Below are 72,089 nucleotides of genomic sequence, written 5' to 3' on the forward strand. Positions count from 1 at the left end.
ACTTTTCATCACCAGGTGATGATGCTTCCATAGCAAGACCAAAGCAATATAATAAAAACAATTCAGAACATAATAGTAAAAATAAAAACTACAACAGTATCAATAACACCACAAAATATCACAAAACAGGCTGAAATCTCAAATCAATCTAGTCTGCAAAAGAGAGAAAGAGAGAGAAATATATACAGTAAAGTCCCATCACTGTATAATAGTCCATACCCTTCAAAGAAGGCTGTAACAGATTCCTTGGTAGCAGTGTCTTCCTCCAGTGTCCAGATAGGCTTGCTTCCATCTCCACATCCTCGGGCTTGCTCAGCTGCTGCTCCCTGGGCTTCTGCTGCCGCTGCTGTTGTTGCTAGTGGTGGTTCATGCTGGGCAGTGGCTGCGGCAGCTCGGGCTCAGGGGTCTGGGCCTTGCCTGAAGGAGGAGGCAGATGCGGTGGTGACTGTTGTTGTTGTTGAGCAGGAGGCCCAGTGAAGTTCAGCTTCACTTCAACTGTTCATAAAGTATTTTCACATATACAGTAGTAGACTCTGGAATAATTTCACACTATTTTAGGTGCAAATGGCTTGTTCTCGGTTAGGGAATGGGCAAAAGGGAGTCCTTGACTATAAGCTACCTAGTTCAACTGCCTGTGGACAGAATCAAGGCAGGTATGATCCAGCTTGTGTGCTCTCTTCCACCAGCTACACTGCCTCCCAAGGAAAAGCAGGTTCATCTTGGGATAGTGAAAAAGGTGGTGGAGAGGACTCCACCGAAGGCAGGAGACTTCTGCTGTGTTTCTCCTTCTTCCTAGACTAAAGCTGATACAGATGCTGCTCCCATAATCTCAAGCAAAAAATGGCACTTCCAGTGTCACAACAGTGCAGTGACTGCTCAGGTAACTCCATAGGGCCAAGCTGTTATCCTGACAGGCCCCATGAAGGGCCTGGCATTAACCAGGGGAGGGATTACACGGATTACAGAAATGTGGGGGCCACCGTAGTTCCTCTCTCTGTACAGTGCACTCTTACTATATTTTATTTTTAAAATTTTATTATTATATATTATTTCTATACCACCTTTTCTCCAAGGAGCTCAAAGTGGCATACATGGTTCTCCTCCCTCTCCACTTTATCCCACAACAACCATCTGAGATAGGGTAGGCAGAGAGATTGCGACTGGCCCAAGGTCACCCTGTGAGCTTCGTGGCTGAGTGGAGATTTGATCCCTGATCTCCCAGGTCCCAGTCCGGCACTCTAACCAGTACACCACAATGGCTCTCGTGTTTCTTCTATATGGGACACAAGTGCCATTGGCTGTTGAGGGAAGGAAAACTGTGTAGCCAATACAGTTTAGCCCATTCACAGTTAACTATTTTTCATGGGGAGAGGGCAGAGAGAATGGAAGAAATTGTACTTAGAGGCATGGTATTCCCCCCTTACTGTTCTATGTGGGATATGCTGGCCTTGCATCTCCAGCTGGACTCGACGTTTCAGTTGGGAGTCTTGAGGCTCAGGCATGCCAGTTATAAGACACATGTTAGCAACTTGCTCTTTCTATATTTGCTTTGAAGTCAGTCATTACAAAGTGATAGCTTCTTGGGCAAAGGGTCTTTCCACCATAGTCCCCATCCCCAAAGTTTCCTCTTGTGCTTTAAGTGCATATGACATAAGGACAGAGAGGGAGATAGGTCACTTCCCGATGGTCACTATTTTGTGGGAAAATAGCAGAAATGTAGGTTTGCACAATTAAAGTGGATTAAAGCACTCTGTCACTTTGGTGCCACAAATCTACTTTACAAAACAACAGACCTTTTGCATTTAGGAAAGGGATGAGGAAGTGCACTAAAAAGTGGGGGATAACAATCGATTGATAGGAAGTAGTATAGCCTTTCTGCAAACAAATCAGGATGAATGCTCAATAAAGAATGGACATCACATAATCTCTGCTTAAGATGTGCAAGCAAATCAGGAGGAATGCCAAGGTCATCTGGAGGAGCCCATAGCCTTCTTCTATGCACATTAGCACCTGATTTATGGGTTCCCTATTAGGTTTTTTTTTAATACTGGGGTTGGTGTGCTATGATTGGGTGCAGAGTTAGTCATAATCCTAAACCCCATTGCAGCAGTATGACTGAAGTGCAAGGAGATGGAGGAGTAGAGACTTCCCATGGAATTAAATAAGTTATGCCTCCTCTTTCTCTCTCTCTCTCTCTCTCTCTCTCTGTCTCCAGTGTAATGTTATGCTGGGGATTAGAAGCAGGATCTGAGAGACCTCAGGATTTCTGAACCCCCACTAGCCACTGATGTTACACCAGCATATCCCTGACAATGTGTCAGTGTAGAGTTACTGGCAGTGGTGTATCTCCAAGATACAATGGCACAAGGGATTTAGACCAAATTCATAGCTGAAGCATAGGTTGGCACTATCATTCAATGAAGTGTCTCCTTGATGCAATTCTCCTGCTTCAAGTTACACCTGGAATAAATATAACTTAGTACAGTGGTTCCTAAACTTTTTCCCCCAGGGACTACACTTACCATTTAATTATTTTTATTATTTATTTATTTAATGCACTTGTATACCACCCCATAGCTGAAGCTCTCTGGGCGGTTTACAGCAATCAAAAACATTAAAACAAATATACAATTTAAAGCACATATTTTAAAAACAATTTAAAACACAAATTTAAAATTTAAAACAATATAGAAACAATTTAAAACACATACTAAAATGCCTGGGAGAAGAGGAAAGTCTTGACCTGGTGCCGAAAAGATAACAGTGTTGGCGCCAGGCACGCCTCATCAGACAGATCATTCCATAATTTGGGGGCCACCACTGAGAAGGCCCTCTCCCTTGTTGCAACCCTCCGAGCTTCCCTTGGAGTAGGCACCCGGAGGAGGGCCTTTGATCTTGAACATAGTGTACGGGTGGGTTCGTATTGGGAGAGGCGTTCCATCAGGTATTGTGGTCCCAAGCCATGTAAGGCTTTATAGATCAAAACCAGCACCTTGAATCGAGCTCGGAAACATACAGGCAGCCAATGCAAGCCGGCCAGAATTGTTTTTTTTATGTTCGGACCGTCTGGTCCCTGTTACCAATCTGGCCACTGCATTTTGCACAAGCTGCAGTTTCCAAACCGTCTTCAAAGGCAGCCCCACGTAGACTGCATTGCAGTAATCTAATTTGGAGGTTACCAGAGCATGGACAACTGAAGCCAGGTTATCCCTGTTCAGATAGGGATGTAGCTGGGCCACCAACTGAAGTTGGTAGAAGGCACTCTGTGCCACCGAGGCTACCTGAGCCTCAAGTGACAGAGATGGTTCTAGAAGAACCCCCAAGCTACGAACCTGCTCCTTCAGGGGGAGTGCAACCCCATCCAGGACAGGTTGGACATCCACCATCCGGTCAGAAGAGCCACCCACACTAACAGCATCTCAGTCTTGTCTGGATTGAGCCTCAGTTTATTAGCCCTCATCCAGTCCATTGTCGCAGCCAGGCACCGGTTCAGCACATTGACAGCCTCACCTGAAGAAGATGAAGAGGAGAAATAGAGCTGTGTGTCATCAGCATACTGATGGCAATGCACTCCAAAGCTCCGGATGACCGCACCCAACGGTTTCATGTAGATGTTGAACAGCATGGGGGACAGAACTGACCCCTGCGGAACCCCATACTGGAGAGTCCAGGGTGCCGAGTAATGTTCCCCAAGCACCGCCTTCTGGAGGCGTCCTGCCAAGTAGGAGTGGAACCACCGCAATGCAGTACCTCCCACTCCCAACTCAGCTAGTCTCCCCAGAAGGATACCATGGTCGATGGTATCGAAAGCTGCTGAGAGTTCAAGGAGAATCAACAGAGTCACACTCCTCCTGTCTCTCTCCCAACAAAGGTCATCATACAGGGCGACCAAGGCTGTTTCCGTGCCAAAACCAGGCCTGAAACCCAACTGAAATGGATCCAGATAATCGGTCTCATCCAAGAGTGTCTGGAGCTGGCCTGCAACCACTAGTTCCAGGACCTTGCCCAGGAATGGAACATTTGCTACCGGCCTATAGTTATTAAGATTTTCTGGAGCCAGGGAGGGCCTCTTCAGGAGTGGTCTCAAGACTGCCTCTTTCAGGCAGCCAGGGACCATCCCCTCTCGCAGAGAGGCATTAATCACTTCCCTGGCCCAGCCAGCTGTTCCATCCCTGCTAGCTTTTATTAGCCAAGAAGGGCAAGGATCCAGCACAGAAGTGGTTGCACAAACCTGTCCAAGCACCTTGTCAATGTCCTCAAGCTGCACCAACTGAAACTCATCCAAGAAATCGGGACAAGGCTCTGCTCTGGATACCTCGCTTGATTCACCTGCTGTAACACTGGAGTCTAAGTCCTGGCGGATGCTAAAGATTTTATCCTGGAAGTGCCTAGCAAATTCATTACAGCGGGCCTCATGGTTCTACCATGTCCCTGGGGCCAGAGTGTAATAGCCCCCGGAGAATTCTGAAGAGCTCCGCTGGGAGGCAGATTGATGATTTGATAGTGGCAGCAAAATATTGTTTTTTTGCTGCCCTCACTGCCCCTAAATACAGCTTACCATAGGCACACCAGTGTGTAATTGTATCCACTAGGAGTTTGCCTCCATCTGCACTCAAGCCGTCTCCTATATTGTTTCATTGGTCTCATTGGTTGTAGCAGTTGTAATGCACTGTGCTAAATGCTGTATAATATTTTAATTATATTTTTATTGCTTCTTTTATATCTTATATATTGTCTTTTGTTGTTACATAGAATTCAAATTGTAGTACAATTAAACATAATATAGAAATAAAAGAACCAATAAAAATACAATTAAAAATCACTATGAATATTAATTGCGATAGATGTAACATCTCCCATTTTCAACCACAAACCCACAGACGCACCAGGAACCACCTGAATGAAGCTCATGGACCATTGGTGGTTCAAGGACCACAGTTTGGGAACCCCTGACTTAGTAGGCTTTTGAACAAATTTAATGATATCAAAGCCAGTTCATATATTTATATTATCATATTTTTTAACCAATAGCATTTTGTTCTTTGGGTTGTATTCAACTAAGGCCTATTCAGACGAAACCCATGGAAATTAATGAACCTACATTATTCATGTCTAGTAACTTTAATGGGTCTACTCTGACTAGGACTAGCATTGAATACCTCCCTAATATTTTCCTCCCATTGCATCAGCTGCTACTCACAGCTTCATCAAAGGAATGCCACTAGTGTCAAACACCTAGTAAATCTACATAAATAACCATAATATACTATATTGTCACCTTTTTAACTTCTAAAGCACATAGTTTCTGTCTCATTTGAAAACTCAAGAGATGTTTCAAATGAGGTATTTTTCTCATTGTGTACATTACCCAAGTACAAAATATACCCCATGACCCATTGAATTTGAAGTACACATGTGTAGATAAGCATCTGTTCCTTGGAAATGCACTCAAGTGGCAATCAGAAAGAGAATGACTTCCCATTGTGTGTATTTTAGAGAAAAAAGTGCTGAGAAATACATGATACTTTTGCTTTGGTACCAGAGTCTAAGAGTATGTAATTTGAAGTGGCCCCATGAGTTTCCAGATTTGCAAAACACAGGTCCAATACTCATAACCACATTGAATAAATAACATCCCCCAAGGTATCTCCCTGTCAGCTGTTGGGAATTCATAGAGTAGATGTCATAGGCATAAAAACAGTAGAGAATTTGGGGGTGGAGAGAAAAGAAAAGACTTGGAAAACTAGCTTCATAACTTCTGAATCAGGACCATTATCTGGCATTAGCGGTAGTAGTGAAGTTCACTTGCACAGGTACAAAGCAGTAAGAATACTATGGCTGTGACTTGAATTTCTTTTCAGAACAAGAGGAGACACCAGCTCCCACCCACATAGATTATGAGAAATTTAGAAGAGCTGAAGTCAACATCTCCACAGCTGGAATTCAGTTTGACATGGATGACATTTATCGCTCTCTTAGCTTGCTTAGCTTCCATTGTTATTTTAAATGATTTGTTTAGAAACATTTCAGTGTAATATGACAAGGAGCATTTCCAGTCAAAGTCAGTAAAAAGACTGGCGATTTTCTTTAAGCTGCGAAATGCGTCACACTGCTTTCAGTTGTCCAGTTGCCAGGATAAGTTATGACCTGTGGAAGTGAATCTTGCTTGGCACAATGCGAAGCTTGGAAGGGTTTCTAGAGAGTTACGTACTCTTGCATGATGAACAAATCCATTATACTGTGTAATACTGTACACTGTATCCAATCAAAAAGCCCTGACCTATTGAAGAGATGTTTTTTCAAGGAGTAAGAATCTTCATACTTTTCATGAAATAATATAGACTGTTGGCTGGATATTATTTCCCCTAGCATGAAGATGATTTCAAAAATAAATGTTTACATATTCTATGTCTATAAAAATTAATATATTTTTGAGACCATAAGCTCAGATTCTCGCCCACAACTATGTCACACATTATATATAAAGACTGCTTTGGCCAATGCCAGGAATTGCCACCTGTGTTCATAGGTACAATCTCTGCACACTTACCTGAGAGTAAGCCCTATAGAATTTGGTGGAAATTACCTTGGAGTAGATGTGCATAGGATCATGCTATTAGGGTGCTACTTTTTAGGCTAAAGGTATGGCTTGTGTGATTTTTAATATCAAGAGACTGAGAAAGATCTAGTATATCATTACTCTGATGTGTGGTTGTAAGAATAAAATCAGTGGAAGGTGGCAGAGGGCAGAATCATAACAGGCTTAAAAGACCAGCTCTTGGATGCATTTCAGATTAAATAGCACATTTTTGAACGCATTTGTTGTGGTTACTTTTTAGCACTTCTACATCTCCTAAAATAAGTGATGTTTTAAGATAAGGGGGACAGAGGCTACTGCTCCACTTCCTGAACTTTTTGTGTGCAATTCACTCTACTGTTGGTTAATGGCAGAGCTTGGAAAAGTTACTTTTTTGAACTACAACTCCCATCAGCCCCAGCCAGCATGGCCACTGGATTGGGCTGGTGGTAGTTCAAAAAAGTAACTTTTCCAAGCTCTGGTTAATGGTCAATATGCTGAGAATTCCACAGTTCAGATCTGAACTCAGCTGTGAACATACTGAGGAACTGAGGAGCCAGACTTGGATTCCCCCCTGCCCCAGTTCTTGTCTGCAACCTCATATGGGAAAAATGTTATGTCCAGCTTGCACATAAGATATGGGGTGGGAAAGTGGCAGGTGGAGGAAGAAGTAAGCACCCCATTCTCTCTATTTCCTCACGTTAATTTGTAGCAAAGGATTACGAATTCTTGTGATAATGTATGTGAAACCTTTCAAGTACTTAAGTAAAATAAAAAATGACTGAGAAGGGAAAGAGAGATCTAAAATCAAAGAAGATAAAAGCCCCACTGACTCCTTCACTTCAGGTTTTTGTTTTTCTAAAAAACATTAAAAAAAAAAGACTGGGAGGGCAGAGGGAGCCCAACAGCAGGTGGAGCCAGAGCCAATGGCTGGTGGAGCCAGTCTTGTTCCCATCATCCTCTCTCGTGAGTTCTAGAAAGGCAAGCCTGAGGCGAAGGCAGAGGAGGAGGCTCAAAGCCAGTACCTTCCCCTAGACTGGTAGTAAGTAAAGAGGTAGGTAGGTGGGGGCTGGCTGAAGGCTGACTGATCTTGATGGGACAATGCCCCACTTGCTCTAATGGACCAGCCTCCACAGTCTATATTTAAGGCAGGCATGGGCAAGGGCTTTTTTGTTCCTATTGAGGCCCACATTCCCTTGGAGGTAATCCATCAAGAGTCACATGCTGGCAGTGAGTAGCGCCAAAGACAGCCATGGGTGGCACCAGAGCCAGGTGGAACCACCCCTTTATTCCTCTTTCTGCCAACCCATTCTCTCTTTTTCTGATTCTCTCTCTCCCTTCTTCCACCCAGCCAGCTGGTCTGCTGAGCGGGGGTAGGGGTAGGAGAGAAATTTGATTGTGTTTGCATTTAAATGAGCAACTCCCTAAGCCACACTTCTTGAGCCAATGTGCTAAGTGAAACACATTTATCCTTCCAAATGTGCACTTCTTTGAATTTTGTGCTGCAATTCTCCAACCAACATAGACAAAAAATGCATATATTAGAGGAAAGGGTGCATATTTGTAGGAAAATAACATACAGATATGCATTATGTTAGAGAAAGGTGCTTGCAAAAATGTATACAGTATATTATTTATTTATTTATTTATTACATTTATATACTGCACCATAGCCGAAGCTCTCTGTGCAGTTTACAGCAATTAAAAACATTAAACACAAATATACAAATTTTAAAACACAAAAAACAATTTAAAAACACAATTTAAATTTTTTAAAAACAATTTAAAAACACATGCTAAAATGCCTGGGAGAAGAGGAAAGTCTCGACCTGGCGCTGAAAAGATAACACTGTTGGTGCCAGGTGCACCTCATCAAGATCATTCTATAATTTGGGGGCCATCACTGAGAAGGCCCTCTCCCTTGTTTCGAAACTCCCAGCTTCCCTTGGAGTAGGCACCTGGAGGAGGGCCTTGGATGTTTAGCGTAGTGTACAGATGGGTTCATGTTGGGAGAGGCTTTCCATCAGGTATTGCGGTCCCAAGCCATGTAAGGCTTTATAGGTTAAAACCAGCACCTTGAATCAAGCTCGGAAACATACAGACAGCCAATGCAAGCGGGCCAGAATCGGTTTTATATGTTCGAACCATCTGGTCCCTGTTACCAATCTGGCCACTGCATTTTGCACAAGCTGCAGCTTCCGAACTGTCTTCAAAGGGAGCCCCACGTAAAGCGCATTGCAGTAATCTAACTTTGAGGTTACCAGAGCATGGACAACTGAAGCCAGGTTATCCCTGTCCAGATAGGGGCATAGCTGGGCCACCAACCGAAGTTGGTAGAAGGCACTCCGTGCCACCGAGGCTACCTGAGCCTCAAGTGACAGAGATGGTTCTAGGAGAACCCCCAAGCTACAAACCTGGTCCTTCAGAGGGAGTGCAACCCCATCCAGGACAGGTTGGACATCCACCATCCGGTCAGAAGAGCCACCCACTAGCAGCATCTCAGTCTTGTCTGGATTGAGCCTCAGTTTATTAGCCCTCATCCAATCCATTAGTCAAAACTGCATACAAAAATGTGTATATTAGGAGAAATTCACACCAAAATGCTGACAAATTTTCATGAGGATTAAAAAAGGCAGATTGGAGATTGCTGTGGAAATGTGAAGAGCTGAATTTAAGACTGGAAAAATGACAAATGAAAACTGACAGATTCATTCATCCTTGGTGGGAGGAAGAGGGGGAGAGAGATCGCTTTTATCAGAGATCTGAACTGATCACTTACAAAGGACTTTTGAAATTAGGCTGAAGGAGCCTGAACATTGCCCCACCCTCAATCTAAATGATATATAACTGGACACTGGGGGAGGGGGGGAGCAGCAGTGGTCAACCTTTTCTGTTTCACAGTTTCAACTCCATGCATTCTAGGGTATACTGTGCAGCCTTCTGCAATTTTTGCTCCTAAAGCTGGGAAGCAGGTAGTAGGACTGTGGTAGAGAGCAAAGCAAGAACATAGGATTGACTCTCTGCCATAGCCAATGTTGGCTTGTCGTTATGCCATAGCCAGGCCCACAGGCCCACCAGCTTCTGTCCAGACTAGAGCTGCCTGTGCCACTTGAGATATCCGGGCTGCAGTTTGGCCACCCATGCTGTGGGAAACAGAGACTGGGCAGATGGGCCATTGGTATCATCCAGCAACATTGTGTATATATTTTTCAAATATATTCCAAAACCATATTATTTGCACCTTTAAATAGACCATTAAGCCTTATGTAGCAAAAGGCACTAAGTGACCCACTTTAGGCCTCTTCTGGCTCTCAAGAAAAATCTAGGATAGAGTTCAAGTCCCATTGCTTTTCAGCTTGTTGCTTTAACCACTGTACCTTTCTTCCACAATGGCAGTTCATGAATTACTGCCTGGCTGGAATGCTGCACAAAGGCCAATGCAGGGAGAGTCTGTAGGTCTGTGGCAGAACACATGTTTTGTATGCAGAAGGTCCCAGAGGCAATCTCCAGCATCTCCAGAGAGGGCTGGGGGGAAAAAACTTGCCTGAAACTCTGCCAGTCAGCATATACCAGGCTTGGAAATCTCTTTGAGGTTAAGGGCCACATGCCCTTGGGGAAAAACAGGGGGGACATACTGCTGGCAATGACTGGACCCCAAACAAAAAAGCAGGATGGACACCCCATTTCAACATCCATTCTCCCTCTCTTGCCTTCTCTCTCACCCGCATTCACACAAGAATATGGATCATCTCTCCCCTTCATTATCACTCTCTCCATTTATCCATCATCCATCCATTCTCTCTCTGTCTGTCTCTGTCTGTTTCCAGGCTTAAGGGGCAGTATGATAGGAGCGGAAGGGCCTCAGTTGTTCACATGTAGTGTAGAGAACACTGAGCTAAATGGACCAACAGTCTGACTTGATTATAAGCCAGCTTCATGTGTTCCTAGGGTTGCCAGGTCAGAAGCATCCCAAACCTTGAGATTTCAGAGGTGGATCCTAGTGATGTCATAGGGTGTGTGTCCTAGTGATGTCATGGGGTGGGTCCTAGTGATGTCATAGGGAAGGGTCCTAGTGATGTAATTGAGCATGATACATTAAGCATTAACAACACTTGCTTGGAGCATACCAGTCAAACAAAAAAAATTCTCTGATTGGAAATTAAGATAGAAATCTTAGCTAAATGAGGGTGTCTCCATGTCCAACTGAAGTTATGGGATCATTCCTTCTTACCTGCTTAGAGATCCTGGGTAAGGAACATTTAATATAGCCTAATTGCATCTGGCAAGAAGGGTCTAAGTGCCCTTAGGCCAGACCAGTCATCAGAAGCCCATTGTAGGAAGGAGGGAGCCTAGTGTGGGGGAGATGTTAGATGTACTCAGGAGTAATGATGGATGCCCCTGAAGGCTGCAATTCTAAACACATTTACTAAGAGACTAAGCTTCATAGAACTCAACAGGACTTACTTCTGTGTAGATACTGGATTGTGCTGTTGGTAAGGCTTGACTAGGAATCCTCTGCAATGATATCCATATCATTCAAGGCATGGTTGGCAACCCCCTGCCTGAACGGCCCTGCCTGACTTCTAACGTGGCTGCTTCAAACTTCTCTATTCTTTCAGAAGATTCTCTATTCTTTCCTGCCTACTCAATTTGACAGCCAACCCAATGCCAGTGAGTAATAATTGATAGAGAGAAAACACACATGGTTTGGTTTACCTTCACAGGCAGTAGATTGGGAACAACAGCAATAGAAGCCACACTTCCCAGTATGTGAATTCTCTTTTACCACTATTGAGCAAGAAACAAACCATCATGCAAATAACAAAGTGCCTCATCAGTGGGGTTAAGGGGGTTGAGCTAACCACATGGAACCACTGTTGTTGCTTCTATGGATGTAAGGGAGTAAGGTCAGAGGTAAATGAAATGCAAATTGAAAAACAAAAACAAAAGACAGTGATGATTTCCTAAATGCAATACCATACCAACCACAACAAGATTCCTGTGAGTAAGACAGAAAACTCAGCATCCCACAACCAGTCAGGGTTCCTAACCAAAATTTAAACAATCCGGCAGCCAGTCGGCCAAGGTCACAGAAATCTGATGCAGCACGACCTGACCCAGGGGCTGCAGTTAGTGAAGAACGCTGCAACACAATTGCTGACACGAGTGACACCCTATCAACACATAATACCTCTTCTCTGAAATCTGCACTTATTGCTGATTTTCTGCTAGACCAAGTTCAAGGTGTGGTTTCTGCATTACGGGTTCCATAAAGTACTTGTTCTGCTCTTGTAAAAAATCAGTCCTTTAGTGTGGCAGTACCTACTCTTTGGAACTCCTGCCTATTATCATTAGTCAGGCACCTTCATTGTACTCTTTTTGGCACCTGCTAAAAACATTTTTGTTTAGGCAAGTCTACCTAGGCATGTGGAAGCTATTATGTTTTTATCTGTTTTTAACTCATTGTTGGTTTTATTATTTTGAATGTTTTTAAATACCTGTTTTTAACTCTTTTTGACAATAATTTTATTGTTTTAATTAATAAATAAATCTATAAATTGCTTTGAGGTTTTTTACAATAAACAGCATATAAATGTTGTAAATAAAATACATAAATAAATTTTGGAGTCACTGTGGCCCTTGGGTCTCTTTCCTCTTTTGTACTGAGCCAGGCCATTTGGTACCATCTACCTCAGTACTAGGGTTGCCAGGTTCAGGGCCTGAGACTGATCCTGTATCTTTTGGAGAAGAGAAAGTCAGCCAAATTCAGGTGTTCTGGCAACCCTGTAATGGGAAAAACCACAAGGTGGAATTCTCCCTTCCCCCTGCACACCTTTTAAAGATAGAGAAGACCTCTTCGTTGGCCTCCAAACAACAGAGGGAGACCATGACCACTCCACGGTGCAATCCTATGCATGTTTACTCAGAAGCAAGTCCCAATGTATTCAATGGGGCACACTCAGACAGAGAAGCATGCACAGGACTGCAATTCAGTTTTAAGGAACTTCACTCACCCAATCCAAAATTCAGAATCATGTCACATTAAGCTGTTTTGCAACTGTTTTATACTTGTGTTATTATTATTGGATTTTAAATGGTTTTATTTCTTGTTATGAGGTGCCTTGGTTTCCAACCCTACCTCACAGGGCTGTTGGAAAGACTCCATATATACACACGCTGGAGATACATACACCCCATATAATAGTTTATTGTCAAAACCAGTTCGCAATTGCAGAATATTTTTTTAAAAAAATTATTAGATTCTTGCCAAATAAAAGCTGTGACACTTAAGTAAGCACTGCCTAACTGCTTAAAATAAAAAGGATCGGAGGGGGAGAGAAAGATTTACAACACAATCCTTTTCTATGTTCACTCAAACGTCCCATTGGTTTTCAGCACAATCCTAACCATGTCTACTCAGAAGTGAGTCCTACTGAATTCAATGGGGTTATCTCCCAGGTATGTGGAGTTTGCACTGCAGCTTTACTCCCAGAAAAGCTTTATATTGGGAAGGTTTTCAGAACAGGTTATGAATAAGACAAATAAACTGCCCTCTTCCAGTAAAATTTAAGCTTGTAATTAGAAAAGTATAACACCGCAGCACGTACACTTTTTAAAACTTCTGTTCAAAAATTATTTGAAAGATAAAATGTATAATATGCCATTTATGCAAGTAATTAAAAAACCCTGCATGTACATTTTTATCCCTACCAAGATCCTGTTGCGATCTTCTGTTGTAATGCAAACCTATGTATGCTTACTCAGAAGCAAGTACCAATCCGTACAGAGAAAGTACTCTTTATGCTGCTGAAAGCTATATATTTACTGAATTCCTGATGTGAGACAAACAGGAAAAGGAAACTGTGAGTTTAGCTGCTGCCTGGGATCAACAAACTTTGTCAATCACAACCGTGACTTTACTTATGGGCTAAAAACCTGAAAGGGCAGGGATTAGAGCAGCCAATAGTAACAGAAGTTGCAGGGGGCGGCGGCTGACAATTTAATTTATACCTTTTGAACACCACCACCTAGAAACTTAATTTTTGGATGCACACCTTAATGTGGTGAGGGGGTTTGAGAGTGTTGAAGAAGCTGAGAGCAATGCTGTCAGGAGTCTAGACCAAGAGGCTAGGCTCCTAGCAGGGGCACCCAGGGAGGAATGGTCAAAGCTGAGACACCAGACTAAGATGCATCCAGAGGAAGGCAATGGTAAACCACCTCTGAATATCTCTTACTACGAAAACCCTATGAACAGAGTATCCAAAATGCAACATGAGATAGTGCTGAAAGATGAGACCCCCCAGGTCAGAAGGCACTCACTGAGCTACTGGGGAAGAACAATGGACAAGTGCAAGTAGCGTTGTGACTAATGACGCAGCTGGGTCAACGCCGAAAGGAGGCCCAGAGGCTGATGCACACAGATGCAAAAGGAGAGTCCGGAGTTGTACGACGCACACAATAGGAACATGGAATGCGAGAAGCATGAACCAGGGAAAGTTAGAAATCGTCAAGCAAGAAATGGAATGTATCAACATTACAATACTTTGCCTGAATGAATTAAAATGGACGGGAATGGGACATTTTCAGTCAGGGAACTACAAAACATTTTATGCAGGAAATGAGAAATCAAGAAGAAATGGGGTTGCTTTAATAGTGAGAAGTGTTGTAGCAAAAGCAATTAGGAGCTACAATGCAAGGTCTGAGCGAGTGATATCAATGAGATTAAACGGGAAACCTATTAACATAACCATCATCCAAGTCTACACTCCAACATCAAACGCAGAAGAAGAAGAATTGGAGAGATTTTACACAGAACTACAGGAGGAAATTGATCACACAACAAAACAAGATATGATGATCATCATGGGGGACTGGAATGCAAAAGTAGGGAACAGAGAAGAACTAGGAATTGTGGGGAAATGGGGCTTAGGAAATGAAGCAGGAGAAAGACTTACTGAATTCTGTGAAGCCAATAATTTGTTTCTTGCGAACACATTTTTTGAGCAACCAAAAAGACGACTGTACATGTGGACATCACCAAATGATCAATATAGGTATCAAATTGATTATATGATTGGCAACAGAAGATGGAGAAGTTCCATAATTTCTGCAAAAACAAGACCAGGTGCAGACTGCGGTACAGGTCATGAACTGATCGTATCAAAAATCAGAGTAAAGCTAAAGAAGACCAACAAGCAATCATAATGCCAAAATACAATTTACATAGCATTCCAGAAGAATATGAAGATCAAATAAGGAACAGATTTGAGGCTTTAAATTTAGCTGACAGAGAACCAGAAGAACTATGGAGTGAAGTCAGAGACATTATCAGGAAAGAATGCAAAAAGACAATATCTCTCATTGAGAAAGACCTCAATGGATGACTGAAGAAACTCTTAAATTTATTATTTATTTTATTATTTATTAAGCTTATATACCGCCCGACTAGCAATAGCTCTCTGGGCGGTGAACAACAAAAAATACAATAAAATTACACAGTAATATAACAGAGCATATAAAAAGTACAAAATCTAAAATCAGATTGCAACACATTTAAAATTAAAATTAAATTAACTTAAATTAAAATGCCTTGGAGAAGAGGAAGGTTTTAACTTGGCACCGGAAAGATAATAGTGTCGGTGCCAAGCGCACCTCCTCGGGGAGACTATTCCACAGTTCGGGGGCCACCACTGAGAAGGCCCTAGATTTTGTCGCCACCCTCCGGGCCTCCCTATGAATCGGAACCCGGAGGAGGGCCTTCATAGTAGATCGTAGTGTACGGGCGGGTTCATATCGGGAGAGGCGATCCAACAGGTATCGTGGTCCCACGCCATATAAGGCTTTATAGGTTAATACCAACACTTTGAATCTGGCCCGGAAGCATATTGGAAGTCAGTGCAGGCGAGCCAGAACAGGTGTTATATGCTCGGACCGCTTGGTCCTTGTTAGCAATCTGGCCGCCGCATTTTGCACTAGCTGAAGCTTCCGAACTGTCTTCAAAGGTAGCCCTACGTAGAGCGCGTTGCAGTAGTCCAAACGCGAGGTTACCAGAGCATGTACCACTGATGTGAGGTCCTCCTTACTCAAATAGGGACGTAGTTGGGCTACCAACCGAAGTTGGTAGAACGCATTCCGTGCCACCGAGGCTACATGAGCCTCAAGTGAGAGGGAAGGGTCTAAAATGACTCTCAAACTTAAAATGGTTAAAGAGAGAAGGAAAGCAAAAGCAAAAGGAGACAGAAACCTAGAAACAGTCAGAACCCTAAATGCAACAATACAGCGACTAGTACGTAGAGACAAAGAAAACTATTACAATAGTTATTGTATAGAAAGAGAAGAGGACAACAAAATGGGAAGAACAAGAGCCCTATTCCAAAAGATTAGAGAAATAAAAGGGAAATTTAAACGAACAGTAGGGATGTTGAATAATCAACAGGGGAACACATTGACTGACCAAGATGAAATAAAAGGAAGATGGAAACAATACACTGAAGAACTCTGTACAAGAGATGACAGGATGACAGATTCATTCACGGAGGAACCATATGAGGAAGAACCCTAATTTTAGAATGTGAGGTAAAAGCTGCTCTTAAAATACTTGGAAGACACAAATCACCAGGAAGAGATGGCATACCAATAGAGTTGCTACAAGCTACTGAGACTGAATCTGTCCAAATTTTGACAAAAATTTGTCAAGAAATATGGAAAACGAAACCATGGCCCACAGACTGCAAGCGTTCAATATATATCCCAATTCCAAAGAAAGGGGATCCCAGGGAATGCAGTAATTATCAAACTATTGCCTTAATATCCCATGCAAGTAAAGTAATGCTCGAGATTCTACAACAAAGGCTCCTACCATATATGGAGCGAGAAATGCCAGACGTCCAAGCTGGATATAGAAAGGGAAGAGGCATGAGAGATCATATTGCAAACATACGTTGGATAATGGAATGGACCAAGGAATTTCAGAAGGAAATCGCCCTGTGCTTTATAGATTACAGCAAAGCCTTTGACTGTGTAGACTATGAAAAACTACGGAATGCTTTAAAAGAAGTGGGGGGCTACAGCATCTGATTGTCCTGATGCACAACCTATACTCTGGACAAGAGGCTACTTTAAGGACAGAATATGGAGAAACCGATTGGTTCCCCATCGGAAAGGGTGTGAGACAGGAGTGTATTTTATCACCCTATTTATTTAATCTGTATGCAGAACATATCATACGGAAAGCAGGATTGGACCAGGATGGAGGTGTGAAAATTGGAGGGAGAAATATCAATAATTTAAGATATGCAGACGATACCATACTATTAGCAGAAACCAGTAATGATTTGAAACAAATGCCGATGAAAGTTAAAGAGGAAAGCACAAAAGCAGGACTACAGCTGAACGTCAAAAATACTAAAGTAATGACAATAGAAGATTTATGTAACTTTACAGTTGACAATGAGGACATTGAACTTGTGAAGGATTATCAATACCTCGGCACAGTCATTAACCAAAATGGAGACAATGGTCAAGAAATCAGAAGAAGGCTAGGACTAGGGAGGGCAGCTGTGAGAGAACTAGAAGAGGTCCTCAAATGGAAAAGTGTATCACTGAACACCAAAGTCAGGATCATTCAGATCATGGTATTCCCGATTTCTATGTATGCGTGTGAAAGTTGGACAGTGAAAAAAGCGGATAAGAGAAAAATCCACTCATTTGAAATGTGGTGTTGGAGGAGAGCGTTGCGGATATCATGGACTGCGAAAAAGACAAATAATTGGGTGTTAGAACAAATTAAACCAGATCTGTCACTAGAAGCTAAAATGATGAAACTGAGGTTATCATACTTTGGACTCATAATGAGAAGACTTGATTCACTAGAAAAGACAATCATGCTGTGAAAAACAGAATGGAGTAGAGAAAGAGGAAGGCCAAACAAGAGATGGATTGATTCCATAAAGAAAGCCACAGACCTGAACTTACAAGATCTGAACAGGGTGGTTCATGAGAGATGCTCTTGGAGGTTACTGACTCATAGGGTTGCCATAAGTCATAATCGGCTTGAAGGCACATAACAACAACAACAAGAGTCTAGAAAGTAAGGTGAGTCACCCGGAGACCCAGAGAGAACCCCCAAAAACCAGAGTCTCCGGGCAAAAACTGAAAACCTGGCAACCCTATGTGTTCCCTATATGATATATATGCAATATGTATATATTGTGATTCTCACAGTGCCGCTTTCTGTTTCTGTTGTGTCCATTACTTTCTCCTGTGAACAGGTCCATTCTACTGACATCACAAAATATTTTTACCTAATGTTTGCAGGGCCTGGTCTTGAAGATTTCCTCAGCCTCCCAGACCTGGCATTGCTTCTGCCTAATATTGAAGGTGTTCCAATCTGTAACCCCACAATATGGGATTCTTGGCCCTGGGTCATTGGCTACCCTTACTGCTGTTGTTGAATTCTTCATGGGCCTGGTGTTATTCCCTCAGCTTCTGCTGTATAAGTGGCTGAACCGATCCCTGCCTAAATAATCCCAACTATATTCTGCTAAAATGTGAACCAGATGTTTCTGTGACCCTCTTTTGCTCTCAAGTCACGCTGCTTCTGTAGCTTTTCATAGGCAGGCATTCAGGTGACTGGACATCTTTCCCAAGTTATCAGTTTATTCCTTCTTGCTTGAGAGTTGCCTGAATGAAAATAAACCATCAGCAGTGTTTCAAAGTGTCAGCTGCACAAATAGTGCCTGATCCACTACTAACACTTCTCTGTTGCTTAAAGCTACAGAATGCCCACCCCACAACCTCACGATGTAAAGGAGACGGCTTAAATCAAAATATATGTATTGCTTCCCATATGTACATAATTATTAGCACTAGGGGACTGAACTGAATGCCAACTGCATGTGTGTGGGGGGAGGAAAACTGGGGGGAAAGGTAGAACATTTTGAAAGGGTAAAAGGTTGACTTTTGCTTCTTTGTATTCAGGGATAGGAGTGTGTGAAACAATATCCTAATATCCTACTATAAAAAACAGATGGCACCCAATCACTGTGTTTTCTGTGCAAAACTCCACCCCTTTCATTTTTGACTGTGGAAAAGACTCTTGGAAAGAGATTTGCCTTTCGTGGCTCACACAGACTAACATGTAAAAGCTGTTAGCAGCTCCTGTAGCCAGCAGCTAGAAAGCTTGCACAAATTTCTCTCTCTCTCTTTCTCTCTCCTTGAGGGTTTGTAATAAGACACACACTTCTTTCCAAAGGTTCACGCTAGAGCACAGAAAAGAGCTGTTTAACTTGGAAGGACAATACACTTGGAAGAACCATACACTAGGCTGTGGGGTTCTGCAGAGAGGTAAGCCATTGAGCTCAAGTCACTTTGCTTTTGCATGCAGTTTTATTAATGCACATCCTATTGTGCTGGACTCAACTTAACAGTACAAGCCTGTGCTTCCATGCCTTCGCATGTGTCTTGCTTATCACTTTGCTGACAACTCTTTATTGGGGTTTGGGATGAGTGAAAATGCATATTCCTAATGACCAGGATGGATGGATCTTTCATTGTCAGGATATGAGGTGCTCTTTGCAGAAGTAAGGTGGCCAGTTATAAATCCTGTTGTAAGCTATAGTGCAATATGTGTGTATGGTTGCTAGGTGACTTGAGTCAAAGTGAAGCTTTATTTGACTCTCTGAAAACATCATAGTTTCAGTTATCTTGCATATATGAACAAACAGCAGAAGAGAGCAAGGTAAAAATGTTATAAATAAATAAATTTGGGGAACAGCTGCAGAGAGGGAGAAATTCATTTGAAAGAGAAAGGTATTCAGAAATATCCCAGTCACATTATTTAACCCTTTTTTCCTCTTCACAGATCTTCTCCGTACCTTCCTGACTTAAAGTAAAGCTTTGCTCCCACCCCAACCCCAGAGCCCAAAATGATAGTAATTTCTGCAATCAGTGTTGCCCTCTTAATTTCCATACTATGTGAAACAAGTGCAATAGAGTTACACAATTCCACTGAGCTGTTCTTGTCAGCCAATAATGACACTGATCCTGGAGCAGTCTTGAATGCTCATCTGGATTCTGCAAGTGTCCCCAAAGCCAGGAGGAAACGATACATTTCACAGAATGACATGATTGCCATTCTGGATTATCACAACCAAGTAAGAGGCAAAGTCTTCCCACCCGCATCTAACATGGAATATATGGTAAGTAGACATTCATTTGATTCACTAGAAATGCTGGTCTAGGGATGAAGATATAAAGCTGATGTTTCTTATTACTAAAGCTGGGATAGCCAAGGTGGTACTAACCAGATGTTGTTGGACTACAACTCCCATCAGCTCCAGACAGCATGGCCACTGGTCAGGACTGATGGGAGTTGTAGTCCAGCAATACTGGCTACCCTTCTATTAAACTATGCCACCCCCCCCAGTTTTTTCCTTTGAAGTTAGCTAGACCAATGGCTTTTGAAACTACTGGATAGCTTTGTATGTACTGAATAACCCAGATCACCTCATCTCCCTTCCTCCACCTATGACATAGAGATTTTGACTGTGATATAAGCCACCATGCCACTGTAACATGCCTAATTTCAGTTGTGCGTATTCTGAATGCCAGTAATCCCTTGCATTAATACTGCACTATTTGTATCAGTGTAAAGTGCCAAACACATTGATGTATATATCATGCATTGATATATAAATAAATAATAGCAATAAATGAAACATACAAAAACCAATGAGGAGTGGTGGTGGTGGGATTTCAATCTTCCTTTCAATGGTGTGTCTGAATATACCTAAAATCATAGTCAGCATGATTTCCCATCGGCCCAAGGCAGCATGGCAAAATAGTGGGAGATGATGGCATTTGAATAAGGATTATGGTTGACCAGCTTCTATTTATGTACAACACATCATCCATAGATTAGGATCCATGCTTTAATGTTCCCATGGATTTTTAAGGTTATGTTTTATATTTTCAACATTCTGGCTATCAGGATTTGTTTGTGTTATCTTTAGCTCCTTCTTTGGAGGGCAGAAGTTAGGAGAAGGAAGCATATTAACACTGCAAACTTGAACTGCTTAAACTGCCATTCCTTATTTCCAGGAAATCCTGGAAAGTGTAGTTCTGTGAGAGATATTACTGATCTGTAAAAAAAAGTAAAGTAAAGAATTCTCATTCTCTTCCACAAACTACAGTTTCCAATATTTTTTGTTGTTGTTGTTTAAGGGATGTGGGGGAGAGGTCATAGCAATTACCTCATGTAAAGACAATGGACATTTGTAGTGGATTTTTTAAAGGTTATTTGTCCTCCACTGTTCCTAATGAAGTAAGCTATTGTTCATGAAAGCTCATATCAGTGCAATATTGACACAGCAGTCTTGAGTTCTCTTGATACAGGGACAGCCAACCTGGTGCCCTCCAGAAGTTTTGCACTACAACTCCCATCAGCCCCAGCAAGCATGGCCAATGGTCAGGGATGATGGAAGTTGTACTCCAACATCTGAAGAACACCATGTTATCTATTCCTGTCCTAATATTTCTCCAAAGAAGGCATATTATTTTATGTCACATTATGTCTTTTACATAACAAAAAGCAGATTGTGTCCTAACATGTCTCAAAAGAAGTTAATCATGTAAAAACCCCTCTCTGTGCTTATAATGGTAGCAATCTTTCAATCATTTTCTATACTATATTTGAAATTCAGTTTCTTTGCATATATTTTTATACCACCCTATTTTGAAGATATAGGCGTCCATGTCCCTTAAAGGGACCAATGGCCGTCCATATGCTGATGGACCACAACTCCAATAACCTTTGACCATTGACCTTGCTGGCTGGAGCTGATGGGAGTTGGAGTCCAACAACATCTGGAGGGCCGCAGGTTTCTTATCCTTACCTCAAAGGACTAATAATAAAAACAGATATAAACAGACCCAGGACAAAAAGGGGTAGAGGGAACTCAACGTTATGCTTGAATTCAGCATAAAACCTTACCCCCACATGGAAAAGAATTCATTTTTGTGGTCCTAGGGGACGAAGGATGCCCTGGAAAGGACCATCCACTTTTTCTATCAAAAAGCAGTTAATGTTACTCAGCCAGTGTGTAGGAGGACAAGCTGCTGTTTTCTTGTGGTTCGATACCACATACCACACCAGTGCCCTCTAACCCTAGCAATCATATGGGATAATGGATCACATGGTACTTCCCCACACAAGCAGCACTGCCCCTCCCATAGACACTTTGCTAGTGCCCCACATGAGCCATCCAACCCACATGTTCACCAGACTTTTTAAGCCTATCACTTAATTGAGTTTTGATATTAAAAGAGCATCAAAAATACAGTGAAACAAACATGGATAGAAATTCTTCGGATAAAAATCCTCCTTCCTGTACTATTATTAAAACAACCACTCCACTTCCAGAAAATATAAATTCCATGAACAGTGTTATGCATTCAGGCCATTTATCTTCCATGATCTCTCCTTCCTACAGCAAGAAACATCAATGGCATATATGTAAAAAAAACCCAAAACCTTGGAAGGGAAACCTATGAAAAGTGTACTCAGAAAAAGCTTGGAAACCAAACATACCATTTCTGCCATCCAGGTTTGGATTACCTTTGCTGCTTAAGTCTTTAGTGCCAGACCTTTGGCAATAAGAGCAGCACACTGGAACCAAGCTTGCTGAGAGCCAGCAGATGTCCACACTGATGGAATACCGCCAGTCATTAAGTTTGTGAATTTGTGGATAAGGGACCAGAAACATCACAGTATTGATGAAAAAATCTGCAGGGGCCTCCAGGATCATAAACTTAATAAGATGTGAGTGAGATGAGCCAAACCTTCACCATCTATCCAACAATCTAAAGTAGAAGCAAAAAAATCTAGCTTAACAAGAGCCATAGAGGAACCAAATGATGTTAAAATAATGTTTTGTTGGATCAGTCTTGTTAATCTAGCAATTTACATCTTTCTATCTCTGTATGGTTCCAGTGAAAATACCAGATTACACAACCAGATTTTGAGTTCTATTTATACATTAAGGAATCTAGAATTGCTGCTTCCTTTTCTTTAAGTAATGATGGAGGCTGTCAGACAAGGAACATAGAGGATGTAGAGGATAATCCTGTTTTCCCCCATCACTGCTACAATTGCAAGTAGCCCTGCCACCTGCTGTCTGCATGTTTAGCATGTGTGAGAAGGAGCTTGACATGTGTACTGAAGTAAATGTACAAAGGCCTTTCTCATTCATGCTGAAGGTATAGGTGCAGGGGTGAACTTGCTCTCAAGGCCCCATGATCCTTCTCAAACATTCCATGAACTTGTTGAGCGAGGTGGTATGAATTAGGGCTGTGCACCAGCTCCTGCCAAATCCCAGATTCCAAACCAAATCAGGCCGATTTGGTCAGATTGGGTCCATCCAAAGCAATCCGGGGCTGCCAAAATGGGGGGCAGCAAGGAAGGGGTAGAAGATATATCCAGGCAGTCTGCATGCATCTCTTTCTCTCCCCCCCATTGCATGTTTAATTATGATTTTAAAATCTAATTAAACTCTGTGCAAGGTCCCTGAATTGATTCAGGGCCTGAATCATCTCAGGTCAGATGGGAGCCAATCTGAAGCATTGGACTGGGCCCAAAATTGGATTGGGTGCGTGTGCACAGCCTTAGTATGAACTCCCTCTCCCTTATATCATTTGTGTCAGATCAAAGCACTGAAGAACTGCAGTGAGTGACTATAAAGACGACTTACTACAGTTGTGGTGGCTGCTTTTTCCTTTCTCCTTCCTGTCAGCTTGCTTAGTTCCCACACTTAATTTTCCTTGTCCTGCCTCCCATGCCGCATATGGATCCCAGAGTGTGGAGAAGCCAGAGTGTTCTCTAACCTTACAGGAATGAGAAGAAACCTACCATAGCTTCTACCCTTGCACTGGGTTCCTACAGCTATCCTTCATAAGAACCTGCTTTATACTGAGTCAGACCATATCTCCATCACACTGAGTATTGCATATAGTGACAGACAGCAGCTCTAAGCCCTACCTGGAGTTCCCAGGGATTGCACCTGGAACCTTCTGTATGCAAAGCATGTGCTCTACCATTGAGCTGCAGCTCTTCCATGCTCTTTGACAACCTGGATCTGCATTTCTTCCTTCTTGAAGGAACTTAGAAAAGATGAATGGGGAGAATAAGAGGCCTGGAAAAGGAATGGAAAAAGGATAAACACCCCCACAACTGGCTATTGCCTATGAGAGGTGTCCTGTCCATTTTAATTGCTGCAGATCTTTAGGCCATTTTAATAGACTGTGAAGTGGTACTGAAAACTTTTCACTTTAGAGCTCTTAAGATGAGAAGGAAGGCACCAGCACACAGGACTGGAGAGAAAAAGAGGCCTCAAAATGTGCACTTGAAATTTTTTATTAAAAGCCCATGCGTTTCAAATTGGGTAACTCTCCTTGAGGGGTGACCAAACCAGTTTTACCAAGTTAAACCAAATTTGTATGCTATCTGCTAAAGTAACCCTGTCTAAAGTAGTAGATAGCATCTAGCATTGCATCTATATTATTACAAGTTTTTGTAATTATCTTAATGAAACTCATTCAGCTGCTGAAAAAGTAGAGACATTCAGCTTACAATCTGTTGGGCCTGAAACTATCTCAATGGGACATTTTTGCCACTTCGTCTTGTTTAGTGTTCATAAATGTGTTTCATAAATGTAGAAGTATAGAAAGTTCTCTCATACCAAGTCGGATCGTTGGTCCATCTAGGTCTCCAAGGTTTCAGGCAGCAGTCTTCCTCCACCCTACCAAGAGATGCTGTGGATTGAACCTGGGACCTTCATGCATCTGCTCTACTACTCAGCTACAGCCCAGTGAAGTAGTTGCTGAGAGTACTTCCCTATGTATCCTCATTGTTCATACTTGATTCACAAACATTATAGCTGACAAAGTTCTCATTTGATCTTAGAGATTGTTATGAGGTATAAGGAAAGAGTTAACCTCCAAGAGAACTCATGTTATTTAGGATTTTATAGTTTATGACCAGCATCTTAAATTGTTCCTGGAATGCTTCAGGAAGCCAATGCACAATCTGGAGCACCTGCCAGTAACGTGATCCTGCCAGTCTAGCCCCCCTGGAGATGAATTAGTATGTTCTACAGCAGCTCTACATATAAAATTTCATTTCATTGCAGCTTTCAGTGAAATGTGTTTTAATGTTACAAACAGGCTGGATAAGCAGAAATCCTGTTACCTACTGAGTAAAGAATTCACATAGTTCTGAAAGGGCCATTGTCTTATTATACAAGAATAATGTTTATCTTAAAGTCAGAGAAGCATCTTGGATGGCCACAGATTGCTAACAAGCATAAGAAAAGGAAGTCCATCAACATGACAACATAGGATGGGGGTGGTGGCAGCTCTTCTGTTCCAGGAATGTCATTTGGACAGTTCTTTCCCAAAGAACTTGCTTATTTCCAGCTCAGATTGTGCAGTCTATATACTCAGCACCTCCCAACATTTACTTGGAGAACTGAGAACATGTTCTTGTTCTAGCACCTTTTTCTGCAGTGTATTCAGAGGGAGGGAGGAAAGGGTATGTCACAAAGTTAATTTTAATAGGTGAAAACCTTTTTAGGGTTAATTCACATATTGTCAATGGAAGAATGGTACTTTTGACTATAAATATGTAAATAAGTTTTTCTTTAAAAACAACAACTTTTCCTTGAAGACTAGGAGATGATACTCCTGTGGCAAATGGTCTTACTCCCATGAGTCACCATATGTGATTTGGAACTTAATGCCAAGAGAGGCAGTTCAAAAAGAATGCTTCATTAAAAGATTCAGGAAATGAATCAAGGCAAACTATGAAAATGAAAGAGGAAAAAAATAGAATAACAATGGTTATTTATTTAATGCATTTTGGAGGAAAAATCTGAATTATTTGTTATACCTCTACAATTTTCATTTCAGAATCACTTGAGACTTCCAGTTTAAGATGCAGATCTAAATGCCATGAGAACCAGCATTTCCATAGGTTCCTACACCCTAGCTGCACTGTAACACTTACTACTTGACTCTCACCCATCATTGCAGAAATTTTCACTGTCCATTATCCACATCATGATGGCCAACACCTGGGACGGGGAAACTCGTGTTAGGCAATTTTCATAGGGTGAATGTTCTACTAAACAGTATGGCCAGGAGAGTAGCAAATGAGTCACATGACTGCTGATCCCTTTCGTAAGTATAATGAATTAGTCTGGTTCTGAAATAGACAGGCATAGTTAAACCTTGGCTAGCTAAGGCTACAGTCCTAACCCGCTTATCTGTGTAAGTCCCACTGAATTCAGTAGAACTTACTTCTAAGTAGACATGGTTAGGACTGCAGTGTAAATGATTAGCATAAAGCCAATTAAAAGCATTATGACGGCTGATGAATAACTGGAAGGTGACTTCTTCTTCTGCAACTGCTGCTCCAATGCTGTGGTGTCCCTGGAAAATCTAACATGGCATCTTGATTGATTTTAGTTGACCATGCTGCACAACATTGGGGGGTGGGAAGCTTATAGAGAAGCTTATAGTAGTTTCTGAATGTCCAGGATCTGTGTGGCATGCTTAAAACCAGTACATTCCAGAGCACAACAGACCATATCTTGAAAGAGGATAAAGTGAATGGTATGTTTTCCTATGGTAAAGATGGTAATTCGTGATCAATGGGACACATCTTTAATACTGTCACTTCATAGGATCAGGAAGGCATGGCTCAAAAAAAAAAAGTGAACAGCCAGGTTTCTAGGGACTAACATTAACATTTAAAATGGCAGTTTTCCATGTTAAGTGCCACATCAATCTTGCCCTCATGTTCAAAAAACAAATCTTTGTTATAGGGGAGAAAAGATGCAGTTCTTCTCATTGTCAAAATGTCAATTGATTTCAGTAAACTGGAGGGGGGGAGAGAGAGATTTTACTTCTATTAACTCCAGTGAAAATGACAGCCCAGCCCTAAGACTGATTATACCAGTAAAACAAGTTACATTGATGTTGCAGTGATGTTCCATTGGCATCAGAAGCAGATGTTGTAGTGTTTCTTAAGAGTGCCAATAATCTTAAATCCAAATAATGCAGTATGAATGTTGGTGGCTTAATAGGCTGGATAAAATCCAATATGCTGGCTTGAAAGGAAATATAAATTCTTAATGTCTTAAGTCTGAGTTTGTGATATATTTTCCTCTCCTCCATATGACTGATAGTACAAAATATAAACAAATCCTTTTTGAAACACTGTTATATCTTTTTATTTATTTATTCAGTTTTATTGTGTTTCAAGGGGCACTCATTCCAGAAATTACAAAAATCGCATACTTAGAATTGCCAATTAAAACACTAAAAATCAGTAAATCCAGCAATAAAACTAATGGCTAAATCAGTAGCAGAATAACTAAAAATCATCAGTCAAAAGCTCAGTATGCAAAGGTCTTAAGAAGACACTGAGCCTGGCAGGCTTCTGTTAGGCAAGAGTTCCATAAGTGTTGCACCATCTCAAATAAGGCAACACTGCATGTAACCATTAGCCTTGCCTCCAGCAGAGGCTGGACAAGATGCTACAGTTTAAATTGCTTCTATTTTGTATCTCCTATCACATGCAATGCTTCTTTGCATTTGACTAAATCCTCCACTATAACAAACGACACTGGATCCCCCAGCATACTTTGAAGTTCTAATACCAAATGTCACATATAGTAGTTGGGAACACATTGTTCTTGCCTACAAATATGCTGTGCTAAAAGGTCATAAAATGGGATTGCATTCCAAGATTGCTGGAAAAGAACAGATTGCAACTGCATTCAGGAACATAGGAAACCGCCTTATATTAGACCAGACTAGATGCTCATCTAAGATGAATATTGTCTACATTGACTAGCAACAGCTCTCTAGGGTCTCAGGAAGAGGTCTTTCACCTCACCTGATACCTGATTCTTTTAAATGGAGATTGAACCTGTGACCTTCTGAATGCAAAAATGGGTTGTATTCAGGACAGTATTAAAGCTAAGATTCTGATTTCTCCTTGCATGATGGAAGGATCTCCCCGTCTCATCTCCCTGTGTGCCCCCTAAATCTGTTCTACTGTTCCCTCCGAACCCTCTGAAGAAGATTTGGTGACAGTGCAGGCTTCACGAGGGGGGCGGACGGGTAGGGGAGGGAATCTTCTTGTGCTCGTGCTAATCCTTGTGCCAGCAGTTAGTTAAATACTATCCCTATGTGCTCTGCTACGGAGCTACAATTCCTTCCCAACTCAAGCTATGATTTTGTATTGTTATCATTACATAAAAAAAACTCGGAATTGTTATGAAGTAAAAATGCACACTGAAGTCACTGTTGTAGGTTCACTCCACTGGATATTCTTATAGTCTGACAATGCTATATATTGTTTAGTATACAAAAATAGGTACCAAAGGGCTTGGAAGTAGATCTGCACCTACCTCAAAGTTGCTGGGAGTGTTGTCTCCTTTGGCAGCAAAGAAGTAGACAAATAAGTAGCAAATAAGGGTACAAGGAGGCTTGCGCAAGTGAAATGAGACGTGTTTGGATACTGTATCACTTTGCTGTCAGTTGCATCACTACAGCAGTATGTGGCGATTCTATTGCCACACCTAGCCCTCAGCATAGTGTAGTGTAGAATACATGGAACAAGATGTAATGTGGTAGCAGCACACATAGTTGTTAAGGAGCAGGGAAGTGGGCAGAGAAAGATGAGGAAATGGAGGTACAATCTATATAGCTTCCTTATACAAGTTCCTCTGATGACCTGTTTTGCCAGCCAGAAATGAAAGCGACTGTATATTTGGCTAGTTGTACATCAATGTTAGGATCAAAGCCATCACTGAAGTAATATCTGAAGAGTTTTAATTCATCTAGGAGCCAGCTACAACTTAGGTAGCATATGCAAATCAGAGGTAGCAGGAGATTTGGGCTGTACAGGACCTGGGAGAACTCCCAGGAATGCAGCTGTTGATCCACTGGGGTCCAAAGCTCTGTTGAACCTTTATATTCACAAGCAGGACCTGCCAGAGCACTGCTACTAAATCAAAGCATTGATAGGGATGAGATCCTGGCCTGTAGTGCCATTGAATAGCCTTGGACTGCGCACTGCCTTCCCCATTTCTGATGCATATCAGACCATTCGCAATACCAGCCATGCAATCAGAAACAGTCTCATTGAAGATTAGCCTCAATAATCACCACACGTTTGACTTAGCCTTCAGACTAAAGGCAAGGTAGATAGTGACCCTTCCCAGCTTTTTTCCATAAACAAAGTTTCAGCTATGGGGCGGTATATAAATGTAATAAATAAATAAATATTTAAACAAACCTGCTGTCAATCATCCTGCACTTAGTTTGGATAGTCCATAACAAAGGAAAGATGTGTGACTGAAGATGAGAAATATACTGTGCAGTCAAAGCTTTTAGACTTTTTCACTGCTGCAGTACCTACCATCAAAGCAACAAGTTACTGTTCAACTTAAGAAGTCTTGCCACATCAGCAGAGCAAAACTGCTACAGCAGGAAGTAGATTTCTTGATGAGTGCACAATCTCTCCTATGCATCTTTGCCTCTTCTTTAGATCCCGACCCTGGGATCTACTGGGCAAAATCCCTGTCTCAGAGCTGCTTCCAGTTCATTTGAAGGAGCGCCTCCAGCATCATCAGCTATGCTGCCCAACAAGATCAGCCTCAAAAGACCTTCTCTCTATCCCATCAGTCAAAACAGCCAGACTGGTGAGGACTAGAGAGAAGGCTTTTTCAATTGTGGTCCCCATCCTGTGTAACTCCCTCCCAAATGATCTCCACCATGTCCCCTCTATAATGAGTTTCCACCGGGCCGTGAAGACCTGGCTCTTCAGGCAGGCTTTTGGGGTGGGCTAGATTTTATCGTCATTGTTTTCAGATTTTTAATGTCTATTATATTTGTGTGCCTATTTTGTACGTTACCAAGAGTGGCTGGATAGCCAGCCAGATGGGCGACTAAGAAATTCAATAAATAAATAAATTTCACTCTTTGTGATTTGAAAACACGTGTAGGGCAGTAGCCAGAAATTGATTGAAAGCATGCATCTTCAAAGCTTTAGAATATCAGAGGCAAATATTATAGACATGTCTTATAAAGATCCTGGGAATTTATCTGTAGGTTCTTGGCTTTTGCTCACATGACACCATTCTGACATTATAAAGTCATGACATCTACGTTTGGCCTTTTGTGGGATGAATCTCTGCTTACATTTTCAATATGCAAGACAGAAAATGCAACATCAGATGCACCCATCTGTGAGCAATATCAGCCAAGAAATTATAACAAGGTCATAGTGATATTCTTATCTTTGTTTCACCTTTGATTTGGTGAGACTTTAAAAATGAATGTTTCCGAAAATGAACCTCGATTGGAATATGCATGGATACATTAAGAGCACATAATGTCGTTAGCATTGCAAAATACTCATCTGTTTAAATGCATAGCTGTATTTTTGAAAATTAGCCAAGTCTCTATGAAATTTTTAATGGTATATTAAAATCTTAGAATGTGTAAAAAAAAGTCAGATTTTTAACTGACTCCCCCTTCATTTCTCTCAAATGATACAATCCACATGGTGGCCTTCTGTGCAAAAACTGGCCACAGACAGCTAAAACTGTTACTGAAAATGTTTTTAAAAATCGAGCCAGGAAATGTGTTAATAATGAAAGATCGCAGAACAGTTTGAACAACAAATAGACATTGGAAAGGATCTCTTCATAGTAGAAAGCACTTCCTGAACTATTAAAAAAAGGAATGACCTATTTTGAATGGCTTTGGCATGCGTGGTTTTTTTCCACTTGTCCTAAAAGTGGTCTGATTGGAGGAATATGTACCATATGCAAATTTAATATTTGTGGAAAGTCTTTAAAAAGATCAGTCATCCTATAATAAACACAGCCAGATCCCTTGTGAATGACAGCCATCAGCATGGGGCATATATTAATGTTTTAGTACAACCAGTGCTGTTTTTGTGACAGTACTCATGGGTATATGGGGTACCTTTACCTCCTTTTTTGCTGCCCTTGTCAACCATTTTGTGTAGTTTTATCAAGATATGAGTACTTGCACCTCTTTTATTTTCTTTTTCTTTTCACAAAAAAACACTAAATACAACCACTATCTCACTAATGTCTCAGTTTTAAATGCAGAAAGATCCTGTTTTATGAGATTCTATATTTCTCATAGCAAGAAGTTCAAGGTCACATCCACACCATACATTTAAATCACGGTTAATGCACAGTTAACACTGTTAAAGCATATGACTTCCCCCCCAAGAATCTTGGAAATCAGTTTAAGGGTCCTGGGAATGTATAGCTCCATAAGGAGTAAACTATAGTTCCCAGGGTTCTTTGGAGAAAGCTGTGTGATTTCTATGTATGGTGTGGATGTGGCCCAAGATTGTGCACAAATATATATGGAATCTGTAATCCTGGACATGGTTAATTCACTTCCATATTTGAAACAAAAAAAGGAATGTTATAATTTTAGAGCTGTTTATATTAACAGCTGAATATTTGGTGACGATAAAAATTGCATCCAAAAATATAGTTCCTAGAAATGCTGAATAACTTGAGACTGATAGTAGAATTTAGATTCCAACCATATTGTATTGTTATATAGTTGTGATTGTGTCCTTGGGATTGCTCAGGAAAAAAGGTCCTTTTTCACACCGTGGACTAGCTCCATCTCTAATTATCACGTCACCCAGCTCCATCTCTTTCTCTTCTTCATGATAGAAAGCTCCAGCCCAACACCCTTCAAGATTGTTTTCAGTGGCCAATTTTTTATGTCCATCACTGGACAGGAAGTTTCCAAAACTGTCCTCCTCTCTGGCTATTTCCACTGCCCTTTTATACTCTATGTATATGGTTGTATCGTCCCTGGGAAGGTGTCCCAGAGGCCACAGGATCTTATGCACCTTTGACTATGCAGACAGAGAGCGAGATCTGGAGGCAGAGAAGGAGGTCTGCCCCTGGAGGCCTCTTTGCTGCAGCCATGGGAACCTCTACATAAGAACATAAAATAAAAAGACCCTGTTGGATCAAGCCCATGGACCATCTAGTCCAGCATCCTGTTCTCACAGTGGCCACCCAGATGCCCATGGACCTGAGCACAAGGGCACTCTCCCCTCCTGGGGTTTCCAGCAACTGGTATTCAGAAGCATACCGTCTCCAATAGTGGAGGCAGAACATAGCCATTGTGGTAAGTAGATTTGATAGCCTTATCCTCAGTGAATTTTTCTAATCCTCTTTCAAAGCCATCCACTGCCTCCTGTGGAAGTGAATTCCATAGTTTAATTATGCGCTGTCTGAAGCTTCTGTGATTTCCCCCCTTTCACCATCAGTGCTCCAATGGCAATAAGAAAGACAAATGGGTGTGCTTGAGGCATGTTGGGGACAGATTAATTTTCCTGACAAGGGAGGGAAATACACCAGCTTGGAGCTGGCATATTTATTTTTCCCACCTTCCATCTTTGTCAGGATGAAATCAACAGGGCTGTCACTTTCGTAGTACTTCTGCAAAAGATTCTTCATCTTCATGCTGTTCTGCCCATCACATACCACTCAAGCCTTGTAACCCCCTCACATGAAATAGTTCCTTTCCTACTTCATGTGTTATCCTTACCACACTCTGCAACTTATTTGGGCTTGATCTACAACAGGAGAATACTGCCCCTGCCCTCTGGGTCTTCCTTGTCAGACACAGATATTTCCAGGTGGATTTTCCCCTTGGATTTTCTACAGTAGCAGTAAGATTATCCTAAATCAGTTTTATATTCCCTCTTGAAAAATACGGGCAGCCATGACTGGCAGCATCTCTCCAGAGCCACAAGCAGATGCCTTCCTGAACCTTGCTATATGTGATACTTCAACTGGTAATGCCAGAGACTGGGCACCCACAATGCCCAAAAGGCAGGCTATGGCTTCTTGGCATGTGAGGTATCCATTAGTGGCCCATTTTCCACTCTGCAGCTTTATCAGACAACCTTGCATCAAGGAAAACATTTTGATGGCAATCAAGTTAAGTGCACTTCAACCTACTGAATTAAAGGTTTAATCATACCTTCACTCATTGTGGCCTTCAAATTAGATCTTGTCTACAATGTTGTAGTTTGATTTTTGCTTTTATTCAATTGATGTAAAGTGCTTATTTATCAATATTTTCCAAATAGATCTTTCTATTTGCAATTAGGATTTGCAAGACAAGCTTGGCAAGAACTAAAATTAAACTGTAAGACTTAAACTGTACCAAAGGTTTATTTTGCAGATTGATTAACATAGGTTTCATTAAATTCAACACCAGCAAGGTAAAATTTCCACCCCTACTAGAAGTACTCATAGAGCAGGACAAATGAGACCCCGTGAATTCTGGCAGGTAGGACACAGGAGGTTTCGATCCAGGTCTATGTGCCATCATGCACAAAAACTCACAAGGTAGCTGTGCACAGACCACTACCTCTCAGTTTTAGTTCCTACTCTTTAAAATGGGAACAGTAGTAGTCAACCACAAGGAGTAAGACAGATAAGGTTATTACTACAAACATTTTGATAATAAAAGTTAAGTATTTTAAACAAGAGGATAGGGCTTTCAGATCAGCTTAATCCCTAGGTTGTCTATATACAAATAAAGTTCAGTTGTTTTTAATGGCTAGCTAAAAAGCTTTTTAAAGCAGAAGCCTTTCACTTTTTCTATATATGTGTTCACATATACATTTCAGGGACTATTGTCCTACAAATAGTGACTAGCAGCCTGCAAATAGTCTTGGAAATAGGAAATATACAATATAATATCTTATTTGGCTTAACACAAGTTTTTACTTGTGAGCCTCTATAGCTATTTACTGAGGTGCTGTGATGTCATGGAATGGTCAAAAACAAGCATTCTAAATGCTGAAATGGATGACTTCATGTTGGAATGTCGATAAACAGTTCATAGTCTTTTAAAGATAAGTTGGGAGGTATGGGCTGTAGCCAACTAAGTATACAAATATCACTAAAAAGTTTTACTTAGAGTAGACCCATTAAAATCAATTGACCTGAATCATTCATGTCCATTAATTTCAATTGGTCTATTTAGTTATTTATATTTATTTATTTATTACATTTATATACCGCCCCATAGCCGAAGCTCTCTGAGCCGTTTACAGCAATTAAAAACATTAAAAACAAATATACAAATTTTAAAACACAAAAGCAATTTAAAAACACAATTTTAAAAAAATTAAAAACAATTAAAAATTTTCATTTGAGTATGACTTAACAGTTGACATAACCCTTTATTTATATTCAGTCAGATCCAGAGATTTTTACTCATGGACCGCTGACCACACTTCCTACCACATTTACCACTGAATGGAGTAATAAAGGGGGCTAGCTCCCTGAGAATAATTTATTAAAGGAGGGGGCATTTCTCACAAATGTAGCAGCTTCCTGCTACATGCACAAACTTGTATAAGACTCAAAGTGAGGTTGTTTGTATGGGCTTTTAGCCCTGCTCCACATTATGAAAATTTACACATGACACCCTCAATGGATAGAAATCATTGACTTGAAACACTGAGCCAAATATTTGGCTGTAGGTCTGTAAGAGATTACACAGTTTCTAATTTAAAGAAGAAGAAGAAATTTGAGGGTACTTATTGGTCATAGAAAAGTGCCTATTTCTAGGATATTGTGGTATTAATTAGTTTTGAGTAGTATATTTAAATATATCTCAAATAGGTGACTTTCAGATAGATTCCAGAGGAATCATTCTTACATTTTAGAGGGACAGCTCAGAATCCAGGTGATCTCATAAATGAAATAAACACATAATGCCAGCCAAATCTGTCTGTATAAATTCTGATGAGCTCATGTGTTTTCATCACTTAGTATGCACTGAAAAGAAGAGGGGAGGTGTTTTCCAGTCATGGGTAAAAAGCAGGCAGATAGAGAAATGGTTTCCTTTATATTAAAACATTGTCCAAATATGGTGATTGCTAAGTAGGTTGCATGCATCCACTGAACTGCTTAAAAGCAAAGTTTCACAATACTGATTGTCAAGAAAATGACTCTTTCTACTTGCATCATGCGGCAGGTTGTGGGTGAATGAGCCATGTCTGTATTAGAGCCAAGTTCAGCTGCATGACATCTTGCCTCCTATTTGTTTTCCCAACTCTGTGGTGCAACTGCCTGTCATCATGCATGTCAGGAATCTCTGGACCTATTTAAACAGATTGACATGACAATATCTCTTTAGTGTAGAAAATACTCTCCTCTAAGGGCCAAACTACATGTTACGCGGTATGACAGGGACTGGATCTCTTAACATTTTTCTTTTCCTAAAAGCAGCCATAGGGGAGGGGCTTTGGATCAGGGGGCCATAACGTGTGTCGTTAACTTTCTTCCTTTTACTAATACCCTGATGCAAAATCCCCCCTCATCCTGAGCTGCCTAAGCAATACAGGTACCTATATTGTGTCTGTATTTCCCCCCTTCTGCAGCTAATAGCAACTTCAAGGGATTGTTTTGCACCAGGAAAGGTGCAAACTCCTCCCACCTCACCCACCCATGTCTGAGTAACGCGCACCAAATTGGCACCTTCATCCACAATCAAATCATGGATGAGAGCGGTCTTATTGTGTACCGATCTGGCATTAAACAACAACACACACAAGCCAGTGGGCACAGCAGATGAGCAACGCAGAACCCATCCATGAGAGGAGTGGCAGCTAGGAACAAGTTGTAGTTCAAAAAAGTAACTTTTCCAAGCTCTGCTCCACTGACTGTACCATCGTAATGGTGATTGTGAGATTGCTTGATTAAAATGCTCCCATGTCAAAATCTTCCTACATGCAAAGATATACGATTTGGGATGATAATACAGGGATACATAATAACAATAACAACAACAACAACAACAACAACAATAATAATTTTTAAAAATATCCCCATCACATGCCTTCTGTGGCACACAGTTGCATGGAGGACCATGCCAAGTACAGTGTTTACTTGAAGTTTAAATCCCTCAAACTGCAGAAAATCTAAAAGGAGTGTATTTTAATGCCTTTAATGATTTCAAGCGAGAAGATATCTCAGTTTTAACTACATAGATCAGAAGGTTGCCTGAATGAAGTGAAAAATAAGAGCATGCCCAGGGCTTTTTGTGTGTGTGTAATTGTATGGAGTACTAGCACCTCTTTTTTGGCTGCCCATGGCAACCATTGGGTGCTGGCACTCATAGTACTTTTATCAAGGTATGAGTACCATCACCTCATTTTTTATCAAAAAAAGCACTGAGCATGCCAGTATAGTCACTTAACACTAGTACTTATAATTATACAGCCACTAGAGTGGCTGTATACTATAGCCAGCATGGATTTTTCACATTCTGCAATGTTAAATGGAAAAAAAACCCATGCAATTCTGATGCTTCCTGTGAGCTCATTTCAAAATAAAACCTTACAAAACTTATAGTCCTGAAATCAGAAACACTTGCTTAACAACCTTCTCAATTTTCATGGCAATACACAAAAGAGTCAGAGAGAATAGAGAGTTCAAAGTCTAAAAAGAGAGGGAAAAAACCTAGATCCCTTTTGGACTTTTTCCTGTCAGTTCTCATAATCTGTTGAAATTAATTAAAAATCAGTCACGTTCACAGTTTAATCCTATTACTGACCTTGCCCCATACTGTGTCCTTCATCTTCTGCAGTTTAAAAGTTTAAAAAATGCCTGGCTGATTTTTAATAAATTTAAGAAATTTTGCATTGAACTGAATGATAGTGTCGGGCATGCTCAGCAAGAACCAACTGTCAGTGTTCTAAAAGCCAGGCTCACAGCTGCTGGGCTTGGCTAATCAGGGGGCCACACCCACACCAGACATTGATTTCACTTGAGACAGTCATGCTTCCCCCAAAGAATCCTGGGAAGTGTAGTTTGTGAACGGTGCTGAGAGGAGACTCCTATTCCACTGACAGAGCTCCAGTGGCCAGACTGGTTTAACAGTCAGCCGCTCTGATTGAAGGTCTGTGAGGGGAACAGGGCATCTCCGAGCAACTCTCAGCACCCTTCACTAACTACGCTTCCCAGTATTCTTTGAGAGAAGTCATGACTGTCCAAAGTGAAATAAAGGCCTGGTGTGGATGTGGCCAGGGACAGCTTTGGTTTAAATTTGGGTAGGAGGCTATATGTGCCTGCTGTAGAATAAAAAGGTAGGGGAAATGCTGAAAAGCAATGATACTCTTCATAATGTTTTCCTTTTGGAAAGGAAAGGGGCTTCCCCTCTGCCCAGTGCCCACCCACCCAATCTCCTCCCCTCCTCCCCTCCCTGCTCCTCCCTCAGGTCAGTGTTGGACTACGATCTGGGCTAGAGTCATTGCTGATGTAGCAACATATTGTAATCAGTCTGATTTTACATCAAACTGCAGTTTCAGATTCTGCAGTTAATGCACCCAAAACAGAAATAGAACATAACTTCCAATTTGAAACACAAAAGACTGTCTTCACCATCATATGACACTGGCCAATAAAAAGGCATTGAAATTAATAAAAATAAACTTGACACAGATTTCTAGGATGAATGAGGGAAAGAACATTTTCTAGATTAGATTCTCTGTACAAACAGTAGTAACACAGGAAGGAAGCAAAGTAAGAAGAACACCAACAAACATACGAAATATAATTCTCCATCTTTGGGTGCATTAACATTTGAATCTGAAACTGCAGTTTGATGTAAAATCAGACTGATTACAATATGTTGGTACTTCAGCAATGACTCTAGCTGTTGGAAAAAAGAGGATTCATGTTTTCAGCCTGCTATGTTTAAACCACTTCATTTAAGGCAAGGTGGGCACAGTCAATTAAAAACATAGAGCACACCTAGAATTTTGCTAGAATATGTTTCACCTCCCACTGTTTCATCTTGTGCAAACTGAGACACTCCTCATGTCCACTGGAGACTATTCTGCAGAATAGTCAGTGCCATTATTCCACAATTATTTCTGGAGGTTTTTTTAGTGTAAATTTTGCAAAGTGTTGCTGTACTTCACATCTTCACAGAAATAGAAACAAAAGAATATGACTTCCTGTAGGAAACTTCACTGAAATTGCAAAGGAAATCAGACATATTTAAAATGACCATCTGAACTATATTGACTGTCTTAATAGTGTTGCTTCCTCTCTGCTAAAACAAGATCAGCACAGGACATATCTTCTTTCTGTTATTTGGGCTGATTGCAGGTGTTGCCACCACTCACCATATGCTCAGAGGCACATGTTACCAAATTCTTCCAAGCTATACAGGAAGTGGATTGGACTATGAAAGACCAACCCAAATTGTGTTTGCATTTTGACAAATTTGTAGGGCAGTCCAATATCTCAGAGAGGAGGTCAGGTCTCCTGCTCCCCTGGTGCATTCACTAGAGCTGCCCAATTTCCCTACTTAAGTTTGATAGAAATATCTGTGGGCTATAGGTACATTCTTAAACCGCAAGGTTTTTTGCCTATTAGTGAGTATTTATACGACTCCAGGCCTTTGGAATCTGATGATGATGGTGGTTGGTTGGTTGGTTGGAATTTGGGTTTAGTATTGTTGTTTTCATATGGATGTATGATTTGTTCATATGTTGTGTTGTAAGTTTGCTCCTGTCTGGAGGAACAGCAGGGTATAACAACTATGAAATAAATGATAAAATGATAAAATAAATAACTCTCGCAAAGATTCAACATAGGAAAACAAGAATACTTAGGATGCAGTCTAAGTAAGTAGTAAATCCCATTGAGAACTATGTGACTTACTTCTGAGTAAGCATTTTCATTGCACTGTTAACACACTGTTTCAGAATGAATGTATGACTGCAAAATACAAATGTTAAAAAACCCACGATTTGCATGATGAGTTCTAGTGTGTCTGGTTTAATGCTTAAAGATAATTTTCAGTTACATTTCCTAAGCTCCCTAGAAATGACTGCATCTTTGGATCTGTTTATTCACATTATGTCAAGTGAGAAAGGCAATCCAGAGATTACATCGTTTACCCACACCCAATAGCTTCCACACACTTTTTAATGGAGGGACCTGATTTATGCACATGGAGTCAAGTGCCTTGGAACTGGTTTTTTTTTTACTGAAATGAAAGACCATACTCTCTTTCTCTGTGTATGTTTATTCTGGGGTTAGATTTTATTTTAGTGTTTATATTGTTTATTTAATGCTTATAATGTTTATTTAAGAGTTCTAAACTGGCTCACATAATAAAAATGATTTAAAAACAACAGCAATAAAATATGTAAAACAGTAGGCATGAGGCAGCATTAACTCTAAGTTAAGATCTAAAACAAAAGCAAAAAGCAAAGAGCATTCTGATCTAAAGTTGAGTATAAATTTATTGGCTGGCCTTTTCGCCAGTTGCTCACTCTCAGCCTAACATATCCCAGGGGGTTGTTGTGAGGTTGTACTGCAACTTGGAGGAAGGATGGGATACAAATGCAGTAACCTATCTATTTAACAGCACAAACCTATGCATGTTTACTGAGAAATAGGTCCCTCTAGTGCAATGGAACTTACTTTCTAGGACAGTCCTGTTCTGGTGTTTACTTCCATGCATTCTCGGAATGCATGGAGAGAGGAATGGGGCAACACATGCTAGCCTTGCCCCTAACATCCCCATCCCTATTCCAACCAGCATCAGACTTTTGCACATGCAGTGAGTCTGAAGGGGGATTGACTGGATGTGCTTAGAATCCTCCATGTGATCAGGAACCCAGGAGAGTTGGGGTTCCTGTTCACATGGAGGATTCTAAGTATGTCCAGCAGAACATGTGATGATTCCCTTTCAGATCTTCCTCCTCAACACACAACGGTCAGGGTGGAGCTGACAGGGACAAGGATGCTGGGAGCAAGTCTAGTGCATGCAGATTCACTCCTTCCTACTTGAGTCCTGAGAACACTGTAGGTAAATGCCTGAAAAGAGCTTAAGCATGCATAGGGTTGAACTTCAGTTAGCCAATTTACTTCCATCGTGTTTGGTTGATCCATCAGGCTGTCATAAGAAACGTGGCAGATGACCAACCAAACTTGGTTATAGGAGGGGAAAGAGTTCTGCCACACCCTGTGCAGCTGCCATCAACTCTCATTTTTAATTCAGTGTTGTTGTTGTTGTTATTGTGTAGTTGTTTATTAAATTTATATCCCATACCTTCCTTCAAAGGAGCCCAGGGTGGCAAATATGTTAATACTAAAACAATATAATTAAAACTTCTAAAAACAGTTAAAAACAGCTTTTTAAAAGTTTGAAACTCCTAAAAGCAATCACCTACTCTCAAATGAACAGTTGATATTTCTGAATTTCCCCCTTCTCAGTGTTCAGTATAAGTAAATAATCTGTATTCTTCCAGGTTTGGGATGAAAATCTAGCCAAGTCTGCGGAAGCATGGGCTGCTACCTGCATTTGGGACCATGGGCCTTCTTACTTATTGAGATTTCTGGGCCAAAATCTGTCTGTACGGACTGGAAGGTGGGCAAATAACTTGTGGAAAGTTTTCATTTAATGCACTTTAAAGACAGTTACCCTGATACAGACATTCCCTGAGAATATAGGCACTTTTAGTGACACTCTTCCCAACAAAATCAGTCCCTTCTACATCGGTAATGAGCCAGCTTCACACATGAATAGGGTCCAGGCACAGTGCATTCCTTTTCAGTGAAGTAAACAGAGAAGCCTATTTGTGCAGGAGTTCCCTGTGTACACTGGAACACATGCTAAACTCTGGATCAGCATAGTGGTCTGACAAAGCACAGTGACAGTTGCTATTTTGGTAAAGAAAATTCTTGCTGTATAGTTCCAAGGACTATCTTCAGTTGTAAATCTATGCGGATGTTCACATTTCATTGGGATTTTTTTGGGGGGGGGGTTAAGCTATCTTGAAACTTGTGGCATGAAATTATTAGCATTAGCATTAGTATTTATTGCCCACCCTTCACCCAGAGGTTCCAGGGAGGATTGCAACAACCTTAAAATACAATGTTAAAACAACCAGTATCTATCTATCTATCTGTCTGTCTGTCTATCTGTCTAATCACCGTAAACACACACACACAAACACACACAAAATAATCAATTACACAGCACTGTTCACCAAGGAAAACAGAAAGCTACCTAAATATCAGAGCATATCTAAATATCAGGAACACTGTAGCATCAAACAAAACATGCATTTCATCCAGTTCTTCCTAGGGCTAGATCACAAAAAAGTGAGTCAGTTTTTCAAGCCACAGAAATGTAGTCACTCTGTAAAGAGGCCAGTGCATACTTGAGCACTTGATTGTATGGAGGAAATAATCACAGCCTAATATATGTTTTATGCACACCAATAATGCTGAACATTCAGAAACATTTTATGCACATCAATCATGTTGAACATTCCAAAAATGTCTTTTTCTCTCTTACTTTAAATACACCTAGATACCGATCTATTCTCCAGCTAGTAAAGCCATGGTATGATGAAGTGAAAGACTATGCCTTTCCGTATCCTCAAGACTGCAATCCAAGGTGTCCCTTGAGATGCTATGGGCCCATGTGCACACACTATACTCAGGTGATTTGAACCCAGTTTTTCATATATCATGCTTCAGTTTAGAGCTCTATTTCCTATGATAGGTGTGTTTCTTTTCAAGTTGGACTTTAACAAAAATGACATTACTCTTTCTTCAGATGGTTTGGGCCACTTCCAATCGAATAGGCTGTGCAATCCACACATGTAACAATATGAATGTCTGGGGGTCGGTTTGGCGACGAGCAATTTATTTGGTATGCAACTATGCCCCAAAGTAAGTAGCTCTCTTTTCATTTCATCAGCTTTCACATATTGTATGTGAAACTGCATTGGCTCATCATCTTTTTGGTGGTGTAGTAGAGCAGGTACAGTTGGTATAGCACAGTGGCAAGGAGAGCCTGGCTGGGAGTCCAGAGTCTGGGAGATCAAATCCCCGCTTGTGTCTCCTGGGTGTAAAGGGCCAGCTAAAGATCACCCCCACAGTGAGTGGCTCAGGGGTTATGTGGCCTGCCACCTGCACAGCCGTGGGCAAGCTGCATAGTCCCAAGGAGCCCAGTTGCCCCCCAGCTGGCAGTTGCGGACAAGGAAGGGGCTGGCTTGTGCAGCTGTGGCAAGCTGAGCAGGCCCTAGCCAGCTGGGGAGGACTAGCTTCAGAGGGAGGCAATGGTAAACCCCCTCTGAATACCTCTTACCATGAACACCCTATTCATAGTGTCGCCATAAGTCAGGATCGACTTGAAGGCAGTCCATTCCATTTTCAGTAGAGCAGGAATCATGGGAAGCACAGATCTGGGCCTTTCCCCCCACAGAATGAGTCATGACATTATCTGCTGGAGTGCCAGGGTAACTAATGGACTTTCCTTGCTCTGGCAAGCAAATGAGGTGATAAGAACACTTTCTAGTTTTACTATTGTCTGTGACAAACTAGCACAGAGTAGGGATGATCTGTGGCCTTCCAATGTTGCTGGATTCCAGCTCCCATCAACCTTTGACAGCATGGCCAATGGCAGGGATGATGGAAGCTGTAATTCAGCAACATGTGGAAGGTCACAGGTTCCTCATCCTTGGCCAATAAAAAGTCAGAGAATGAGGAAAATACTCAAGCAGAATAGGGCTTGCGTCAGACTTCAGGGGGCCTGCAGCATAGTCCAGCCAATGGACCCACCTCCACCAATACCCATGCCGCCACCAGAACTCCTATCCTCCTCTTTGCAGAACCAACTGTGTTGCCATCTCCCTTCCCCCTTTTACTTTTTAAAAATATTCTTCACTGCTGCAATATTTATTTATTTATTTATTTATTCAATTTATATACCGCCCCATAGCCGAAGCTCTCTGGGCGGTTCACAACAAGTAAAACATCTGATATACAATTAAAACCACATATCAAGCAATTTAAACATACATTAATATTTAAAAAAATTAAAACATATGTATACACATACAAATGCATATTAAATATTAAAAAGCTGAAATATTAAAAATATTAAGACGCTAAAAAGCTAAAAACTGAAACTAAAATGCCTGGGAGAAGAGGAAGGTTTTTACCTGGTGCCGAAAAGATAGTAATGTTGGAGCCAGGCGTACCTCATCAGGAAGAATATTCCATAGTTCGGGTGCCACCACTGAGAAGGCCCTTTTTCTTGTTATCACCTTCCGGGCTTCTCTCTGAGTAGGCACCCGGAGGAGGGCCTTCAATGTGGAGCGGAGTGTACGGGTAGGTTCGTATCGGGAGAGACGTTCCATCAGATATTGTGGCCCCGTGCCGTGCAAGGCTTTATAGGTTAAAACCAGCACCTTGAATCGAGCCCGGAAACATATAGGCAACCAGTGCAAGCGGGCCAGAATCGGTGTTATATGTTCAGACCGCCTGGTCCCAGTTATCAGTCTGGCCGCTGCATTCTGCATGAGCTGTAGTTTCTGAACCATCTTCAAGGGCAGCCCCACGTAGAGTGCATTGCAGTAGTCTAATTTAGAGGTTACCAGAGCATGAACAACTGAAGCAAGGTTTTCCCTGTCCAGATAGTGGCGTAGCTGGGCCACCAGCCGAAGTTGGTAGAAAGCACTCCGTGCCACCGAGGCTACCTGGGCCTCCAGTGACAGGGATGGTTCTAAAAGAACTCCCAAGCTACGAACCTGCTCCTTCAGGGAGAGTGCAACCCCATCCAGGACAGGTTGAACATCCACCATCTGGTCAGAAGAACCACCTATTAACAGCGTCTCAGTCTTGTCTGGATTGAGCCTCAATTTATTCGCTCTCATCCAGTCCATTATCGCAGCCAGGCATCGGTTCAGCACCTTGACAGCCTCACCTGAACAAGATGAAAAGGAGAAGTAGAGCTGTGTGTCATCAGCATACTGGTGGCAACGCACTCCATAACTCCTGATGATGGCACCCAGCGGCTTCATATATATGTTAAAGAGCGTGGGGGACAGAACTGACCCCTGCGGAACTCCATATTGGAGAGCCCAGGGTGCCGAGCGATGCTCCCCAAGCACTACCTTCTGGAGACGACCCGCCAGGTAGGAGCAGAACCACTGCCAAGCAGTACCTCCAACTCCCAAATCCGCAAGTCTCCCCAGAAGAATACCATGGTCGATGGTATCAAAAGCCGCTGAGAGGTCAAAGAGAACCAACAGAGTTACACTCCCCCTGTCTTTCTCCCGACAAAGGTCATCATACAGGGCAACCAAGGCCGTCTCCGTGCCAAAACCGGGCCTGAAACCCGATTGAAATGGATACAGATAATCGGTCTCATCCAATAGCAATAGCAGTGACAGCAGTGGCAACTTCTCCGCCATCTCTTTTTATGTGAGGTGGCAAACTGCAGTGGCAGCACAGGTATATTATGCACCACTTAGCCCAGAATGCCTAAGAAGAAGGACCCCCCCCCTTGGCCCTTTCTCAGGGATGTGGAGGCAGGTGACTAGGCAGTCACTTACTGTCAGGACCAGACAGGCATGTGTGGACACAGCTTAGGAACTAAACTCGGTGTCCGCACCCCCAAACGGTATCCAGACCTAAACTCGGCTCCCAAGCAGTGTCTGGACCCTTCCATCTAGGCCTGACAACAAGTCACTGTGCAGCATATTAGGCTGGTAAAGGTTCTTTTGAGACCCTGGGCCCTCAGCCAGTGCTCTACTGAGTGACCACTGGTGCTGGGCCTGAAGCAGATACTTTTTACCTTTCATGGGTTTCCTACTTCATGCTAGCAGTGTAAATGGTAACACTTCTTTACAAGATTGTTTTCATGTCTAATTAAAAACTAAAGGTTGAATTTCAGCTAGCTGGAAATATTTTGTTAAAGCCCAATGTGTTTTACAAGTTAAACCTATTCAGTCAGAAGTAAGCACCACTGAGTTCAGTGGAGCTTAGTCTCAGGTAACGATAGTATTGCACTTATGTCACATGGCTGATCAGGGATGTGAACCCAGGCCTCCCCAGTCAAATTCCAACATGCTAACTACCAACCCATCCTTTGCCAGCTTACTGTTCTGACTGTTAGATGATCCGAAGAAGTTGTGAACTATACAATGTACTTGTCAAATGGGGTGGGTTCACAGTGGCTAGCAACTAATTAACAGATAAGGCCAGACCATAAATCTGCCAGGCAGGAGGAACCAGGGGGCCAGCCAGGGTGTTTACTGTTTGGGAAGCACCAAAGGAGGAGGCAGAGAAGTCCTTAAGGGAGTCCAAATGTCCAGAAACCAAGAGATCCGATCAGGCAGGGCAGGGTTCAAGGCACGGGTTTAACAGGAGAGCTGGAGTAATGTCTGCAGGAAGGCTTGACGTTAACTCTAGCAAGAATTCTCCCTTTGCTTCCAGTCTTTTATGCTCGGCGTGCGAAGCCAGGTGCTTACAATCAGCCTGTGTTCTTGCGAGCTCTCCTGCACTGTAATTGACCTGATTGCCTTCGTTGCTGCAACACCGGTTGGTGTCTTCTCTCTGCTGGGGAAGGGGCAGCCTCTTGGTCACTTCCTGACTCTGACTCAGGGGATTGTCCCTGGTCTGGTGAAGGATCCTGGGCTGTCTCCCTGCTTGTCCCCTCTCTTGTGTCTGTGGTCTCCCATTCCTCTTCCTCCTCGAACGAGTCTTCTGAGGAAGGCATGACAGTACTTCTGTGCTCTTTCTCACTCTCTCTCTGTATAAAAATATTATATGATGGAGAGTTGCTATGGGCTCTCTGTGGAGGTGTGGCCATGAGGCTGTCATGATGAGCTTCACTTCAAAATTTACCACTACACCACACAACCTTTTTTCTAGTTTTCTGTGGACCCTATTCAGGTCTTATTTCTAGTAAAATGTAAACATGCATTTACAAGTACCATTAGTGCTATTTTTCTATTCACTGTCTGCCTACACACATCTGCAAGTATAAATCAGGGCAATTATAACTCTGTCTGGCAAACAACAGTAAGGCCACACTTTTCATATACCAGCCTTAATCTTGTGCATTTTCAGGGTCAGCATTTCATATATCAATGGAGAGAGTGGCAAAGAATTTTCAGGGTGAGGGGCAGAATTCTCAGCAAAGCTTAAAGGCCCACTTGTGGTTATATTCAAGAATAGACATTTGATGTGGTTACTTTTGAAAGCTTATAATAATAACACTTTAGTCTACATCTGAATTTAGTTTATTCTGAATCTGCTAGTGATAAGAGGGGGCAAGGATTATGAAGAGTGTAAAAACCCTGCTCCATTACCACTGGAAAACTGGTTCTTCTCAGGTATCTCCAGGCTTTGTCCATATTCCAACCCACGCTCATAGCTATAGGGGCTAGAAACTTTCAGCTAATGATATATATAACTTCTGGTGAAGCTAAATTCTGTGACAAATTCTGTGCTTTTTCTACACCAAATTGCAGAAGAGACTCAGTCCTTACATAACAAGCAGAAAAACTAAACGTTATTGTCTGATGGAGAGATTGTTCAAATAGTTCTAAGTACTAACCACATGATTGCTTTTTTTTTCCCACAGGGGGAACTGGATCGGAGAAGCACCATATAAAGTAGGGGTACCATGTTCTGCTTGCCCTCCCAGTTACGGAGGATCTTGCACTGACAATCTTTGCTTTCCAGGGGTAACATCAAACTACTTATATTGGTTTAAGTAAAATAGTACAACATCCCAATAACTGTTCCTATGAAATGAAACTGTAACAAAATCTTGTATATTGAACTTTGCACATATTGTATATAAATATATTGTAATATTAATAATAATAATAATATTAATGTACATTGTGAAGTAGTTTGAAAACAATAGCTTTCTAGATGTAGCATAAATCCCATTCTCCTCCCCCCCCCCGCTGAACTGATAGAATCACCCTTCCAGATCACTGATAGGTAGAGAGGGATAACATATATTTAAAAAAAGAAAAATAAGACAGAAATTCTGAGAAATAGGCTGATCCACAAACAATCTAAACTGGGTTACTTGGATTTAAGTTAATTGAATTTCACTCCCTTAAAATTCAATGAAAATAAATTTCCTTACTTTCAAACACTCCATCTTAACATGGTTGGGTGTGAAGGAATGAATATCAGGTAACAATATGCAATACTCAGAATTTCATAAATGTCTTCTAGTGAACATGAGAAACAAAACATACCCAATCCTACACGCGAAAAAAATAATTAAAGTAACACAAATAAGCTCAGTAGAACAAAATCAGGTATGGATTATTCCTTTGTATGTCTGTTAGTCTTTAGAATGAGCAAAGCAATGGCATTCTAGTAATAAATAGAAATAATCCAGAAGCACATGTATTTTTATGCAATAATAATATAAAAGGTTAGTGATCGTCAGACAATTTTGTATGAGAAAAAAATTACTTCAATCATAATGGTGTATATTTTGTTCAGGGTTCTTGTTCTACAATCTAGGAAGTTTCTAGTTAATTTCTTTTCTTAAAAACATGTGTACTAGGCCCAGTATCATTTTGGTCTGATTTTATCTGGGACAACACAAATAAGAGAAAATATTACTATAGCAAGTAACATCCTAGCTATGATGAAAGAGGCAGAACTTTCTAGCTATGCCCTTCTTGTCACATCATACCCCTTCTTACTAATTGCTCTTACCTGAAGCCATAAATGTTTCCTTGGAGACTGCAGGGTGGACCACTTGCCCCCTTGCATTATCCCTCCCTCCTGGCAGAGAAGAGCTGATGCACGTTCCAGGGCCATGTCAAGATGTGCAGTGACATTAGATGGAGCGGTTAGGCTCCTTCATGCACAACAGAAAACTTGTCAAATGTGCCTTGTTTAGACTGGCTGTTCCCTGTGATCAAGTCAGATTCACTTCAGTAACTTTGGCTCTGTTCTATTAAACTGGGCAACAGATAATGAAACCTTGCAGTTATACATCGGAATGAAAAGCCATGCAGAATAAGCATAGGTCAAGAGATTAATTCTATGGCCAGGTTCTTAAAAAAAATAATCACAGGATTTGCCATTAACCACTAAAGAGCATGGGCTACATCCTGTGATAATAATCCAGAGGAAAATATGCTTAATTAGGTCTCATTGAAATAATTGGATATTGCTCTATATGCTAAAACATAAGATAATGAAATATGTCAGCTCTTATACCAATATCATTTCACCAATCACAATAGAAGCTACCTTCATTTGTTACTTGTGTGAAAGGGGCATCACATGATTACTAAAGAGAAGGGGCTATGTTCCTGGACCAACACCTGGTGTCTGCCATGCTCTGCCACTTGATGTCCATGTATCAGTGTGGTTGTCTGCAGCGAAGAAGCCTGCAGGCGAGCAGTTGTTTGCACACAGGCTTCCATGTAATATCTGGTTGCACCAGTGTCCCAGTTTCATGGAAGCCTACACATAAACACCTGCTCATACATAGGTTTATCTGCTACAGATGACCACACTAGCATGTGAATGTCAGGAGATGAGGCCAGCAGCATGCCAGATACTGAAGGTGAGACTAGGATCACAAATCTGCTCTCCCATAATCATGTGATACATGAATGACATATGAAGGGAGCTAAAGAGTCACTGATATTCATGGGTACAGCAACAAACTAAGAATGCAATCTTAAGGGCTGTGTGGGTGGAAACCAAAGCTGTCAAGCAGTGATATCCCATGCCCTGCTGGGCTCAAGCCAGCAAGGTGACAGTGGGGTGGGAGCCGTTTCCAAGCTGCTTTTTTTATTATTTTTTTAAATTTCCTTCCTATTGGAAACAATGGGAAAGGGAAGGGCGAGATTTAGTCATGCTCCTTGGTTGAGTGTTTTGTCAAAAGACTGGATTGTTGTCTTGTCAGAGATCTGTTTCCAATGTCAGAGATCCAAATTATCCTACGGCCCCTGGAGTGCCCTTCCAGAGACCATTAGACTGCACCCCAAGAAAATTAGAGACACATGCTCTCTTAGTAGGTTAATTACTTTTCTGAACACAAAAGAACAAATCCGCTTGTTTTGTGATTAACCTTAATAAGTACGGACATTCAAGACTAGGTGAACTATTTTAATAGGATATTGCACTGTCCAAAAGAAGTTTAGGCTGTAAACGAAGGCAGCTCTACTTCTCATGGAATGAAGAATTCAACAGGTGCTTTCACATAGGTCAGTAAGGCTGAGAACTTTCCTTCAGGCTGGCCCAGTGCTGATTTTAATGAAATAAGCTGTTGTTTTTTTGTATGAATGGTCTCTTCTGGTACTGGGAGGAGTGGTAAAATGCAAATCCTATATATTTTTAATATTTTGGGGAGGGGGAAATAAGCATGACTTTAAAATGTACTAATTTTCAGAAGCAGTGTATTATGCTTTCTAAACAGAATTAGTCATTGTAAATATATGGTTCTGTAATGTAGCAGAAACTATTATATACATATGCTACTGTTAACTGTTCTATATTGTATGAATAAGCTGATTTTGTGGAATAACTGTCTGTTAACAATACAGGTAATGAAACATTTCTGTTATCAAAGAGGTGCCCAAACTTTTTCACAGTATAAAACAATGGTGCTAATAATAAGTGAAATCCTGGCTCTGTTGAAAACAATGGGTTATTTTTCCATGAAGCCAGGATTTACCCACCTGCCCATTATAAATACACTGTTAATTGTAGCAGGAAACAAATATAAAATAAGCTATGTCATAAGAGCAGCTTCTTTTAAAACAGGTAGCATTTAGAGGGTTCAAATGAGCTTTTCTTTCTTTCATACAGCCAGGAGGATTTTCAGTGCATCAGATATCTGATTTATATGATGCCCTTTGCATCATAGAAGGACATTGTAAAACTATCTGTTTACCTGTCCTCTTGTAATATTATCAGCTTTCTGTTGATTTATGACAGTGGTTGTTAAACTAGGTTCCTCAGAAGCCCATAGTTTCTCAATAAGAAGTACAATAGTGGCTGTCAAGCTTTTCTGAAAGACAACTTGACTCATGTCTATTATTATTGATCTCCTGTGATGTAAAGGAGAAGATGGATATATTCTAGGGCGTATTGAGTTAGTGTGGGGAAATGGGAAAAGTCTAGCAAGTCTGGCCAGTGACCCATTGGCAGATGCATTTGTTCCCCAGTGGGCATATATAAGTTCCTTGGCAAACAAATTGATTTGGAAAGCATTTCTTGAATGTAGGAAGTTTGAAAGCCACTAATAGCAAAGCTGAGAAATGTCCATTTACTTCCATGGCCAGTATCAATGGTGCTTGATAGAATAGTTCAATATGAGGCTGTGTGTGTTTGTTAACAACAAGAGGACAATTCTAGAGTGAGCTTAGGCAAACGCAAACAGATATCTAGAGCATCAGCGACACAGTTGCTATCTTGCTTCACTGTTGGCAAATACACAGAATACAAAATTAGAACAGCACAAATGTGGCCATATGACTGTGCTGCACTTTTTTTTACAGCAGAAATATCATTACGTCACTGAAGATGAGAAATTCTGGTGACTAGTTCCTTGGGTCTTTCACTGGAATTGCTATTTCTACATAATTTTTTATTATTATAGGGTCACATGTAGGTTAAGTTTAGGGTGAAAATTGATCAGCCATAGATTTCCCAACTGGTATAGACGTGGCATTGTAAAAACAATTCCTTGGGGCGTAACTGTTTTTTTGCTCCTTTAAATATAAAACAAATATTTACAAAAATAAATAAAACAGAATAAACTTTGAATTGATCTTCAAACTGCATTCTAAATTAGGAGAGATATGAAAAGGAAACTACAAGGTTGTCCAAAATGTTGTTAGCAGACCAACACAGCTTTTAATGTCATAATAATTACTTTGTTATTTTGCCTGACTTTCCTCCCAAACAACTGTTGGTGGCTACATTTTTGGTGCTAATGTTACATGCTTGCAGTGTTGGCCATACATGGTGGTGTTAGAAATGTTTTCATTGAGTAGGACCATAAATCTCTTTACTAAAACACCCCATAATCTATCACATCAACATTGGGTAATCTAGTGGCTGCCAAAGGACTTTTTAGTTAATAATAAGGTAAGAGAAGAGCATGGACCATGCAAATAATGGTTTATGTTAAAAAGTGGGGAACTAATTGTTTGGTCCTACATACAGAGATCCAGTGTGGTGTAGTGGTTAAGGTGTTGGACTACGACTCTGGGAGACCAGGGTTCGAATCCCCACACAGCCATGAAGCTCACTGTGTGACCTTGGGCCAGTCACTGCCTCTCAGCCTCAGAGGAAGGCAATGGTAAACCACCTCTGAATACCGCTTACCATGAAAACCCTATTCATAGGGTCGCCATAAGTCAGAATCAACTTGAAGGCAGTCTGTTTCCTTTTTACTGGGGCATATAGTGTGATACAGAACACAGTAAAAATAATAATTCATTGAAATCTCACCCTATTTTTGTAGGGTTGCAACTGTTAATCTATTGATCAACACCTTTTGGTTGATTTTAAATGTGCCCTAATTATTCAGGAAGTGGGTTTTTTTTAAAAAAACAACAATGTACTATTTGTAATACAAGTATTTAGAAAAATGGCATGGTTGGTCAGCAACATCTTAAAACAACAATTCAATCACATAGGTGATGACACTGTCTTCTGTGATGATGACTTCTACGACATGTGCATGCATAATCTAAAAGCAAATAATGTATACTTTTTGCTTCAGGAATATTGTTTTTACTCATATCCAGATTTATGCAAATTTAATTGGTTAGTCAACCAATTAATCAACTAAGACTGCAATCTTAAAGGGGAGAGGGAACTGAAGGCAATTGAATGGCCTAATCAAAGCCCTGCTGGGCTCATGCCAGCAGGGAAGAAGTGCAGGTGGAGGAATGCTCTGGTGCTCCTTTGTTTTGTAGCGACAGACTATAATCCTCCTATTAGGAGCAATCAGACAAAATGATTTAGACCAGCATGAAAGCTGGTCTAAATCTCTGTCTGGTTTAGGAGCATGTCAGCTGAAACGGCTTTAGATCTTTCAGATCCAAGCCATTTCCTGGTCCTTCCTCAGCATATCTCCAAACCGTCCTGAAACACACACATCGTCTTTGGCTTTACCAGTGTTGGTTTGGCGGGTGCATCAAAGATTTCTGTAGGGGTAGGTACAGGCTGTTACTCCAATGCCAGAGAGGGAGATCTGATATATCCTTTTCCTATGGCCCTCACGATGCCCTCCCAGAAGCCATGGGATGTTAGCCTAAAGCTTATACAATTCATTAACTAAGATTTCTTTAACTTTTAAGAGGTAAGTAAGGCTTGTTTATAGTTGAGATCTTTAAATGCTAGAGGATTGTGTTCCTAACAAACCGCTACAATATGTCTCAACTTTGCTTCTTCCAATTAATTTGATCTGGCATACACACTGCAACTCTAAAACCAACTAAGACGTGGTATTAACTTCCAGTTAAGAACTATATTAATTCATCAGTCAATGATGTATTTGCAGTCAGTCAAGATTCGAAAAATAGTTTCAAGTGAAATTAAGGTGGTTTAAGTGCAAATACAACAGTTTATTCATCTGCATTCATATAGACTGCAGCAAAAGTTAAGCACTTTTTAAAAAAGTTTAAATTTTACTGGCTCATCATGTCCATACTCATCCTGGACATAATGTATGTATTCTGGGCCTTTGAATCCAGGCTATCACTAAATCACAGAATCATAGAACAGTAGAACTGGAAGGGGCCTATAAGGCCATCGACTCCAACCCTCTGCTCAATGCAGGAATCCAAGTTACAGCATACCCGACAGCTGGCTGCCTCTTGAATGCCTCTAGGGTGTGTGTGGGCTACCACCTCCCTATTCTCCAAATCGTCCAAATTATCATAAACTATAATAGTTCAATCAAAACTCAACAAAGAATCATATGCATTTAAGTTAGATAATTTCAATAGCCTTAAGTGCAATCTTAAGTGTAATGGATTGTGACCTTTATTTGTACTTCAGATCTTGAAGTAATTGTGTCTAATTTTGATTTTCTGAACCTAATATTGTCATGCACTCAGGAGGAACTGGTGCAGAGAAGTATGTTGTGCTGCCGCTGCTTACTAGAATAGTGTGGGGGCAGGACAGAGTGGTGGTGAGGTCAGTACTGGGCAGGCATATGGATTGGCGTGACAGATTGATTCTCCCATTGCTTACACAGCCGTGAACTTCTTGTTGTCCTGTCCCACCCCTGCTGTGTCCCAGTACGTAGCAGCAACACCACTGTTGGGTGGTGGAGTGGTATGATTCTGCCTGACCTCCAGCAACTCCTACATGCACGTCTAACATAAACAGTACTGATGATGAACTTAGTCGTTCTCAAAGATGGTATATTCAAATCAATATTATTTTTAATCTTCTGCAAAAGGAAAAATAACAATGGGGCTAAATATTTCCTTCTACCAAGCAGATCACACTAATAATCAATTTTCACAATTCAGATTGATTAAACTCTTCTTGTAAATGCACTTCAAAGCATACTCATACATGCCTGAAGGCCAAATTCCAAAAAAGATAATTTTGCTGTAGTGCAAGATAATTCTGAGATGATGGTTTCTTAAAAGTTCTTGTTGACTACAGTGCTATAACCATCGCAGAGCTTGGAAAAGTTACCTTTTTGAACTACAACGCCCATCAGCCCCAGCCAGCATGGCCACTGGATTGGGCTGATGGGAGCTGTAGTTCAAAAAAGTAACTTTTCCAAGCTCTGCATGTAAGTAAATTGTTTCAAGACTGTGGACATTATGTAGGGCATTTTTTACATTTAACATAAGTAACTGTAGCAATCCTGGTCACAATGACCCAAATGCTCTCCAACATTGATAGTTTAAAAGTAATAACTACCATCCTAATAATAATGAATCCACTCTCTTCCTCTGAGATCAGGATTTGATTAAATGGCAACCAAGCTGTTTCATCAGCATGTTGCCAGCCAGCTAAACAGCCCATATATCCTACTACTGATGGAAAATCATGCAATGATAATCCATAAAGCTTGAGGCTTCTGTAAACACTACATTTTCAAATGTGTACCCATAAAATTGGTACATCAGGAACACAAAAAATAATATTTGTGAGGATGTATATCAAAGATCAGATATGAAAGGCGGGTTAGAAATATGATAAATAAATAAACAAAATTCATTTGTTTCATTTGTTTAATCAGGGAGCCCTGATTGGCTGTGCCTCCGTGAAAAGTGTGCACTTGGGGCATCACTGGTTTGTTGTTGCATAAGCAACCCTGATGGAGCATTCTGTCAGAAGAAAGTAGTAGGATTCAAATTAGAAACACGTTGACTATGGGTTTTGTTGCAAAATGCTTATTATTGCAAAATACACAGTTTGTTCAGGAGCAGTTGGTATGGTAGAGCAACGCCACAGAGCCACCCTCCCGACAGCGGCATCAGTGCTGCTTTCCTGGAAGGTGCAGGGTCAAAGCAGGGAGTGGTGAGGTTGGGGCTATGTGAGTACACCAGCAGAGCTAATCTGCTCCCACCACTGTGGCCATGTAAACCTGACTTCACCATTACCCTGCTCTAGCCCCACACCATCCAGGTAAGTAGCAGCAACACAGCTGCTGGGAGGGTGGTTCTGTGGCACCACTCGATCGTGGCAGCTCCTGGTGAGATTTCCCCCCCTCTGTATTACAACAGATGCCTTATTTGGACAGAATAATAAACAAGAGTTTGTCATGACATCTGAACTGGGAACTGTTTTTAATTAACTATGGTTTGTCTGGACATGTCAGGATTGTAAACGAGCTGTAGTTGGCTTGTTCAGTCAAATGACTGGTGAAAATGGAAACAAACACTTCTAGTCTTCTCACAGCCACGTGAGTACACGAGACTGCAGGAGTGCACAAACCTGAGGCTCATGCAAATAGCACTAAACTATACTTTAGTGTTATGTCCAAACATAGCTAATGTTTTGAGGATTGCAAGAAGTTGACTTTCAAACCTATTAACATATGACATACTAATTGTTGTTTGGAAGCAACGCTTAAAGTGTATTTCTTATGTATTTATACAACAAAATGTCTTGCTTCTCTTTTTATATTTCACTTGCTTTAGTTGGGAGTTTCATACCTTTAAGATATTCTGAGAATAAAGTTCATTGTTTGACACAGGTGTTGCAATGAATAAGCTTATTTTTTTCCATATTATTATGGTTTTATTATGAATAGAGATAAATATTACACTCTCTACTCTTGATCTTGTGGAAACATTAAAGTGTAGATTATTTTGAGTGAATGTATAAGAATATGCATTTAAATAAAAACCAGTATGGGCAGTACTACGTAAGTTTCATTGTTATTGTTTACCCTTCCCACACACAAAAAATGGGATCAATTTCCATTGGAGAAGCAGCAACTGCAAAATATGATCATACATGCAGCAGGAGTGGCCAGCCCAGTGGGGCGGTGATGCCCTGCTCCTTTTGTTACATTTACTGGGATCGTGTGTGGTTAGGTTAGGGTGGCAGTGAAGCCAGGGCTGCCTGGGCATACTGGTGTAGCCCATCTGGCACTCGCCACCTGTGTGTCAGCACAGGCCTGACCTTGCTGCTGCCGTGCCCCTACATCGTCCCAATAAGTGGCAGCAGGGATGCCAACAGGATCCTGCACACACACCATAATCTATTGGCAAGAACTGCTGATGTATATATATTAACTTAGCCTAGCCTAGCCTACCTCACAGGGCTGTTGCAAAGATAAAAAGGGGAAGGTATATAACCATGAGCTCCTGGGAAGAAAAGCAAGATACAAATATATAATGTCGTTCATAGATTATGTAAAGAAAAATAAAACATGCACAAAGCCAGAAAAGCAGCCCCTCTTGCAACATTTCACAGGCCTGATACTTACAGCAAAATACCCCCCCAAAAAGGTTTGCCAACCCTGATAAATAACATGCAAAAAAATTACTCTGTATGTGCAATTTCACAACTTTGATGTGAACTCTCAGCCTAGCCTACCTCACAGGACTCTTGTACAGATAAAAGGGAGGAGGGGATGACAATGTATACAACCTTGAGCTCCTGAGAGGAAAGACAGGATATAAATATGCAACAAATATTCTAAGCATGTGCAGTTTCACACACAAAAAACATTTTGCCAACCTTGATATAAAAAGTATCCTTGTCTTAGAGTACAGTCTACAGGGATTTTAACTTCCTGCAGCTGTAAGTTGTTTGATTATTTATGTTTGTATTGCTGATTCATTTTGCTTTTTAAATTTTTGTTTTATGGTTACTATAAATTAATGAATAACAGCACAGTGATGACAAGCAGACCAGTAGTGGCTGTGGGGAGGGGACTCTTTTTTCCCCCAATACCACCATTTTTTTCTCAGGAGAAAGGAAGCCTCATTTATTTCAAGAGAGTTACTTCCAAGGAAAACATACCAAAGCCAACCAATTGTGTTTATACTGTATAGGCAGCACACTTGGGGAGTGAATGAAATAACATGGACATAGAGGAAAGCAAATGAAATAAGGTGGACATGGAAGAAAGTGCTGAAACAAATACACCCATTACACAGGCAGACCTCCTCCATCCATCATCAGGCTAGCAGCAACAACAAATTTTTGAGTTTCTTGTGGTTTTTTGCTGCTCTGAGAGGTCCCCCTCCTAAGTCCCTGATGGGGGTGGTCAACAGTCCTTACTCTTATTACTTCCTCTGATTACAATAGTGATTAAGTGATTAAGCATCCTTACCAACCAACTTTGCTGCCTGCAGAAGCCTTAGAAAGCTGCCTCCACATTATGCTTTCTAACTTTGCTTGTAGATGTCCAGTTTACTTACTTTTTTTTAAAGAAAGCTAAAAATGTCTAGGGCCCCTCCCAGCTTGGATCTGAATACATGAATACACCCCCTGTATCCCCTGTTGGCAGTGACAGTACTTTCAGAAGGCTGGCAGTACACCACCCCCTACATGTCTTGATTGGAATATGTTTGGTGCGAATCAGTCTTAATTGGTATGAATCAGGATTCTTTTGAAAGCATATTATGTGTCAATAGTTTGTAAACTTGTTAATCCACAAATGGAAATTAAGGGCTGATCAGTCAATCAAAAGACAATTTTGGCAAAGGCAGCATTCTGTTTGGAAAAACCTTAGTAGCTGTAGATTGCAGGATTTGAAAGGCTGATCCACAGTTAAATTTGTCTGTGATTGTAGCTGGATTTTTCCAGCAGCCACAATCACAGTGATGGCTGCCAGGTCCCTATGCGCAAAACCAAATTTACACTCTTTTTTTTCATGTGGTTGTGTGAAAGAATGTCACAACTGCTATGAACTAGGGTGAACCAACCATCTTGTTTCTTAAACTACATGCAAAATAAATATGCCTCAGAATACAATTTTAGTAATATGCCTAGAATCCTAATTAGAATATTATTATATGCATAGGATGTATATGAATCTGCACAGTTTCTTGGTTGTTTGCCAGTCTGTAATTTTGTATTTTTTACAGCAAAATAAAACTAAAAATAGTTTCAAATAACTCTTTGCTGCACCTTCAATTTGTCCCATAATTATAGTAGTTATGTAAGGGTTAATGGACGCCATTAGCAAAGAAGGATTCAGCACGTAGACCAGAAGGAGGCGCAAGCGCAGAGGATTGCTCTGAGAATGGAAAATTACCAGCTATACAGTTATGTTTTGTGCAACACACTCACCAATGTATCTTTTCTGTTGTCTGTAACCCAATAAAAGAGCTGTGCCTCAACTGTCAGGAGACACAGTTTGGAGGACAAATTCCCCTGTGTCTCTGCTAGCAATAAAGTCATCTGATGAACCGAACTTGGGCCTGAGACTCCAATTCTTACCTTAACAGTTATACCCATGACCTAAACCAAGAGTATTATTCAGTGGGTTCAGGAAGCAGTTTTATAATGCTCTCAGGCTGCAATAGGTCATGTTCAAGGACCTAAAGAGGGGAGCTGTTGTTACCTGAAGCAGGCCAAAGGGGCATGGTTTCAAAGAGCCAGAGGCTGGGTTCAAGGGGCAGGGAGACAGAGTCATGGGCCAGAGGTAAATATGTAATACGTATCTTGTGTGTATGTAATTCATACATAGAAGTTAAAATCTGAGAAAGAAGCATGGCCGGAAAGGTCAGAAGCATATTATAGTCAAAACCAAGCAACTTCTAGAACAGCAAAATCAGGCAAGGGTCAAGCTCCAGGCTCTTAGGAGCTGTCCCCACACCAGAGATAAGCCGCTCATACTGAGGATCAAGTTCTGAGGTGAGGGCTTTATAGGACATGCAATACAGGGATTGGTCCTTAGGGTCAGCTGATTTAATAATCAGAAGTGCTGGTACTACAGACTAAATAGTGCCCTTGAAGTGCAGAGTTCAGTCAGCTGGTAGTGGACATGAATTACTAGTGGTGCAGGAGGATTAGGCACTGAGCTTGATCACTGGATATCCCAGTTTTAAGACATGCACACCAGCATCTTATATATGCACCGCACTAGTTCTGCCATGTTTTGAGCATTTAGTTCAAAATGGTATATATGTGTTAGGGCCAAGCTGAAATTACACCTCATTCACAGTGGCAATATGGGGGGGGTTCCAGCTATTTTAGGGGGATTGACAAAATGGGGTGAAATGGGTGACTCTACCAGTTTTTGGCAGCATAGGGTCATTGCCACAACTGCCAGGAAAAGCTCTTCTTGCCTCTATGAAACTATCAGTGGCAATGAAAATGGGGAAGAAAGGTGGTTGTTAGGGTAACTAAATACTTCAGGATATTCCAAATTGTCCAGGAGCCTTACCATCCATGCATTTTATAAATGTTGTTATGTGCTTTGAAGATGCCATTTGAAAAGCATGATACAAATCTACTAAACAAACTAATAATGACATCTACCTGTTGTTAATCATCTGAGCTGCAATTTCTAAATTACCTACTCCAATCCAGAATCATTCTAAAGGGCTCCTCCATTCTGAAGGCACCTCCAGACTGTCAATATTTTGCAGGAGGGATTCAAGTGCGTATTGGGAAATTTAAGTTTGTGCAATTCAAGTGAATTAAAGAAATCTGTTGCCCTAGTGCAACAAGTCCACTTTAAAAAAGAAATGGATTTTTGTGGTGGGGAAATGCATTGAATAGTGTGGGATGAACAGATAACTAACAAGAAGATGAACAAACATCCCATGAACAAATCAGAATGAATGCTCAATAAAGACTGGATGTAATCTGACCTCTGTGCAAGCTTTCTCTAAGAAAATCAGGATTTTTATTTAGTTGCATTTCTAAACCGCCCTATAGCTAGCAGCTCCCAGGGCGGTGTACAACATGATAAAACCACAATATTTAAAATACAGCAAGTGTGTATTGCGCAGACAATATAAACATTATATAAACAAAGTGAAAGAAAACTAAAAAAATAAGATTAAAAGCTTAAATACTTTAAAATGCCTGGGTGAAGAGGTGGGTTTTTACCTGGCGCTGAAAAGATGACAGAGAGGCGCCAGGCGTATCTCATCTGGGAGGGCATTCCATAATTCAGGGGCCACTACCGAAAAGGCCCTAGATCTTGTTACTGTTCTCCGGGCCTCTGTATGGGTTGGGACCCGGAGAAGGGCCTTAGACGTCGAGCGGAGTGAACGGGTAGGAACATAGCGGGAGAGGCGTTCCATCAGATATTGCGGTCCAGTGCCGTTAAGGGCTTTATAGGTAAGGACCAACACTTTGAATCTGGCCTGGAAACATATTGGAAGCCAGTGCAGTTGGGCCAGAATAGGTGTTATGTGGTCGAATTTCTTCGTCCCAGTAAGAACTCTGGCCGCAGCATTCTGCACTAGCTGAAGTTTCCGAATCGTTTTCAAAGGTAACCCTACGTAGAGAGCATTACAGTAATCCAATCTAGAGGTTACCAGAGCGTGAATAACTGAGGCTAGGTTCTCCCTGTCCAGATAGGGTCGTAGTTGGGCTACCAGCCGAAGCTGGTAGAACGCATTTCATGCCACCGAGGCTACCTGGGCCTCAAGTGACAGAAGCGGATCTAATAAGATCCCCAAACTACGGACCTGTTCCTTTAGGGGGAGTGTAACCCCATCTAGGGCAGGTCTGACATCAACCATCTGAGCAGAGGGCCCCCCAACTAGCAGCATCTCAGTCTTGTCAGGATTGAGCTTCAGTTTGTTTGCTCTCATCCAGTCCATTATCGCGGCCAGGCAGCGGTTCAGTACAGCAACAGCCTCACCTGAAGAAGATGAAAAGGAGAAATAGAGCTGCGTATCATCAGCATATTGCTGGAAACGCACTCCATAACTCCATAACTCCTGATGACCTCACCCAGCGGCTTCATATAGATATTAATATTAAAAAGCATGGGGGACAGAACTGAGCCCTGCGGGACCCCATACTGGAGCACCCAGGGACTTGAGTAGTGTTCTATTTATTGAATGCTCAATAAATAGATCATCTGGAGGAACCCTGAATCGCTTATTGAATGGAGCCCAAGTGATGAACTACTTGGCTTCCTCACCAATGACAAGGTCTGGCCCATTCTAGCATTGCTAAGGCTAACAAGAGACTGAATTAATCCACAGTTCTTTCGTCAGCTTTTCCCTTTATGCTTCTCAGCAAAGCCACACTGCAAGTGCATTAGGAACCACTGACAAAAGCCAGCTGAGCACTGACATGCTGGGAATTTGACCTTTCCCCCCATAGGAATAAATCTAACTTTGGGGAAAAAATGGCTCTTGTTTTAGAATTTTTATCAGTCGCCTGACTACATACAATCATAGCTTGGAACTGTAGTTGGCTATTCTGATTTGTTTTTGCATGGATTACATTCTTTTGAAAGAAGCCAACACCATAATTATCACCTATTCATCATTTATGGTACTGCCCACAGTGGGATAAGCACTTAGCTAATTGAGAAGAGTTGTTTTAAACAAAATTATCATGAAAGCCTACCATCTTCTTCTCTTACAGGAGCTCACAAGGTGGCTATAAACAGCTGCAGCCACCTAGCAGTTGCATGAAAACCATTTTATAAGGAAAGTACTCCATATACTTCAATAGTCTTAATGCGGCTTAGCAAACAATAAACAAGAAGAATCCTACCCCACATTGCTTACTCTGCAGCATGTACATTGCTGATGATACTTTGAGATGAAACGATAAATCTGACAGACATAGGAAGCTAGCACATACTGAGTCAGATCACTGTCCATCTTGCGCAGTACTGTCTACACCAGCCTTTCCCAACCACTGTGCCTCCAGATGTTGTTGGACCACAACTCTCATCTTTCCTGACCATTGGCAATGCTGGCTGAGGCTGATGGGAGTTGTGGTCCAACAACATCTGGAGGCACACTGGTTGGTAAAGGCTGGTCTACACTGACTGGCATGACTCTCCAGGGTTTCAGACAGGGGTCTCTCCAAGCCCTACCTGGGGTTGCCAGGGATCAAACCCAGGACCTTCTGCACGTAAAGCAGTTGCTCTGCTACTGAGCTACATAACCTATGGTCCTTTCAAACAAAGCAAAGTGCTGTCTCAGTCAACTTGGCTGGTGGCTATAGTCCTTAGCTGCTGTTGTCCTTAGGCCACAGGCTGCTGGTAAAATATACTGTGCCTTAGGCCCAGACCCCTGGTGGAGTGTGAGATCAGATTGAGCATTTGTGCGGTTGTAATTTATCTGGTTTGTTTCATGCTTATTTGATTCTGTTGTTTTTATGTATGCAAATTGTTGCTGCCTGCTCTGGAATAGATGTTGCAATGAAGACCTGGATAAAAATTGTTTTAAATAAATAAACAAAATAACATCACACACACACACACACACGTGCACATGTGTGTTGCATCATCCAAACAATGTTAAGGATTTTTAGATCCCTATGGTGAGGTAGTACCCTGAGCAACTCTTGAGAAGGCCAGTTGCCATACTGGCCTCAGTCCTAAGAGTGCTTTCTCTGTCAGAGTGATATTCAGCAGGCTGGCTGAAGCAAAAAGAGAAAAGAAAAACAAGCCAGGTGGTGATGCCATCACAGGACTACCCCTGTGGGGAGGAGAGAAAGGCATGTAAAACATTATTACGACACTAGCACTGAATGTGAACTACTGTTTGATAGGAAATCCTCAAAGCCTTTATAGCAATAGTAACGTTTGCATGTCAATATTCCTTTCATTTTAAACACACACACAAACATTACATTAATTATATTATATATGTTGAAATAGATAAAATGAGTCTTGTCCAAAACTGTGTGAGTGGGATTCTGGTCATCAGATGGGGCTTTCCTACTCCTCTTCCTCACTGCAGCCTCCAATACCTCCTGCCTTGAGAGTTGGGGGACCCTCAAGAAAGTCCTATAATGTGGCACAGGGAGCTGTAGCAGGAGGGAGGATGGGCAAAACTCCAGGCAAATGGAAGGAGTGGAGATTCCATTCAGGCAAGCTGCCTGTGAAACCCCCCCCCCCAACAACACCTGATTCCTCCCTCCCAGCGCTAGAGGTGGATGGAGAAATTTGCTGCTGGTCCATATTACATTTACACTTTTGCCTACAAGTTCATTCCATCCCATTTCTGCATTAATCTGTAATTTTTAGAAAATCTGCATGAAAATTCTCATTTTAATACATATTCTACACATTTAAATACATATTTAATTCATATTTTCAATGTACAGTATAGTCACTAAAATTTGCATTTCTAAATGTATTTTCTCATAAAATTCATATTTCTAAGTGCATGTTTATGTATATATATAGAGAGAGAGAGAGAGAGAGAGAGTCAAAACTGTGTTGCAGTCTTTGGAAAATGTATAATCTGATGCAGATGTGTAGTCGTCCAGGGTCTCAGGGCGTTTTAGATCCCTTCATTTTTTGGGAGCACAGTCCCAGCAGAGTTCCTGTCTCCAGCATCCTACAAGCCTATCAGCATGAAAGGGGAGTGTGTTAGCCTCTGAGAAATTCTTCTAAAATGCTTTCTTATTCTTTCCTGCTGATTGGAGCCAATCAGAGTGAAAGGAGGAGAGTCAGCCACTGAGAAGACTCTTCTCAGTAGCTAACACTCTCCTCTTTAATGCTTATTGGCTCATAGGGATGTCTGTTGTTGTGGGAAAAGGCATTAACAAGGATCTCATTCTCAACCCTGCAGCAAAAAGGAGGGGGGACAATGGCTCTGACCAACATGAAGGGACCCTGCACTTCTGAATTTGTCACCACACCACTGATCTGATGGATCACTACATTCTAATTCCCAGGTGTTGATCAGCTTAGTTCATATTAGAATTTGCACAGGTCAAAATCCTCAATCAACCCCACCCATGATATCAGGCCTTTCTTGAGGGTTCCTTAACCCTCAAGAGAGATTTTTTCAGGGGATTCAAGAAACTACAGAAAGAAGATGGGAGTGGAAAAGTGCCATTGGACAAGTGGGTGTCCACGCACACAACTTTAGGTGCAACCCAACTCGTGCACACGCACACGCACACACATGCACACACACACACACAGAGGTACACACACATAATCTGGGAACAATTTTTGAACTCTGAGGAAGAGAAATTAATTGAAGCAGCCTGCAAGAAATTATTTCTACCACCAGAGAGCACCACAGCATTATTATGAATAAATGACATTTCTATTTCCAGTGGTGAATTCCTTATCAAGGTTAGTGAATGATTACGCTAGGTATTGAAGTTGTGGTGCCAGTCTGAAAGTAGAAGCATGGAGAAACAACGCTATACATATCAGTGCGTACCTATCTTCGTCAAAGGTCCTAAAGAAAGGGCAGCTGTGATTTGATTTCCTACTGGCTTTCCTAAAGATGTGGCTCAATAGTTGTTGACTGACCAGTAAAAAACTCTCTTGGTCTGCTAATTGCACCCTGATATCAGGAACAGCCCAAGTCATTGTGATGCCAGAAGCAGAAAGTCCGAATGGAATGGAGTAAATAATGTCCTTTAATAGCAGCTCCAAAATATGCTAGCTGAGTGACAGGGTCAGTCCTTTTTGATATACTGAACCAGCAGACAAAGCCGTGTCTATGAGTTCAGATTAAGCTGCCATTAAACATATAACTATAGACGTAAGTAAAAAAAAAAAAGGCAAACCTATTGGAATTTTCAGTGAAGATTTGATAATCAATGAACTGGGATTCAGTCTTGGATCTTGACCATTCTAGACCTGATCCCTGCACTGTATGTGTGAAGTGAAAGCAAGAAAGAATAGATCTTTTAGGGGACAGGATTCAAACCACAAAACTACTGGTGGAGAAGAAATAAGCTGTGCTTCATTTTTTGATATCAGATGCTTGCATTGGAGCCAGCTTTTGGTTGGTTCTTTTACTTGAAAATAAAGTGGCAATGTGTGAGATAAGAATTTGTACATAGTAAGGGACCTCATTACTTTTACAGTCTAATTAATGCCTTCATGGAAGGTGACTGCTATTATTGGCTCCGACGCTGTAATTCTGACAGGCTAATAGATTGTGGGAAGTTATGTGGATGTAGTGTATGGCTGTTTGTGGCTTTCCTATTTGAAAGGATATATTAAGGTTGGATCCAGATTACAAATGTTTAATCTGGCAGAAAGATGTAGTGGCCACTAAAACAAATATTGTGTCATTAATATAGCACTATCCACAAATGGGGCTGGCGACATATAATGCTGTGTCTGTGGATATATTCAAATTGCATGGTAGGTCCTTAACTAACCCCATTCTTCCTAGGTACACTCATCTCCTGAATACCTAAAGACAACAGAATGAGTTAAGGCTATATTTATAGCCTTAACTCTAAATTCACTGGAATTTGTGGCTTCAAATAAAATGCTTAATTCCATGTGACTAAAGATTTTCTGTGGTCCAGCAGAAAGGGCATGCTTTTTAATTTCAGCTTGTTGATTTTTTTTCAGTGCTATGATTAAATATAGAAGCATGCTTCAGATAAATTTGAGTTGACATGATAAACCATAATGACACTGTTTAGCACAGCCAATTACATAGATGCACGCATTTCAGAATGCGTTTTGACCCCAACAATCTCTTTGGACTGCTACTTATGTTCTTATGCTACAAGATAATGTATTATCTCAAAGAAAGCCACAAAGCTGTTGCAATAAGAGGCACATAAGACATCTAAAAGGTAGAAGTTGAGGGAAGGGGGATCCCATACACTAGCCAGACTGTAAATGATAATTTGGTTGATGTCTATTATCTTTTGAAGACCCAAAAGATGTCTTTGTTTTGAACCTCATGTATATTGTACAACAGGCTGTTGTCCATCAGACACAGGTGCTGCACATCTATTGCAGTGCAATAAACAGTCCTTGGTGGGGGGGGTGGCAAAGAGGAAAATATCCAGTCCACATTGAGGACTTGGTGAACTGTGTCTATTTACTTTATTATTTTTAAGTTATTTCTGACTATAAAATGCAAATTGATAATACTGTCATGTTAATAACTCCTGGCATGAATCTGCTTGGATCCTAAGGTTTCTCCTCTGAAAGAGGCTCAGAAGGTAGCCTTTTTGATTGTGGCCTTTTTGATTGTGGCCCATGGCCTGTGGAATGCTCTTCCACGCAGCAACATTGACATACTTGTAGTGCCAGGTTCAGGCTTGCCTCTTTTCCCAGGCATTTGGTGGACTACCTGTGTCAAGGCTTATAGTAGTGCTGCTCTGGTGGATTCTGGTGTTGTTTTGTATATTGATTTGTTAAATTTTGATGGCAGTTTAAAAAATTTTTTGCTTTTAAACCTGATTGTAAGATGCCTAGAGGCTGCCCTGTGTTAGGTGACAAAAATAATATAACAATATTCAGTGACCGATAACAAGCTAATAAAAGAAAACATATAATAGGATTAACACAATTAATAGCACAGTACTTCAGCTAATAAATAAAATATAAAGCCATCTTTTAAAATGAAATCAAATTGCAGCTCCTGCTGGGAGGAAGGGCGGGATATAAATCAAATAATAAATAAATAAATTGAAGAAATCTTTATATGGGGCATGCTGACCTGCATCATCTACATTTTTAAGGGAAATTATTTCGCTTTAAAATCTTTTGACATGCATTAACCTTTGGAAATTGCCAATTATTTTAAATTATGATATTCTCTCTCTCTCTGATAGTGGTAGCCAACCTTTTTGGCAAGTGTGCTACAAGCTATATGCTAAGCATGTGATAGTGTTACACCAAAAATGGCCCTTTACATCTGGAGGAAGCTCCAAAACACACCCAGATGGGAGACCAAGATATAAGACAACACCTTTATTAATTATCTTTTGCAAAAGGAGACTAGATTGTCCGGCTCCTGCCTGGGAACCAGTCTAAAGCGTGATTACATAGTCACAAGTGATATATGCTTTCAAGCCTCCTCACACAGCCCCTCCCTCTTGTTAGTAACTTTCCAAGCTTTCTCCATTGTCTTGCATTAAGCTAACGTCCTGGCCTTGAGCGCTTCATCAGTGCTGTCTCTGCCTCCCCCTGGCGCGATGCATTCCAGTGAGCCATTATCTACTTAGATAGTGTCCCGTTACATGGGATGGGTAAACTAGCATTCAAGTATCAAACACCAACTGAACATTTAGCATTCACATGCACCTTAGGCATTTTGTTTTTCTAGTTCTATGTTATCTCAAGTTAACACATTCTGTACCGTGTCAAATTAACACTACATACTACAATTCCCAAACTATATATGCCTGATTTCATCACAATAGCACAATTATAGTGGGAAGTAATACATATGTGTCCCCTGGAGAGGCTATGTCTCTGATCTGCTAAACTGTGGGTGAGTCAGCAGTGCAATATCAGAGAGGTAAACAGGAGTGTTACCTGATGCTTTGCCATACTGTGTCCTCATGGTACTGTTGAGCAATGGCACAGACCACTGCTGCCTGGCACATTTGCTGCAGGTTGGCTCATCCATGCCCTATGGTTATAAGCATGGTTTCCTTGTTCTTCACAAAGAATGACTAATAGTTTACTAACAGTATACAGAACAGCATATTGCTTTCGGCAGATAGGGTGGCATTAATTAGATAAATGTTAACATCGCTGTTGAGTACATGAGGATGTTGATGCTTATGGTATCTCTTAATATCTCCACTTGGCTGTGAAGTTAACTAGGTGACCTAAGTCCAGGCAGTCTTTACCAACCTAACCTACCCCACTGTTGTTGTGAGGGCTAATGTGAGGACAGAATCTAATAACACCATGAACGCCACCAGGGCTGGCACCAGAAGGCAGCCAGGTCGGGCCCTGGCTGAAGGCCCCTAAATGGCCCCTCCTTAGGGTGGGTGGGTAGTGCTCCCTTCCATGATCTGTGGCAGTGTCAGCTCCCACCCCTGCCATGGATCACAGAGAGGGAGCTTCCAGGCACCCCCCTACTACTATGCAGGCCCACAAAGCCCGCCTGCATGCTCCACCTAACTCTCCCTTGAAGTAAATGCTGGCTACACTGCAGGTGCAAGCCTGACATCAATCAAGATGGCGGCTGAGGTTTCCCTAAGGGGCTTATGTCCCTGCTGCCATCTTGGTTGATGGCAGGTACATACGCACATAGCATGCATGCGTGCCATCAACCAGGATGGTAGTGGAGGCATCAGCCCCTTAGGGAAGCCTTGGTTGCCATCTTGGCTGATGACAGGCATGTGTGCACAGCGCAGGCAGCATTCACTTCAAGGGAAAGTAAGTAGGTGGGATGTGTGCGTGGGTGTTGGGGCCCCGGGCAGGCTGGTGCCAAAGGGCCTCAGCATGCCTGGCACGCCCTGAACACCACACTAAGCTAGGGATGGGTGAGAAATTCAATTCAGTTTGCATTTCAAGTTGAATCTGTCAAATTTGCATTCAGAAACAGTATGAGAACAGAAACACAGGCATCCTTCAAAGTTTGGACTTATTCAGTTTTGCAAAGCAGTTCGCCAACCAAATGTTTACAAAAATGCATGTTAGAGGAAAGTGTGCATAAAAAAATATGTGAAAATAACATACCCATATTATGAGAAATTGCTTGCATGAATGTGTATATTAGTCAAAACTGCCTACAAAATGTGTTTATTAAATGCTGAAGAATTTTCATGTGAATTTTTTTTTTAAAAATCACAAATTGCTGCAGAAATGTGGAAAACCAAATGTAAGATTAGAAAAATGAGAAACTGAGAGAACCAAAATGGGCAGATCTTTCCATCCCCACATTGAGCTCCTTGGAGGGTAAAATACCCTTGGAAAGCGAGATACAAATGTGATCAATAAACAGTCAGATGTACATTCCCAATTACATTTATCTTCGTCTCCATTTAGCTCACATGAGAATTTGCACATCATAACTCCCTCCCATTGGAAAGTAAGGGCTCATCTAAACAGTGGTTTACTGTGTGTTTGGTGCTACTTACATCTCCTTTAAATTTGCATGGTTTACATGACATTACCAGTAAACAGAAGCTATCGTGCAGTTTCATCCCTGTAAATCTACACTAACCCAATCTGCTAATATGAAAAGTGGAGGAAAAACGTCTCCACTTCATTTCTCTAGCGGTTGCAGACACTTTGCTCTGATGCTTTTAGGTGGGTGTGTCAATCATTCCTCTCTCTACGTCCACTATTTCCTCCCTTTTTTATTTGGTTTCCTGTGGCCTGACAAGCAACTTGTGGCTGCTCTCCTCCCTTCTGCTGACCATTTTTATGTTGCTGCAAATAGTGTGTTTAGTTTCTTTTCCCCTTACTTGTGTGTAACACTGCTCAAACAAAGATTTGTATTTCAGCTATATCCTACCAACCATAGACACGGAAAACACAGATATTCACACTTCCAGGTTTGTTTTAAAGGAACCTATTGCAGCTGATAGAATAGACTGAGCATACTTTGTCACCTAGCAACCAGAGGGAGTGGAGATGTATAATTAGAGGACATGGCCACAAGGAAACAGTGAGACTAATCCTTCCCAGAGGAACACCTACTTGTGTGAATGGGAAAAACTGATTGGTAGCTAACATTGAGCAAGAACTGCTGTGCAGACAGTGCAAATCTATAATGAAGGTCAATGCAATGTATTTGCTACAAAGAAATCCTCCCATGTAGATGAACCCAAAGTTACATAGAGTCAGATATGAAGGTTTGGATAATTGTACCAGGAGAACAACTATATTCCTATTTTCAATTAAACTATGCAGGCATCCATACTTTATATGTTCCTAGAATATCTGTGACACTATCTATTTAGTGCATCACTGAAGCCCTGGGAACCAATCTAGAAACTTTTATTTTCCTTAGTTTAAGTGAGGAACTCTGAAATAAAATAGGGCTGAAGCACATATTTTCATGTCTCAAGACTAATTCCAATGAGATGGCTACATTTTCCCTTAGGACTGAAGCCTTAAAACATGATCCAAAGCATCTTTACTCAGATGTAATTCACACCGAGTTCAGTGATGCTTACTCCAAAGTAAGTGTGCATAGGATTGCGGTCCTAAGAAACTTGGCAGCATCAGTTTCTGGCACAGCTTCAGTCTTGCCTTGTAGGAAGTAACTTTTAAGGAACAGAGCTTAGAAAGACCTCAGTCCATCAGAGTTAAGTGTGCTTAAGCCCACTAAATTCAGTGGACTTAGGCATGCTAAACTCTGCCCTGGATCATGGACAAGGTCTTTTGTGACTGGGGATATTATATCAACTGTACCTGGATCTTATAAAAGCACTATCCAAACTGTGATAAAACACAGATAAACTTCCTCCATGTATCTAAACACTGAAGCTTTTGAAGTTGGTCTGCCCCTAAAAGACAGTAGCAATGACTTTCCTGTTGCAAAATATAATTATTACCAAGAAACCAGTCAGGAAAATGATAGTGTTTCACTGCCATCTATTGGATTTATAAGGAACAGAAGTGTACACAAAAGCAGGGAAGGAGGGGGAGATGGGGAGGCAAAAAACCAGGCCCTTTGTGCTTTGCCCAATGTTTGATATTTACTCTTTGCAAGTGTTTAGTTCATTGGTCATCATGTCAAAGATGGGAAGTCTTAGTAACTTGAAAGTCTGCTTACACTTAGCAAATATTGACTGGTTAAAACTTTTACCTTTCTCTTTATTTGCTTTTTATTAAATTCTAAATTCATTAAATTCTAGGACACTGAATGGCCCAACAGGAAAGATGATTTCACTAAGTAGATCAGGAGAGAGCATTGTGGAAGGCTTAGAGGTAACACCAGTCAAGAAACTAGACAAGAACAGAGTAGCAATAGGAAATTCCTCACTCTGCCCGCATATAACTATGTCCAGTGCCACCTAGTGACTAAACTATATAATGATGTTATCCACACAGGCAGGGTTCCTCTTCCTCCTCCTCCTCCTCCTCCATCTCCTCCTCCTTTACAATACATTGAAAGGATATTATCTTTGGCATTTCCCTGCCAAATTTAGTAGGTGTGGTAATGTGAGTGAGAGTAATATGAGATGTTTAAGTGCATGCAACTTAATCATCCATCCGTAACACATTAACAATTCATTCCATAAGTCAGCTATACAGAAGAAGTTGGAATGAAGCCAATTAAGTTCTATTGGTGTTTATTCACTTGATGAAATCAATGGGCCTACGATGGGAATACTATACACTTTTGTCTGGGTAAGTATGTTTAGGAATGGGCAATTAAACTCATGGTTTTGGGGCTTCATGTGGGTCTAGTTTGACTTGAAGAGGCAAATCTATGTCTGGACTCACCACTAAAAAAATGTAATTCATAGAATCATAGAATAGTAGAGTTGGAAGGGGCCTATAAGGCCATCAAGTCCAACCCCCTGCTCAATGCAGGAATCCAAATCAAGGCATTCCCGACAGATGGCTGTCCAGCTGCTTCTTGAATGCCTCCAGTGTCGGAGAGCCCACTACCTCTCTAGGTAATTGGTTCCATTGTCGTATGGCTCTAACAGTTAGGAAGTTTTTCCTGATGTCCAGTTAAAATCTGGCTTCCTGCAACTTGAGTCCATTATTCCGTGTCCTGCACTCTGGGATGATTGAGAAGAGATCCCGGCCCTCCTCTGTGTGACAACCTTTCATGTACTTGAAGAGTGCTATCATATCTCCCCTCAGTCTTCTCCAGGCTAAACATGCCCAGTTCTTTCAGTCTCTCCTCATAGGGCTGGGTTTCCAGTCACCTGATCATCCTTGTTACCCTCCTCTGAACCTGTTCCAGTTTGTCTGCATCCTTCTTGAAGTGCGGAGACCAGAACTGGACGCAGTATTCAAGATGAGGCCTAACCAGTGCCGAATAGAGGGGAACTAATACTTCACGCGATTTGGAAACTGTACTTCTGTTAATGCAGCCTAATATAGCGTTTGCCTTTTTTTGTAGCCACATCACACTGTTGACTCATATTCAGCTTGTGATCAACGACAATTCCAAGATCCTTCTCACATGTTGTATGGCTGAGCCAAGTATCCTCCATCTTATAACTGTGCATTTGGTTTCTTTTCCCTATGTGTAGAACTTTGCATTTATCCCTGTTGAATTTCATTCTGTTGTTTTCAGCCCAATGCTCCAGCCTATCAAGGTCCCTTTGAATTTTCTTCTGTCTTCCACGGTATTAGCTATGCCCCCCAATTTTGTATCATCAGCAAATTTGATAAGCATGCTTAGTACCTCCTCATCCAAGTTGTTAATAAAAATGTTGAAGAGCACTGGGCCCAGGACCGAGCCCTGTGGTACCCCACTCGTTATTCAGTAATTATTTATTTACATGAGAATTTCTAGTCTCCCCTTCAAATGCATATACATTACCTGGGCAGTTTACTACAATTACTTTTACAATACCATTATAAAACAATATTATTAAAACAAAGCACAACAGGGAGAGAAGATGAAAAACAACCGAATCGTTAAATAAAACATCAACCACTCAGGAAGGCAAAAGCTAAAAGCCTGCAGAATCAACATGTCTTCTTGTAACTGGCAGTAGACAAAAGAGAGGGAGCCAACCAAGCCTTATGGAGCAAGGTGTTCCACAGATTTGGTGTAGCCACTGTGAAGGCCCTATCTTTTGCCACTGCCAAATAGCTTCCACCCTAAGTGGGACACAGATAACAGTATGCTATCAACTGTTTGGAAAATATCTCAGCAGTTGCAGTGTATGATTTGGCAGCATTGCACTTCATGGTGTCTTTGCGTTCATGCAGTAGCGGTTTATGCACAGCATGAAGAAAGTGCATACAGAAAAATGAGCACACTAGTTGCTTCAAAAGCAACCAGAATGGTTTTTCTGGCTGCTTTTTGAAGTGACTGTGCCCTCTGCTAGCCACACCTCCCCCGCTGCTGACTTCAGACCTTTCAGGACTTCCCACAGCAAAGTGCTGGGCCAATCACTGTCCCTGCCTGAGCCTACAGCAAAGCGTTTTCATTGGCTACACTTGGAAGACAAACAGGTTGATCTACCAATCAGTTGTGAAATCTACCTGAAGCTGATTTTTTTTTAAAAAAAAAGCATTCGGGCTGATCCAATCAGGGTTTTAGAGTAAAAAGGGG

The 72,089-nt window shown here is 41.3% G+C and overlaps 1 protein-coding gene across 1 annotated transcript; it reads left to right on the forward strand.

The window, feature by feature from the left end:
• Nucleotides 1-18,880: 18,880 nt before the first annotated feature.
• Nucleotides 18,881-46,283, forward strand: PI15 (peptidase inhibitor 15). The gene is made up of 6 exons (XM_061605915.1): nucleotides 18,881-18,922; nucleotides 19,440-19,776; nucleotides 40,011-40,129; nucleotides 41,078-41,210; nucleotides 41,327-41,442; nucleotides 46,148-46,283. The coding sequence occupies exons 2-6, from the start codon at nucleotides 19,504-19,506 to the stop codon at nucleotides 46,281-46,283; spliced, it is 777 nt and encodes a 258-aa protein (XP_061461899.1). The 5' UTR covers nucleotides 18,881-18,922; nucleotides 19,440-19,503.
• The last annotated feature ends 25,806 nt before the right edge of the window (nucleotides 46,284-72,089 follow it).

The sequence above is a fragment of the Rhineura floridana genome, chromosome 1 (genome assembly GCF_030035675.1).
Source record: "Rhineura floridana isolate rRhiFlo1 chromosome 1, rRhiFlo1.hap2, whole genome shotgun sequence".
In the NCBI taxonomy this organism is placed as follows: domain Eukaryota; kingdom Metazoa; phylum Chordata; class Lepidosauria; order Squamata; family Rhineuridae; genus Rhineura; species Rhineura floridana.

What these genes read in the sequence shown, in the direction of transcription:
- PI15 (XM_061605915.1), top strand. Translation starts at nt 19,504, where the DNA reads ATGATAGTAATTTCTGCAATCAGTGTTGCCCTCTTAATTTCCATACTA. An exon ending in CTGTCTGTACGGACTGGAAG is followed by an intron (nt 40,130 to 41,077) that starts GTGGGCAAATAA and finishes AAATACACCTAG; the next exon opens with ATACCGATCTATTCTCCAGC. An exon ending in TGTGCACACACTATACTCAG is followed by an intron (nt 41,211 to 41,326) that starts GTGATTTGAACC and finishes CTCTTTCTTCAG; the next exon opens with ATGGTTTGGGCCACTTCCAA.